The sequence below is a fragment of the Olea europaea genome, chromosome 10 (assembly GCF_002742605.1).
Source record: "Olea europaea var. sylvestris chromosome 10, O_europaea_v1, whole genome shotgun sequence".
NCBI lineage: Eukaryota > Viridiplantae > Streptophyta > Magnoliopsida > Lamiales > Oleaceae > Olea > Olea europaea.
In genome coordinates this window covers 3801917-3874005 of record NC_036246.1, presented here as the reverse complement: position 1 = coordinate 3874005, position 72089 = coordinate 3801917, and the positions used below count along the sequence as shown (strand labels likewise).

Sequence of the window (72089 nt, the reverse complement as noted above, 5' to 3'; positions counted from 1 at the left end):
AATGAAATGCAAAGAATTCACATTGCATATGATGAGACACAAGAGCGAGCGATTGATAAATACTAGTATGACATGTTAAAAGCTCCCACCGTCAAAATTTCTATAAAAAGTTAAATATAAGCTGTAACTCCATTATCTCATAGCTGACAATCTTCTCCCTTTGATTGCAGATGATCTTCCACATTTTTTTCACTCTGGACCTATCGTTCATATCTCACTTTTGACTGCACCAGAAATAATACATTTTCATCTTTTATTTTGTTACCTTTTAGTCCTGTCTTGCTATGTAAGGACTACAAAGAAAGAAATTACACCAGCTGCAAGTAGCAATTGATTGTGTATAAATAATTGTGAATCTTATTGAATGGTCAATCACCTGATAATCTATTATACTGGCACTCTCCAATTCCAAATACATGGAGTGCCTTGCACAAATTCAACATAACGAAGAGGACAAAATATATTCCAGCCCATTGTGATTAAATAAAACTACAATCTACTTCTCATTATCTACACTTCAACGAGCTCTGCATATCTTATTGATCAAACCCCGAAAAAATTAAAAACCAATCAGATTCTTACTTGTGCTTGAGCTGTTTCGATTCGACGCCTGGCAAGTGGAAGGAAACGCTGCAACAGCGCATCGACAATAAGCTTGGCCGCACTCCCAGCCTTCATTTCTCCTGAAGTTGAATTAAATTAAAAACAGAATTCCAACTCCAATTTTCAAAATTGTCTCAACCCCATCTTGTTTTCGCCTTGGGAATCCGAGGCGCGATCCCAATTTAATAGACTGTGTAATACCAACAAAAACCATAAAATTAAAATTACTCGTAAAAACGAGTGCACGAAAATAGATATTTTCGACAGTGCCTCGAGGTTCTGTTGGATCCCAATGAGTCAGCGAATATATTACACACGAATACGTGGTAATTAAATTATTGCAGATTTACATAATTTGAGGTCCGAGGGTTCAAGAATGTGCCCTGTGTAGCTGATCGAATGCTTTATTCTTCATTTACAGCCTGTTTCCCCCGTTTGGGAATTGAAGAAGGGGAGAATTTTCAATAGGAAAATGCCAAATGCCCGAATTTTGGTGAGGGTGACGGGTGACTGACCGTCGACGTGAATAAAATAATTATCGACTCTCGTAAGTGTAAGTGTCCAATCATCCCATGTAAAAAGGATTATGTTTCTATAACATAATCCTTTTTACAATGCCCTTTAGTTACTATTTTTTAGCCTAGTGACCTTCCGATTGGAAAAGATAAAAATATCCGAATAGTTAAACTACGAAAATATGACTATTGCCCCCCGCCCCTTTTGTTTTGGATCACGTTATTCTATCGCATTATTTTTTTTACGATACTTATTTTCAACCATACATTCCTTATTAAAATAATATTATACGTAAATTAAAAACTTTTTCTTTTTTTTAATCACACATTTTAACATCAATTACTATTTCACATAGGGTGTTTGATATCCATTTTCATCTAAAAATGTATTTTATAATAGTAAATTGATGAAAAATGTGTGGTTGAAAAATAAAGAAAAGTTTTTGATTTACATGTAATATTATTTTAATAAAAAATGTGTGATTGAAAAGAAAAGAGAGAAAAATATATTTTTAAAAAAAAAGGTACCAAACGGGGTCATAATATGATTTTTGAAATTAAAGAGGCACAAAAAGGCCATAAAATTCAATTAAAATATTAATTTAAAGTCAACGTTAAATTTGAATCACATATTTTATGGGATCCATCACTTTTCAACCACACAATTTAAAAACTTCTATAAAAAATTCAATTTTAATCCTCCTCAAATGCTCTCGTATTAAAAATACGAGAATAACATTTTAGTTACAAAACAGATAAAAATACTTTTCCCTTAAAATTTCAAAATCAAAGTTACTTTTTTTATCTATTTTCTCCGACACAGATAACGGCTCTTTCATTTTTCATCTACTTCAAGAATTTATGAAACACTCAACGAAAAAATTTCGTTTATATCCAGCACTTCGAATTGGTAAGTATATTCATCTATATTTAATTTTGTTTTTCATTAAATTAAAATATTTTTTAATCGTTAAATTTTATTTCGATATTTGCTAATACAAAGATAATTTTTACATTTCATATAACAAATTTATAATTTTTTTAAACAAGAAAATGGGGAAATTTTTATCTTTATAATCAAATTTGGTATTTTAAGAATTTAGACTACTGGACCGTCCATTAACTGACTGCCCTTTTTTTTTTTAAAAGATATCATTTTTTATTAATTCCTTATGATTAATCTTATTTTTTAAAATTTTGATTGGTAATGCAGATATACGATCTGTATGTCTCTCATTTGTTACTTTGATGAATGAAAATGCTCGATGAAAATGGATAATTGAAGGAGATGAGGTTACTGAAATTGTGATAACATCAAGTGCACTGCATGTGAAAAATGTACCATAATATATTAAACTTACTCAATATGATATGAAAATGGAATTTCTATTTCAAGATCATTCAACCATTCGGATTCTACGGGTAAAAATTACTTTACAAAGTGCAAAATGAAGTTGCTAATTGAACCAATATTGCGAGTCGACTCTTATTTGTGTAACTTTATTGAGGAAAAATGTCCTCTAGAACGAACACAAAGATTTCGGTGGAGAAGATCGTAATGATAATGATTTTGGAATAAAATGAAGATAGAGCTTGTGAAGATGATGTTGCTATTCTCAAGACAGTTTTTATTTATCATGATCTCATTGTTACGCACAGAATTCACGAGATAGTTCGAGACAACAAGGATGAAAGGCCATTTACAAATCAGGATTTGATTGCTTTAACCAATTAGAGACATGAGTGGGGTGAAAATTCATAGGTTGGGCCGAGTACACGGTCTTCGAGTATTCTCATGTGGTTCCCGATGAAGAAGATCGACTGTTTGACACAAAAATAGATTTGCAGAAAGCTATGTATCGAATTGCAATGAAACATAACTTTGAGTTTAAAGTGAAAAAAGGAAACAAGCCTACAGACACAATTATTTGCATTGATGACAGTTGCAGTTGGCATTTGCGTGTGACCAAGATGGACCCGAATAAGTTTTTTGTAATTCGCAAATATGTATAAAAACATGCTTGTGAAATGGGTATTCGTCGAAACGATCATAAACAAGCCTGATCGTGATTTATTGGTCAATAAATAATACACAGATTTCTGAATCTACGGACGATTTACAAACAACAACGTTCGTTGAGAGTATAAGGTGGCCGTGATCTACCAAAATGCCTGGAAGGCTAAAAAATGTACATTAGAGAATTTAATGGGTTCAACTGAAGAGAATTATACTAAATTGGCCAAGTATTTCCATAATATAGGGAGAATTAATCTTGACTCGACATTTTTTATTGAGATCGATGAACGAAAATCGCTTTAAGAATTTCTTTATAGCTCTTGGATAATGCGTTCGAGGATTTCGAAACGCAATGCAATCCCTAATTTTAGTTGATGGTACAACCTTGCAAGCTAGATGCGAAGGGAAGTGATTATTGATATATGTTAAGATTTCAACTTCCAAATTTACCCTATTGCATTCAGTATAGTCGATGGCGAGAATGATCAAACGATGAATTGTTTCTTTACAAAGTTGAAGGAAACAATTGATGATGTTGAGAATCTTGTCTTAATAACTAATCGGGGCAGCCTATAATAAATGGCATCACTGAAAATTTTCTCAAGGTAGATCACAGTTATTGCATGTACTATATACAAAGAAATCTGAAAACTAAGTATCAGGGAAGCGACGTTGTTGCATTGTTTAGGAGGGTTGTAGACGTCTATAGTTTCGAAGAGTCAATAAGTTCATGTTCGAAATAAAAAAATAAATTACATGATGCATATGAGTATCTAATTACATGATGCATATGAGTATCTAACAGTGAAGATTGGGATTGAACACTGAGCACGGTCATATTTTTAGGACATCGATACAACATGATGACGTCAAACAATGAAAAGCCGATCAGTGCATTATCGAAGAAAGATCAAGAATTATCAATTCTCGTAATCACTAAGCACACTTGTAACAAACTGTATCGATGGTTTTACAATCGACATGCGGAACGTATTACGTGCACAAGTGTGCTAACCTCAATATGGGAAGATAAACTCTTCAAAACTGTAGATGTGACAAGAAAAATAAGTGTAGAACCACTAGATAAATTACGCTTTTCTAAAGATGTGTACGTAATATTGGATACATCGTAGACTTGAATGATAATACATAACCTGTAGACGTTTTTAGTTGAAGAGTTTTCTATGTGAACATGCATTCACCGTGTCTATGCATGGAGGATTTCCACCACACAACTTATGCACTCGTTATTTCATGGTTGATTATTAGAGAGTAGTGTATGCCGAAATTATATTTCCTCTACCAAATGAAGCCAAATGGGAAGCTTCCGAGCACATTCTCCCACTTAATAATTTGTTGGCACCCGAAGTTGGACTACGTACTTTGGATGTGTCTATACGTCTAGAATACCATCTATTGAAAAAAAAAATCCGACTACGTAGGTAAGAATGGTGCGATGCAACAAAGCGTACTCGTCAATTTTGTACAAATCAAATCCTACTACATAATATTTTATAGATGTATAATTTCAATTTAAATCACGTGTAATCTCTATTTATAATATTTTATTGTTCGTAAATTTTAAAAATTATAGTACCTTACTTATTTCATTAATGTTCTTGCCATTACATGTGCAATTAAATATATTATAATTACCTATACAATAAATTAAAAAAAATTAAAGAAGTTAAATGAATTCAATTGTATGCAATTGAAACTTGAAAGATCCAAGAAGATAGTGTCAAAAATGGCGAAAATCAAAGTATGAGGACCTATTTGTAACTTTCTAATAGTTGATAAAAATTAAAAATAAAAACAATGATCAAATATTAAATACACTTAATTGTAAGCAATCGAAACGTAAATGATCCACCTAGAAAATATTGTGTAGAAAATTTAGAATTTTTAGATAATTTATCTTTAGAAACTTTAAAAACAGATTTTATACCAAAAAATAAAGAATTAATAATTTTTAACAAGACATCTTCTAAGATAGATAGTATAGAGAAAATTTTAGAATTAGCTAAAAAGATTAAACCTTATAAAACATTGGGATAAAAATAAAATAGAAGCTAAATTAGAAATAATAAATGAAAACATAAAAATTAGAATAGTAGAAATAAAGCATACGAATCAAGACATGGAAGATTTTAACATACAGATTAAAGAATTATTAGATTTAAAAGTAATAATACCATCTAGCAGTCTTTATGGTTAGAAAGCAAGAATGGTTATAAACTATAAAAGATTAAACGATAATACTGTAGAAGATGGATATAAGATACCAGATAAGGATATGCTAATAAATAAAATACAAAACAGCAAGATACTTTCTAAATTTGATTGTAAATCTGGATTTTGGCAAATAAAAATGGCAAAAAAATATATTCCTTGGACAGTTTTTACTACTCCATTAGAACACTTTGAATGGATAATCATGTATTTTGGATTAAAAAATGCACCTTCTATTTTTCAAAGAAAGATGGATGGTATATTTAATTCTCTTCCATATGTTTGTGTATATATAGGTGATATTCTAATACATAGTAAAAACTATAAAGAACATATGAAACATCTAGAGATAACCTTGAATAAATTTATAGAAAATAGTTTAATTATAAGTAAAAAGAAGATGGAAATAAATAAACAAAAAATTGAATTTTTAGGAATAATTTTAGGAGAGGGAAAGATTCAGTTACAACCACATATAGTATAAACAATTTTACAATTTTCAGACAAAATTGAAGAAATCAAGAAGTTACAAACCTTTTTAGGAATATTAAATTATGCTAGACATTTTATTAAAGATTTAGGGAGGAAAGTAGGACCACTGTATAGTAAAATATTTAGTAAAGGACAAAAATATTTTAATCAATCAGATATAGAATTAGTTAAAAAGATAAAAGCAAAAGTTAAAAATTTAGCACCATTAGAATTACCATTAGATAGTGAATATAAAACCATAGAAACAGATGGATGTGAATTAAGACGGGGAGGAATTTTATATTCCAAACCAAATAAATATAGTGATAAAAAAGAAGAAGAAATTTGTAGATATGCTAGCGAAAAATACAAGATAAAAGGAAAATATTTAACTAGTTTAGATTATGAAATAATGGTCATCATACATAGTATAGAAAATTTTAAATTATTTTTAAACATTGAATTTACAATTAGGACAGACTGTGAAGCTATAGTAAAATTTATTAAAAAGACAAATTTTGATAAAATAAAAAATAAAATATGGTTAAAATTATATGAAATATTAAGCATCTATAAAATTAATATAGAACATATTAACTGAAAAAACAATATTTTATCAGATAATTTAAGTAGGTAAGTTATTAATTTTCTAACTCGTTATCTTCATGGTGCAGATAGATCAAAGGATGATGAACTTTGGGAATGTTACTCTGAGAGTGGTCTCTCAAAGATCTAATCTTCGATTCAGAGGAAATAATTTAGAAAGACTACCGAAAAGGGAGCGTTGTCTATTGGATAATCTCTGGATGGCACGTGACTCTAAACAAAATTAGACAGCATTAATGCCCTAGCTAGCCATTTTAGATAGAAACCAAAAATTTTAGTTTATTTGCAGTAATTAAAGGTAGAAACTGAAATATATAATTATTGGCCAGAAGTATTACAACAAGTGAAAAGATTTCTCGACCCCCTTTTCAAAGGATTTTATACGTTTGAAGAAGCTTTAAATTTTTGTCGAGAAATAATAGGATTTAATTTCATATCTCCGAAAGAATTAGACAGACCATGCAAACCCCTTCTCAAGCTTCATTATCATCTTCATCAATACAACTTTGTGATAGTTGTGAAACTATGATCAAAGTTGTTAGAAATTTAAAAATTAGAAAGCATTCTTTAAAAGAAAGATTACAACTCTTCGAAGATCAAATTTCATCATCCCAACAAACTATTAGTAAATATTAAAATGAGATTCTTAAATTACATAATAGTTTAGACAGACTTAGTTCTTCTAAAAATACACTTGAAAAATTCATTTCTAAAGACATCGCCTCTACAAATAGAAATTATTCTGATAAAATTGAAAGACTTATTGAACTAACAGATTCTACAACTGCAGGACAGGAAAAGACTTTATACGAATTAGAACAGAAAATTGGTGATTGCACCAGTATTGTTCGAAGTTCTATAAAGAATTTCGTTGTACAAGAAATTATAGATTTTGTTCAAATTTTAAGATACTATCATGATGAAAATAGACACTTCCTTAGACATGGTCCCAAATAGGATGCAGCCCAAAATTCAGCATTCCTTAAACACAATTATCCAACAATTTCCTTTAATTATACAATCTTTGAAGAATACCTCTTTTACCCAATTTTACAGTTTGGTATGATAAATACTATATACATATTAAACAGGTCTTTCCTATTTTTTCCACTAAAACTTAAACTGATTCTTGATTAGTTAAAAGATCATCCCTTAATGGTTCAATTTATTTCCATACCCCCTCGTATAAATAAGGCATTGTAATTCCAGTTTATCATCGTATTTTAATTTATGAAGGAGCCAAAAGATTTAGACCCTCTTCAAGGACGAATATTAAAATAAAAATTAGACAAATTGATTATGAAAGAAGAATAACAGAAATCGCAACCATAATGGAAGTTCAAAATAATGATTTCAGATTAGTAGCACAATGGAGTAATGAAATTATTTTCTTCCAAGAGCACCTTATCATGAGAACTAAAGCAGAAAAAATTCTAGTTCCAAATATTGAACAAAAGAATTTATATCTGATGACGTTTCAATAGACTAATGGAGAATTTACAGAAACCCTATCAGAAATAGAAGAGGAAGCCTATATATCTGATGGCAACGATAATGAGATGAATCCAGAACTAGAAGAACCCATAGCAGAAATGATGGACAGATAAAGACGAAATAGAAAGATGGATAAATAATTAGCAAAACAAGGAAGTTAAAAAGAAGAGGCGTAAAGATAAAGCTTTGAACATATTTCAAAATTCTCTGCAAAGTTGATTCTCATATTTCAAGAAGAATCAGGCGTGACGACATAAGTTATCAGAAGCATCTTTTCAAATAATTCATTCTTTAATTACTCACATGGAGAATTTCACATTATTTATTTTTCTTTAATTTTTGATCGCACACCTGTAAAATTTGCACAGTATTCTTCAATTATTAATAGCACACTTACAGTACCAATAGAATAAACGTGATATACCAGTGTCTATAAATACATACACTTCTCATGAAAGAAAACACACCGAAAAAAAATACTATCACACTTGTACTCAAAAATCTCTCCACCATCTTTGTAAATTCAAAGACATCCTTATAAATTCAAAGACTTCATAAAAAGTAAGTTCTTTTCATATCTTCTCTTGTTTCTAATTTTTGTTTCCTTTAGTTAATTTTCGGGCAAGGCCTAAAAGGGGAAACACCAAGTAAGCAATTAATTTATTCACAAATAATATTTTATTTCTGTTTCAAGAATATAATTTTAACGCTCTTAGCCTCTTTATTCTGGATTTCATGGTCAAAAGATAAAATAATACTCTGAGTTAAATTGGCTAATTTGTGTTCCAATAGTGTGAGTTTGTTTAAACCTTTTTAAACATGATGAAAATCTTTTTGGCTACAGTCTTAAGCATTCTTTAAAATGTCAAGAAAAAAGCTAAGAGAGGGTTAAAAAAAGTATAAAGAAATTAAGTTGCTGAATGGTAAAGTACTCGAAGGCCATTACAAACATATCGTTTTAAAGTTTTAATATTTTATGTCTTTAAATTACACTGTCTTGCTTACTTGTTCATTGGAAAGTTTTAACGAATATATTAATACTTGTTTAGAAAATAGAGAGATATGAAGATTAGTCGTTGTAGGAAGCCATATTTTATTCACTCTATATAGAAATAGAGGTGACCCCTCTTTACATATCAAGAAACAAATCACCGAACTCTCTATCTCTCAGTGTCAGAGTTTTTTGATAGAAGATCCTAAAGATTGTAAAGAAAGACAACAACAAGCGAAGATTATAAGAGAAAATAATAAAAGAAATTCCAATAGAACTATTTAGACATTTTTTTAGCAATAGACCTTTAGTAGAAAGACAATAGAAATATACTTACATACTCTTGGTCATAGTAAATTAAAGTGCAGACTTTTTAAAACGAATTAATTAAGTGTAGAAAATCTTACCAAATTAGTAGACTTTCTCGAGGAAATATTTATTGGTAGGAATAAATTTGTATTTCAAAACGTGAAATTTTTTTTAGAGAAAGACCTTATTAACAAGTCCTCTTCATATTTATTAGAAAGAGAAAATTTTGACAAACAAGTCATTTTCATATTAATTAAAGAAATTTTTTCAAACTTTTGGTAGGAAGGTATGAAGATTTACGTAGAATTGGTATCCCATAATTAGTGCAGAATTTTTACATAGAATTGGTATCCCAGAATTTTTACGTAGAATTGGTATCCCAAAATTAATTGGTATCCCAGAATTAGTGCATAATTGGTGAGAATTAATTAGTATCCCAGAATTGGTATCAGAGCCTATAATAGTCAGAAATTATATAGTTTATGAAAAGAATTGAGTATTTAAATTTAGAAATTTTAGGAAACTATAAAAGAAAAGATAACTTAGAATCAGCTTCTCTAATTTGTAATTTTGATAATAAATTTAGACATACTTTACATAGTGAAGATAAATAGTTAAATAGTATTGTAGACTTATTTGTAAATTTAGGAGAAAATGTAGAAAGAAATCATTCAAATAAAAGAATAGAAATTTTATTAGAGAATATAAATAAAAATATAAAGATTTTAGAAACTCATCTAGAATATATTAAAAATTAAAATACCGAAATATTAAAAAGAAAATCTAATAATACAGGAAAAACAGAATCTAGTCCTAACCTAGAAAAATTGGAAACCATGGTTAAAGCATTAGAAAAAGAAAAGCCGACAGATAATAGACAAGATTTAGATAATAGAATAAATAAACTCGAAAAACTAGATTTAGGTAAAAGTAAAGAACCTAGTAGATTTAAGAAAACTAAGTGGATTTATACATAATAGATAAAGGAAAACAAATCGTGGTCAGTAGTAGTAAATTAGTAGGTAATCTTTTATTAAGAACATTAAGTAGAAAAATAGAATCCGAAACAAGACTAGAATTTTTGATAAATATAAAAGAACAAATAGAAATGTTTAGACAGAATAAACTGAAATTAGTAAAAGTTTTAGATATATATAAAAAAAGAAATTTATTTAGCAAATCTTTAATATATCAGCATTATGGAGAAAGCTATGTTTCCTGTACACATGAAGATCAATTTGTATCTCTAAATTTAATAGAAAAAGAATCTTATAAAGAAATCGTTAATAAAAATCTTCAACATACTTATTTAGGATTAATAATAATAGGAGTAAAAGGACTTCATAGAGAAAATTTAGGAGCTAAAGTATTAGTATATTTATATGATAGCAGATTCACTGATATAGAACAAGGATTATTAGGAAGCATAGAATTAGATATGAATAATAAAGGTGGAATAGTATATTTTATACCGGACTATTTAGTTAGAACAAAGAATTTCTACAAAAATATTAAAATAGGAATAAAAAGCAAAGGATATCAAATGAAAAGAGATGAGAATAATTTATTAATTTGCACAGGATTCATAGGAAGACTTAGTGAAAATAGTACTACTAATTATAAATTAGAAAATAATCAAATAATTACACTATTAAAACAAAAAAAGTATAAAGGATATCCCAGTAAAGAAATTCTCTTCAGAAACATATCCAGGATTAGATTGGAACTTAGGAAATTTTCTACAAAAACCAATATAAGTACCAGAAAATAATATTATGTACAAAAATAGTAATGGAACTTTGAGTATTAGATTTGAAAATTATAATTATCAAGCAGAACAAACACAGCATAATGAAGAAGAAAATGAAGGAGAATGTTGATATTTTGAAATAGAAGACTACGAAAGTGAAGACGAAATTAATGCTTTAGATGAAGAAAGTGAAGAAGATGAAAGTGAGGACAACGAAAAATAACTTGGATATATAGATATGGAATGTTACAGAAATCTTAGAAAAACTAGAGAAATAGAAACTAGAATGTTAATAGAAAAGATCAAGTAGATATAAAAACCAAGATGGAAGAAAATAGCAAGAGAGCTAAAAGGGAAACAGATAAAAAATTTGGAAACCGAAAAGAACCCATAAATACAGAATACGATATAGGAGGTAAATATCATTTTCCCCTGCAAAAGACTTTGAATAGACTGATAAAGCATATAAAAGTTTAGGAAAAAGGTAGACGGAAGAAGGATATAGTTTACCATTAGCAAGCGATAGATGATTAATCTTAGAGTTAAATAATTATAAACTACAATACAGACCTGGTAATATAACCAAATGGAAAAATTATGTAATTAGAGCATATAACAACGTACATATACAAATGACTGTAGAAGAAATGTGGGCTTATTTAGAAACTTATTTACGAGAGACTGCTTTAGATGTATACGTTACAGCAAAAAGACTAAAATCAGATGAAATTGGATTAAGAATGGTCGGAGGAGATAATCCTAGAAATTTTACAAGCTCTATTAGAGAATTAATTATAGGATTTGAACCCAGTAGAGATAGCACTTATGAACAAAATAAAGCTTTAGAAAACTTAGAAAAATTAAGTATTAGTAATATGAAATACATAAAACCATTTTTGTTAGATTTTGAAAGATTAGCAAGCGCAGCAGGATTAGCATTAGATTACCCTATACTTGAAAGATTATATAAAAAGATACCACCACCGTGTAATGATAAAATTAGAAAAGATGTATAGTCAAACCCAACAAAGTAAATAACTATAAGTGCCACTATAAAATTTATAACTGTTAAATTGAAAGAATATTTTGTAGAAGAAGTAGCTAAAAAGCAAATAAAGAAATTAAATTATTCTTTTTGCTCAAATTTATATACACCACAGACATATGATTATAGAAGAAGAAAGAAAAAAATTGTATAAAAAAGATAAAAATATAAAAAGCAACATCAGTATAAAAAGAAATATAATATTAGACCAAGTAAGACATACTATAAAAATAAAAGACTCAATTATAATAGATACGTTAGAAAACCAAAAACTAAAAAAAACTGTAAATGTTATATTTGTGAAGACCCTAGACATTTTGCTAACAAATATCCAAATAAATATAAAAATAAAGAAAATACAGCTAAATCTATGATAATTAAAGAAATACAATGTAACATAATAGAATTATCTGATAATGAATCTTGCAACTCAGTATATAGTATTTACACAAATGAAGAGTTAGATAATTTAGAAGTAACAAGTAATTCTGAATATATTTATGATAGTTTAGAAGAACTAGATTTTTCAGTTTTAGATATAAAGATGATGAATGTTGAACAAAAATGTATCCATGAATGGATTAGGGGACAATGATCAATGATGGATAAATGTAAAATACGCAGAATATACCCAAGACACAAAAATAGAAATCAGTGTAAGAATTGTCTAGAAATTCAATACAATAATTGTTTAGGTATTAAAGAAAAAATAAAAATAAAGATTATAGTGAAAGTATAGAAAGAATGGAAAATAAGATAATAGATATAAATAATAGAATAGATAAAATACACGAAACATTAGGAGAAATACAATACATGATCAAAAATCTAGAAACAAAAGGAAAACAACCTATAGATAATTACACAGAAAATAATTATTTGGAAACAGAAAATCAAGAAGAAATAATTTGTCAAATATCTAGAGTAAAGACAACAAAAAGTATCAGAATACCTATAGAAGTACATATAAACAAAATAATAAAATAAAATTTGATAACATTAATAGATACATGTTGTACATTTAATATAATCAAAAAAGATTTAGTGCCAGAAGATTGTAGACAAAAATTAGAATATGAAATAAGAGGAAGTGAAATGGACAGTAGTAAAATGAGATTCGAAGAGAGACTTTTGATGATTGTAAGATTAAATTCCAAAAAAGACAGTATAGTTTAATGACTACATTAGTCAGCGCATTGATAAAAGATGAACGTGTTATAAGAATAAAATTATTGCCTAGTAGAAACGGAAGTTTAACAATTACTCCTCATGTTATAATTTTTTGAAAAGACACTTCTATTATTAGTACTGTAGAATCAATATATATATATATATATAGGGAGGGCGGAGCTTTTGGTTTTTTCATGTTGTCAAAGAGTTGAACAATTGTTTTCCCTTCCAATATTTTTCTATTGGAGCTGTCCTCATTCCTTTTATCGAACATAATGATGCGAATAGGGCTTTAATGAGTTCTAATATGCAATGTCAAGCGGTTTCGCTTTCTAGGGACTTCTTATTTTCCAAACAGATCCTCCTACATCTATATATAAACGCTGGTTTATTAAAAATACACAAGAAAAGCACTTTGAATTATTGATTAATCGTCGAAGATAGTTTAGAACCAATAGTTCATTATCTAATACTCCACGATTGCTTGACGTAAAATAGATAGTGGATTTGTTTTTGTCTTTTGTCGAATCTATGCATGCTTCTTAATTAAGTCCATTTAATCTCCGATCATCGTTTTTTGTTTTTCATCAATTATTTAAAGTTGCAATTGGGTACAATACTTTAATTTTTGCCATTTTTAACATATGTCTTCCCAGTGGATCATTCGTGTTCCAATTGCATATAATTGAGTCCATTTTAATATCTAATCATCGTTTTTTTTATCAACATACTTTAATTTTTGCCATTTTTCACATAATGTCTTCTCGGTGGATCATTCATGTTCAGATTCCATACAATTGAGTCATTTTAATATCTAATCATCGTTTTTTTTTTATCAACATACTTTAATTTTTGCCATTTTTGACATATTGTCTTTCCGGTGGATCATTCATGTTCCAATTCAGTCCATTTTAATATCTAGTCATCATTTTTTGTTTTTATCAACTATCAAAAGTTGCAATTAGGTCTCCATACTTTGATTTTCATCATTTTTCACAATGTCTTCTTGGTGGATCCTTCATGTTCTAATGTATATGTTGGAGGAATTTTGTGAATAGTGACGCCAAAATAAGTATAACGATGGTTTGTAAATCCGTGCCGAAAATTGGACAGAGTAACGGCAAAGAAAACACAAACAAGAAGAAGAAGAAAGTAGGGACAAAGTCGAGGCAAAAGTTGGGCTCTTTGTCCTTAAGTCGAATTTGCCCCGCAACGGTGCCTACGGATTTCGGCAATCGACTCCCAAGATACAACGGCTACACTTGTGTTTGTAGCACTCCAAAACACAAGTACAACGAACCAAATTTAGGCTTATGTACTCCAAGGATGAAATGAAGGAAAATCAAAATAAATGAAATGATTTTGATTTTGGATAGAAGAGAGGATGAGAGACGTTTTTGCATATCAAAATTGTGAGGAATAGGACACCCAAAGGGTCCTATTTATAGACCATGAAAGGGTGCGGACGAAATGGTTGAGGCCCAAACCATGCACCCTTTCCAAACAATGCACCTTTATGAAAAGGTGTCTATTCACTGATTTTCGTCATTTTTCGTAATTTCTCATTCATCCGATATTGGTTTTCGAAATGTCAAATATACCCTTCAATACATGCAAGTCGATCCCCGTTTGTGCGCCCCGAAGCGGCGAAGTGGCAAACAATTTTGCCTAAACGGATTGAGTCGAACTTTTGAGTATTTGGCCGAAGTCGATACGAAGTCACTTTAATCGATTTTCAATTCTCGATTTATTTAACCAATATCCAACAGTATATAATTGAGTGTATTTAATCTTCGATCATCGTTTTTTGAACCATGTCAATCGGTTAAAAATATTTACAATTAAATATATAATTACATAAAAAGTCAAAATTAATTTTTTAAGTCATTTTTCAATCAAACGTAACAATTAAATAAACAATACTTATATTTAAAAAAAATTAATACAATATACTACGGATTATAATTATATGTATACAAATCAGATGCTAGGTTTCTCATCCAGTTATTAATGTGTTTGGTTTATCAGCTCTACACCATGTTTAATGTTCAAAAATTTAATGCACTTTGATTGTTGAAAACCCACAATCACCCCTTCATGTAAATAATAATATATTAGACCAATAATATATAACTATAAAATAATTCAACAAATAAAAAACTTCTATTATGTTTGTCTTGTAGTCGTCGTCTTTCTCATGACCGATAATCTATCATGTACCGCAATGTCTGCTGCTCTAGTTATTATGGAGCGATGGTCACCATCGGCTCTAGTATACACTCAAGTTGGCCCTGTGTGGTATAACTATGATCAAAGTCGTGCACGTACATCATCAACTCAACGAAAATGATCTTAATTACAAAGCAGTACGAGTTCGCAATCACTAAAACGTATATATGTGTACAACCCTTCTAGAACTTTTTCCGTCTCAACTTGAGGCCTCTCGCGTACTCTCTTGTGTAAGCTGGCAATGTGCACCAATTCGAGCTAACAAAGATCATGTCATGCTCAATATGGAGAGCACTAAAAAATTCGTACCTCGTGATAACTTGGTCAAGAACATCAAATAATTTATAAGTCTCCTGGCCCAATCGTGCAATAGTTCCATAACCATATTGACATGCTATAACAGGAAAAAAAAATAAAGATATAAATAAAAATTATGTGAACAATATAAATAACAACAGATATGCACTTACATCATCGACGAGCTACGCTCCACTCTTCTGTACATCGTCGAACCATTTGTTTGCATATGATATTAGAGTCTCCCCTATTGTGTAGGTCACTCTAAAATAATAAAAAGAAAAATATTAGAAAATGCATAGATGAATTAGTTTACATTGCAAAATTTAATAAAATATTTATTTGGGTCTAATCTTAGTGAATCAGCCATCAAACACTTTCTTATTTGTTAAGTCGATGTCATGAAACTGGGCAACATACCATCTACGGACATTCTTCTCTTTGCCTCAGCCATAAAGGGAGAAACAATGTATTGTAATGATAATTTCATCATTTTCCTGACCATTAGCTTTGGCACGTCAACAACATGTTTGTTATCCTTCGTCACCTCTATTATCCCATCCGACATAATTTTCACATCATCATCATCTGTAACATCATTCGTCAAGTTGGGAGTCATATCCATTACCCCCTCTGCCACCCACCACCACTTCCATCATGCCACCATTTTTGTCACTTGGACTTTCCCGCCTTTGTCACCATCGAGGACATTCCTTCCGTCTAGCCACCCTCTGTCACTGGAACCTCCCCCTCCTTTGTCACTAATGGGGACACCATGGATTACCATCCCCTCTGTCATTGGGACATCCATTTCATCTATCTCGAATGGCACATATCTAAAAAATGCATTGACGGCATGTCATGTCCTTGAGAGCCTGCTACATCGCATTGTAGCTCTACAACCTCATTATGAAGGTCCCCTAAATCGCCTCACAGTGTTCTTACATCATGTCATATGTTAGCTATTTTTGGCTTTCATCTTTCGTCATAGCTCTCTTATCTTCTCTCGTAGCACTTTTAACTTCACTGCGAAATCACATACTAACTCCTGTTGCATCACTCATATCTCCTCTTTGACAAAGCCAATCAAATGTGTAAGGAAATCATCAGAATAATAGATCTAATGGGGTGCAGGAGATCTACGGGAGAGGTAGTTGGATGTAGGAGAATGAGATCTTCTTTGGAAAGGTGATCTCATCGGTAGAGGAGATCGTCGATGGGGTTCCTATACAAATAAGAAAATTAATAATTAATAATTTAATGAGATAATTGCAATAGAAGCCCAAAATCTTTTAAAAACTAGCAGACTTTTTCATAACCTTTCATTTATTACCGGCGTTATCCCAAACATTTTAAAACGTTGCATTTGGAGTCCTTTTGGATAGAATCTGTCCAATTTACATTTAATTGACCTATGACCACAGTTTACTCATTTTTAAAAGGGCAAAATAGTAATTTAATATTTTTTATAAAATAAAAAATTAAATAAAAAACAAACAAAAAAAAGGAAAAACTATCTTTTTCTTCCTCATCCCCACCCTCATTCTCTCAACCCAAAAAGGAAGGAGATTAGGTTAAAATGGCGAATATAGAGTTTCACACATTTTAATCGTAGAACTACCACTCATAAGGACAGTGAGGTTTTGATCTCAGAGCTCGAGATCTACTTTAGCTTGCTCTCCCTTGGCTTCGTTATCAGTCCGATTATAATAAAGAGATAATGCGCACTGAACAAAAACACATGTCATATCGGATTTGACTAAAATAACACTCCCACTCCTGAACTCTTGAACTAAATGAATGGAATAGGCCACTTCTTGGAAAGTTCGGAAGCTTTGGTGAGAGGGAAACTAATGCTAATGGTCTCGGATATGGCTCAGAGTACTGCCTGGCTTAGTCCAGATGAGCTCTACTATTAACTAATGAGACTTACATAGAGCACAAGTACCAAATACAGATAAAAAGATTGTATGTGAGTAAGTGCGAAAGCTTTTGCATCTTCTTTTTCGTCTACTAGTTTGAGCTCTTTTGAATCCCAAACAATTCGATTAGGGGTCAGTACACAAAGGTATAAAGTCATTTCTTCAAATTACTCTCCATTTTTGAGTTCATAGCCTGAGCCTTCAAATGGAATAGATCCATGGTGAAATTCATGATACTATGTGTGTCCTTGAGTAATTTTTGCTTTGGATTTCATTACTAGGGATAGTACAAAGAAAAGACTAGCATAGATAGTTATAGCGGTAACTGACTGCTCTTCATTGTTTTTGTAGTCGGGGTAAATGGCAGAGATTGTAAAGTCTGTCTTTAGGTTCTTCGTTGATTACATGTTTCCGCCGTCAAGAATCTTATGTTGGAAAATAAGACTTTTGAAAGGTATTGGTGGTGTGAAGTGCAAAAACCTTCACACCAACAATGAGAGACTGGGTTGATGGTGATGCAAATTTTGGGTTGAGGCCACTGTAGTGGGTGCGTAGGTTGTCGACAAGGTAGAGCTATCTGCAATTGGGCTGGATTAGGGTTTCGGCGGTAGAACTTGTACGGGTAGGGGTGGGATAAGGAAGGAGAATATAGTTTTTTTCCTTTTTTTGTTTCTTTTTTATTTAAGTTTTGTATTATTTTATAGAAAAATATTAAATTACCATTTTACCCTTTTAAAATTGAGTTAATTGTGGTCAAGTTTAATTTTTTTTTTGGTCAAATCACTATTTTAGGTCAATTAACGATAAATTGGTCAGATTCCATTCAAAAAGGCTTCAGACGCAACGTTTTAAAAGGTTTAGGGTGATGGCTGCAACAAATGTAAAATTAGAGAAAAGTCTGCCGGTGTTTAAAAGGTTCGGAGCTCTGCTGCAATTATCCCTAATTTAATTAATATATTACAAGTCAGATCAACTAATCATATTAAATAAACATATCTTATCTCCATCCACAATGAAATTAGATAATGGATCATTTTAGTAGGTGGAATAGATAATCCACGCATGTGCATTTGATACTCCTTTTCCATCAAGACTGCCAACTAAATGTGGACTCCGAACTAATATATTGATATTTTCAATGAGTTAATAGTCACGTCTTAAGCCGATAAATATATATACAATATAAATCACAAATGTATGATATTCACCTGAAGATCGTCGATGATAGTTATCAAATCCCTGGCCAATGGCTTGTCATGTGCTAGCCAGTGAAGTATCTGAAGATAGCTCGTCTCTTTTTTGATCATCAACTTGCTACCTAAAGACAGATATCGCATCTGTATAACATCTCCGACTCCCTGGATAATTGTTGAAGGAAGCAATATCATCAATAACATCCAACGAAAGAAGGTTAGTCGACTCCTCATAGTGTCTACTCCTCAGTATACTCTTTAGGGTAAACACCAATCTCAACTTCAATTTATCCAACATGTGATCGCATTTCCTAAAAGCGTCCTCTAACGGTGGGAATGTAACAAGCCTTTACTTCCAAAATATTCATTCAGCAACATTTTATTTGTCGCAATACGAGTCCTCACTATTTCTTTACCATTACACTTCAAAACCAGTAATGAGGGCAAACTTAAGGATCGAGAATCTTGACACCTTCCCATTCCCAAGGAAAAATGTGGCTCATCACCATCGACTGAATAAGAAGCCGAAGTAATAGCAAATCGATAATTTGACCTTAAAATTGCATATCTTTCAATGAATAGAAGGACCATAGAAATTATCGGGGTAATATGCCTACGTGCCCCTCATTGAGCTCATCTAAACTGTCGCATAGCTTGAAAAGATACAATACGATATAACTTTCTCAGATGATCTCTTATACTAGTATCGAGACAATACTCCATCTTGCGAAAATTTGAAATGTTAAAATCATATATAAGAGATTATAGAATAAAGCATAATATTTTGAAATTCGATCGACTAAATTATATGCTACTGTACACAATAAATAAATTCATTTCATCACACATTGAAAAGAAAAACAACAATAAAATCAAAGTAAAAACTAAATAGAAATAGAAAAAATAATTTAAAGTAAGTAAAATAGCAAAAATAAGTTAAAGAGAAATAAAAATTAAAGAATTAAAATGAATGAGAAATAAAAATTAAAGCAAAAAAATATTTATATAAAAAGGAAAAACATTAAAATAAAATTAAAAGAATTAACAAATAAAATTAAAATTAAACAAAAAAATGAAATTATAAAAACTGAACAGAAACTAAAATGAAAGAAAATTTAATGAATAATTCATAAAAAAGAAAATTAAGGAAAAATAGAATAATTTGCCAAAAAATTGATAGAAAATAAATTGAATTAAGGAAAAAATTAAAAAGAAATGAAAAAATATAAAATTGGAAATTGGAAAAAAAAAGACATAAAAATTTAAAAATAAAAAGGAAAAACTGAAATTGAAGAAAAAGGGAAAAAGTGAAAATGAAAATGAAAATGAAAATGAAAAATAATTAATGGAAAAGAAATTAAATGAAGGTAAAAAAAATTTGAAAAAAATATGAGATTTAAAATTAAAAACAATGAGGAAAAAAAGAAAAAAAATAAATTAGGGGAAAAATAAAAAGAAAATGAAAGAAAACATAAGATTTAAATTTAAAAAAATGGAAATCAAAAGTAAAAAAAAAAAAAGTGAAAAAAGGAAATTGAAAAAAAGGAAAAAAATGTGCAATCCGGAATCCAGACGGTCAATCCATTTAGGCTATTCGCAATGGACAACACAGATCCAAACCTGGACACCTATTCAAGTTCTACCCAGATATTCGAGTTTGTTAAATTTTGAAAAACTAATGTAGCTATTAGAAATATACATTTTTGATGAGCTTCATAAAAAAACCTCATTTAATCCCAGTAATCAACCTCTAAGTTGATTTTTCTTCCATTTTAACTGTAAATGAACCTTGTTACTTGTATTAAACTCATAAACTGTAAGATTTATTAATATTTCATGTAAAAATAAAATTTCTACGTTCACATTTTATAACACAATAAAATACTAAAAATTCAAATAAAAACTAACCTTGTGTAAGGGTAAAACATGAAGAAGATGAAAAATAAGCCATCTGTTTCGTATGTAAGCGGGCAGTCTAGATCTGAACAGCCCATTTTTTCTTTATTTCCTCTCTTCTCTTCAAAAGTTATTTTGGGCTTTTTAATGTTTTGGTATTTTTAAATTTTTTACATTTCTTCCTTCTCACTTAAAATTGGTCAAAGGCCATTTTGAAAATTGGCTCAATCAATTGACCGTTGACCACCATTTCTCTCTTGAAGAAGCAGGTAAAACTAGGGGTGTATCCTGGGTCGGATATGGGTCAGCGTTCAAGTGTTGAATTGGTTTGAGCCATAAATCGGATCTTTTTCTAATTTTTTTCAAACTCGCATTTCCTTTTGTTGGTATTGTAGTTTATTTAGGGAATGTTTAGATAAAGCTCTTAATGTTTAGATAAAGCTCTTTGTTTGATAGGTTTTAATTTTAGTCAAAATCAACAATTAATTTTAATCATATATTTTATAAAATTCATAACTTTTTAATTACACATTTCATCATTTTATCAAAATTTACTAGAAATATGATTTAATTCTCCATTAAACAGGGGCAAAGCAATAAACTTGAAATTTAACCCATCTTTGAGTCCCAATTTTTGTAAAAAAATAGTTTTATAATAATAATTTTTTGGAGAATGTATGATTAGAAATGAGTTTTGTAATAATATTTTTTTATGAATATGTAGTTAAAAAGTATGAAAATTTTTGAGGTTACGTATAAAATTATTTTATTGAAACAATATATGATTGAAAATATGTTTTAAAAAAAATTGGGTTCACATAGGGGCTTAAACTCTTGACATCTTCAATGATGACTAGTTAACCAGCGTGTGTATACAATAGATATACTTTAGGCTGCAACCCTCACAACATGTGTTACAATATTATATTCAAACCTTCAATTCATCAAAACTATCTATGAAAATAATTAGATAGAGTAACTTTGACCTGTCAACTATCATAAAAAACCAAAATTGGGATAGTTAATGCATTCATCATAGTCAACAATTCTAGTTCTATATCAAGGGCGTGATCTATATCATCACTCGGTAAAAATTTAAAGAGCTCATATTCCAAATATTATCACCACAATGGCTAATTTGTATTACACATAATAAAAAAATAGGCACCTTCAATACATGACACTTTGAAAGTACTCATTTACTTCTTGATCGAGGTAACATGAAAAAATTATGATCGCGGGTAGACCGTAGTTTGCAAATAGCTATCACCCATATAATTATCAACTTTTTATGCATTAATCCGTGCTTCAATTTTTTCATATGATTTTGGTCATTTTATCCAAATCTTCAATAATGATCTCACAACTTTCAAAAGCGTCTGGATAGTCCATGGACCTCCATAATCATCAAAATTGTACCTTCTCAATTTCTATAAGTGCACAATTCAGTCTACAAACTTTTTATGAGTTGAATTTCACTTTTGAAATTTGTGATTTTCTTTTAATTGCTCTCTTCATACTTCTTGTCAATCCCGTACAATTCTAACAGCCTTCGATTGCCATAAACCAACTTCAATTAAGCTTATAAATTTCTTTTTTGCTTCAATTACCTCCAAGTGGGGTTACCTAAAATGATAACGTTTAGGAATAATTGCAGTTTTGGTCCCCAAATATTTCATTTTTCTTGTTTGCGCACTTTACTAAAACATTTTCATTTGTATAATTCACCTCTCGAACTTTTTATTTCATTGTAGTGGAAGGAGAGATGGATGAGTTTTTATCCATTTGACCATTAGCTGATTAGAAAAATTGACTTTGGTCGAATATAAAAAATGTTAAACTGGTAATTTTACAATTCTAATATAAAATAATTTAAAAAATTAAATAACAAAAAATGAAATATAAGGATCCGTTCATCTCACCTCAACCTCACCTGCTAAACCAAATCAAATCAGCCCACCATTACAACCCCCCATCGTCATTTGCCACAACCACGTCTATCACAACTTAGGCGTTGTAAAAGGAGCCCCAACCTACCACCATACAGACAAGATTTATGGATGGCGCTACAAATTGGCACCTAAACCCTTCACTTACACATCATTCAATTTCATCTCCTCATCTCTTTCTTTTCTTTTCTTTATCTCTCTCAGATCGATAACCTAATCCAGATCAGAATTCGATAATTCGTTAACTAAATTGAGTAAATATAAATATAGTTTAATTAATCCAATCGGATTGTTATAAATGGTTGAGTCAGTTAATTATTTTTATAGCATATTATTTGTCACTAAAATAAAATAAATGAGAAGATAAACAAATTTAGAATAAAACGGTCATCAAATTAAAAATAAAATAAAATAACAAGTCCATCCACATGTACCCTATCAATATCCTGTGGGGGTTATCTTTTGCTTTTCAAAAAATAAGCCATCCTACATCGGTTTCCTTAAAAAAGGAAGCTAAAGGAATCAGTTATAAATAAGGTAGAGGCCAATGTTTGGATTTTTCACTATTTGGGCTTATTAGTTTAAACGTAGGTCTAAATAATAAATTAATTTCAATACTGATTTTATTTTCCTAATTTCTTTAATTTCAAATTGGATTAGATATTTGATAGTAAAGGAAATTGGATATGAATTTAACAATCAAATATTTATTGGATTATCGAATTAGAGCCATGAATTATTTCTGTCGAATCAGATATGGGCAAATTCAGTCCATATCCGATCCATTTAAGCACTAGTTAGAAACTTAAAACATGTTTCGAGCAATCTTAACACACAAAGACAACAGGTCTAAAGCTTAAAGTGGTGGCTCTACCATCAACGACCGTGGAATTCAACATGTTAGGTAGTGATCAAAACCTAGAAGGAAAATAAAATCTTGGTTGGAGTTGTCATCAAAATCTCTCTTCCATGGGTCCAAAATCAACAAAAGAAAATGATACCCCATATGTTTATCCCTTCGGAAAAAAAATCATTAAGTGAAAAAATAAGCTTTGGAACTATGTACTGAAAATCTAGGAAGCGAAACAAGCACTGATATTTCTAATTGCAACATTTTCTCAAATAGTTACAGCTCACACCAAAATGCACCAAAAAACTAAAGCAGGAATCAATAAATTTCAGTAAAGTAGCAAATTCTTGTTGTAAATTTTCCCCGCTATTGACAACGAAAAGCAGTGGCTCAAGCTCCCTTTAAATCCGATGCCATTGTGAAGGCATAAAGCTTATAATCTAAACAGTGAAGACCCATTTAACCCCATGGGTGAAGGATGTGGCAGGTGACGACAAATGATGGTGGCTATAGTAGGTGACGTCAACAGTAACGGGGGCGTGGTGGTGGGTTGATTTGATTTGGTTTGGTTTAGTTGGAAGGTGGGAGGGGAAGGATGGACAACTTCTGTTATTTCTTTTATTTTTATTTATTTTCTAAAATTATGTTTATACTAAAATTGTAAAGTTACAATTTTGCTCTTTTTATATTTGGTCAAAATTAATTTTTCTTGTCAACTAACAATCATCCATCCATTTGTACTTTGCTGTAACGAAATGTTGAGACCGTGAATGATACAAATGAAATGTTTGGTTATACAGAAAAGTAAAAATTTCCGTGTTTCGAGCTTTTACTAGGCAAATCAATCACATTAGGTGTCTAAATCTCGAAATTAAGTGTCTAACTCTTAGCCATTGAGTGCAATGTAATTTTTTATTTTCTTTTCACATGTAGGGAACTATTTTTGCTCATAGGTTTGAAAGCATCAATGCAAGGCCGATTCTTCATATTATTTATTTTTTCTACATTGTAAGGTATGTAGTATCGCTCAAATACTTGTGCTTTACTTTTACCAATGTAGGTCATTTATTTTTGAGTAATGCTCTTCGTAGTCGCTCATTATGGTAGTCGCCATACGTGGCATACACATAGCTTGTGATTATTTGATACATTAATGTGATAATTTTTTATTCATTAATGCATCAAATAACCACCTGTCATGTGTATGCCATATAGGGCGACTGTCGCAGTGAGCGGCTACAAATATTATTATTCTTTATTTTTACACATTTACCAACTTCTCTAACTGGTAAAATGCATTACATGATGATCAACATTTGTGATTGGACTCCTAGCGTTTGGTTAATACATACATTTCACATTTTAATAACTATTATTTCATTAATTTTCATATGTCTATGTGATAGAATAAGATGAAATTACTTCATTGAAATCTTAGAGGGTATTTGACATCCATTTCTATGGAAAAATGAATTTTATAATAGTAAATTGATGGAGAATGTGTGGATGAAAAATAAGGAATTTTTTTGATTTACGTGTAATATTATTTTAATGAAAATATTTAGTTAAAAAGAAAAGAGAGAAAAATGCATTTTGATAAAAATAAGAATCAAATGGGGCCTTAAAGTATAATTGTTTAATGAACAAAATTCAAGTATAATTATACCGACTTACGTACATCTCATTGACTAATCCATCAAACTTACTCAAATAGAGAGACATTATGATGTATTTGATTGCAAGTATGAAATTGATATTGAAATAAAATAAATTGCCTAGAATTTATTTTCATGGAAATTTGTTAATTAAATGTATTTGATTGATTTTATTTTTGATTTAGAAAATGTTATACTTGCCTATTTTTCATTGGTAGGTAGATAGAAGAGAGAGAGGGAGTGAATTACTTGAAAAATAAAAATTTATTCTTCTTATATAAAATATTTTATTTGTTGTAAAGTGCATTTGATTGTCAATATATATATATATATTTTTTTATAGAAAATGTGTTTTTTCACCTAATTTTCCACTTTTATATTGTTTGATTGACAATCTCTTTTACGGAAACATTTTTTCTCTTTTGATCACGTAATCATATTTTCTTTGAAAACAAAAAAAAGTATTTTTCATTTTCAGGGAGAGATGGTTTTTGTTTTTCAGGTAATTTAATTGCTCTTTCTTTTCTCTCGTATATTCTTTTTCTCTTATCCATCCACTAATAAAAGTAAATAAATATAATATTTTTTAAGTTGAAAACTAAATCTATCAAATAAATTTACACCATGTTTGAACTACATTCTTTAAAAAAAATATATATTCATAAATAATGATTTGATATCATTTCAACTATACATTTTTCAATAAAATAATATTACATATAAATCTAAAAGTTTTTCTTATTTTTTAATAACACATTTTTGATCAATACATTATTCAAAAAATGCATTCTTATAAAAACAATGTGGCTCAAATAAGGGTTTAATTAACAATTTCCATACAGATGCAAATAAGTTATAAACAATTGTCTATAATTTATTTTCTTTTCATGCAAATTTTATGCTCGTAAGCAAACTTATCCTTAAAGAAAAATACGTTTAGGTAGGGGTGGGCGCGGGTCGGTTCGGTTCGGTTCTCTTTAGAACCGAACCGAACCAAACTTTTCGGATCTCTAGTAAATGGAACCGTCGGGTCCAAATATAATTATGGAACCGTTCGGGTTCGGTTCCATTCGGTTCGGTTCGGATCGGTTCGGTTCCGTTCGGTTCTGTACTATAATTAAATTTTTTAACATTTATAACAACGTTATATAAATACGACTAATGATACATTCAATAGTTTTGGAATGTCAGAGATTAGTAAACTATTTTGTTCAAATAATCGCTACGATCAAAGTTTCAGTCGGGGAAAGTCACGGCTTCGATCGGAGGTCAGAGTGTCGGCCGACAATTGTATAGGTTTTGGAATATTAGATAGGCTGCGAGAGTCGAGACAACGTTATGCACTTTATTGTAGGTGTTTAGGATTATTTAGTATATTTGATCTTGTTTGGCTAAGAAATGAAATAATAAAATGAGTAATTGGGCCAAAAATTAAAAAATTAGAAATGAAACAAATTATTTGGACAAAAATTTGGATTTAGAAATCATTAATTTGTTAATTTGTTTAGAAAAAATTAAAATTAAAATAATTTGATTTAATCAATATAAAAAAAAAGAAAGATTCGGTTCTTATTCGGTTCTTCGGTTCTTGGTCTAGAACCGAGAACCGAACCGTACCCGTCGGTTCTCAATTCAGATACCCGTTCGGGTATTTAATTTGACAAGAACCGTCGGGTTCGGATCGGTTCGGTTCGGGTTCGGTTCGGTTCGGGAGATTTGCCCAGCCCTACGTTTAGGTGACTAAAAGTAGGAAAATAAATTTTTTTTAAATCAACCAAAAAGTACAAAAGTAAAAATTTGAGTAAAAAAATATTTTTATAAAAAATATTGACAATTAAACACAATATGATAGTTATTGCAAATGGAATTTCATGCGACAATGTAAAATAATTAAGAATTCACAAAAAAATAAAAATAAAAAAAATAAATCAAGTGTTTCAAGATGCCTCCACGTAGTCTCAAAATGCCTCTCTTCAAGTTTGAAGACGGTTCACAGCCAGAATTAAAGGCTTGAATTCGGCTGATGGATCATTCGATCTCGAAGCCACGCCCGATAGCTCGCGCCCGCTCGACTTCGTAAGGCCGGAATTGTCATCTGCCTTTTCAACACCGCCACTTCCACCGAACTCCGCGGCACCCTCACGCACACAACAATATGAACACTGCCATGGGTCCTCCATCCAGAAACCCCACCGCCGGACCCTCGCCCTCAGCATCTGAAATGTCAACGAAAGTTACTGGAATGGGCCCCCCACCTCCAAGAAGTCCTATCCATGCCAAGCCCGAAACGGAAACGGAAACGGAAACGGAAACGGAAACCCAACCAGAACCCGATTCATTACCATCCCAGCAAGAATCTCAACCAATTTCGACTCAAACCGATTCTGTACAGTCTGCTGAAGATTCTGATTCCTCTTGCAATTCCAAAAATGGCACCGTTATAGGTGTTGAGGAAAAACAAGAACAGCGCAATAATAATACAGCTGTGCCGTACACTATTCCAGAGTGGAGCGGTGCTCCTTGTCATAACTTCTTCATTGAAGTCTTGAAAGATGGCTCCATCATCGATCAATTAGACATGTTAGTCTTTTCTTCATATCCACTTGTACTATTCCTTATTTCCTTGCTTATTTTGGACTTTGTTGATGTCTCCTTATACTCTTTGGAAAGTAGAATTTAAGTTTTTAATAAATTTATTACTTTGCCATCGAAGTTTACCAAGATTTAATTGTCACGCTCTACTCACCTGGGTGTCTGCGTTTGGGTGCTCTATCTTGGTTTGTCAATTTTCCAGTAACAAGAAAGGAGCCTATATGTTCGGCCGGGTGGACCTCTGCGACTTTATGCTCGAGCATCCCACCATTTCTCGGTTTCATGCAGGTAAAAATTTCTGACCTGTGCTTTGGAACTCTTTGCTTCTATTTACTGTTTTTTATGTTCTTTTTATTTTTTTATTTTTTAATTTTTATCATGCTAGCTATATGAGCAACAATATCAGAAAGCTGTTTAAATTGCTTGTTTTTTGGGATCAAAGAAGGGACTTCATATCAACATCATCTTTTATGGCATTCTTGGTTGCTAATCACCTATCTATAAAAATGAGTTATTATTACTATTATTTCATCTTTTATGGCATTCTTGGTTGCTAATCACCTATGTTTTTTATTACTACTTACCTATCATATTATACTTTTAGCAACTTATAATGCAACCCGAAGAAGAAACCTCTTATAAAAGGGTGTGTATTCTTTAACAGGCTAACTCATTCAAATTTTTGTGTTTCATTCTAGGATAAATATTGATGATTGTGTTTCCATTGGTTTATATTTTCCATTTCTTCATATTGTATTGATATATAGTAATAGACTTACGGGCACAAGTATCCAGTGGTAAGACAATTGCCAGTATTTCTTTGCCTTGCATATATCCGAGTTCTTTGTGTAGCTCGATGTGGATATTAGCTATATTTTACCCTTAAATGTCTTACATTTTCTTTTGGATTCTGCTGCACTTTACCAGTTGTTCAGTTCAAGAGCAATGGAGCTGCATACCTCTATGATCTTGGTAGTACACATGGGACGTTTATAAACAAGAATCAGGTATTCTTTTTAAATTGCCATAAGTGCCATCTCCATTAGCCAAAAGATTTTTTCTCCATTCAAACATGTGGTATGATGATGTTGGTGAATCTTCGGTTCTAGATTAGTTTACTCTGTCTGTCCTATGGATACTCTCATCTGTAAAGTATTTGACACGACCTGTTCATGATGATATTGAAGACATTTGAATAGATGAATTCAAAGCTGAGAGGAACTACATTCTTATCTGAGGGGATTTGACTAAGTGTCTTATGGTGTATACCTCTCTGTTTGTTGGCCATTTTATTTTTCTATTATGAATATTTACTCTCTTGAACAGAGGAAACCTATAGGCCATCGTTTCTTATAATACTCATGCTTTACTATCATTCAAACATTCACCAGACGGTTACAGAATTTAATCTATTTCATTGGTTCCAAATTCTCAGGTGAAGAAGACGGTTTATGTGGATTTGCATGTTGGAGATGTGATCCGGTTTGGCCAGTGAGTTACCACATTAATTTTTAAATACATTGTGTTGGTTTTTATTGTACTTTACTTAAAGAATTTGTTTATGCACGAGTTGCTTAGTATTAATAACTTAGTCCACTTTTTCTGAGGTGAGATCAAATTGAATAAAATAAAAAGGGATTATCATATCATCAAAAGTTAGGGGGGTAAACTTGGGAATTATACTTCAGATAAAATAATTTTGCTATTATTATTATTATCAAAAGTTAGCGGAGTTGTGATGGTGTCGAAAGTTGCGAATAGAGAGAGATGGGCATCGGTTTCACGTGTTTCAGGCAGTTGTCGATTCCTTTGTTGTCGGAGACAAGGTTAAGTGTCGAACAGCTGAAGAAGGGAGCTGACTAGGGACGATTTATGTCAGAGTACGAAAAACCTATGGGCATCACAAAATGAGGATCAGTGGGTGCTGTTGCATAGGGAAAGGACTGTAAATGAGAGGAGTGATTCTAGTGCTAAAATAAGGGCCCGCATCCAAGCGTTGAAAGGGATGAATCAATCAATGTAGTGGAAAGTGGTTTGTAGTGGGTTCCAGAAACACTTATTGCCATAAGGTGTGAGGTGGGATTGGATGAGTCTCTAGCCAATGGAAAACATGTAATGAACTTGGATTTGAAGGAGCTATTATTGACATGGGCCCAAATTAAAGAGAAGCAGGTGGTGGATAAGCCCAGTGGTGAGTCTCATGTGCGAACTGAAGTGATGATTTTGTTTGGCGATGGATATAGGGTCGAGATGGAGGGACAAATAGGGATGAAATAGATTTAATGATCAAGGGATATCGAGAGACAGAACCTTGGGCTAAAGTAGGGAAGTCGGGTATAACGAATCTGGATTCGGTGATATTGGAAGTGAACAAATTCAATTGTTCTATGACTGTGGGTGCGCTAGACACGATTCCACCTGTAAAGGGATCAGTGTCAGCTAGTGAGCAAGAAAACGGAATTGTTTTGCTAGAAAATTTAGTTTTGGCAATTGAGGAACCGCAATGGGTGACAGGCTCTGCAACTATGGTAGTGAACACCTGCTGTAGGAGATATTCCAAGTCTCTGAAAGAGGGGGATATGGGGAATGATAAAGCTTTGGTGGTTTAAGTTGATGGCGCTGAGAAGGGGGATACAGACAGTGATGTACAGGTGGAGGAAGAGGAGGGACACTACTATGATTCTATTTATGTTGAGGAGATGGCGAAACTTAGTGCACTCGACGTTAGATCTTCATCGTAAAATTGGATTCTTAAAAAAATTATGGACTTCAGCAAGATGGTATGTATGTCCTGCGATGGGTATGAAAATAGGCTCTAGTATTTATTTGAGAAACTGGAGGTTAGTAGGAGATGGGTACACCAAGAGCTAAGACAAGAAGTAAAGGTGTTTGTGAGCCTAATCGGATCGAATATTTGGTTAATTATGATGTCAAGTGTGGCAAGTCAAGGAGAGGGCCGATGGGGAGGGATGATGGAGCGTTAAGATAACTTCAAAAATAATTAGTTGGAACGTGAGGGGGCTTAATGAAGCTGAGAAAAGTTAGTTGTTTGGAATCTATCAAGGGGATGAAGAGCTGACCTTGTATGTTAACAATAAACAAAGTTGGAGGTCGTTTTGCGGACTATTATGAGTAACCTATAGGGGGACAACACGTTGGGTATCAATTTGTAGGGTCATCGAGGAGCTTCAGGAGGTGAGCTAGTCATGTGAGATACTAGAGTTTTTGATAGGGAGGAGGCGGTGAGAGATGTTAACTATCGCAAAAATCAATACCTTTAAGATATAAAAGAGTTGGATAGGAGGGAGGAAAGTCGAGGACTGATAGGGGATGAGAGGGTGAGACGTGGAGAATTAAGGGGAGTTGGAGAGGATGGTGGAGATGGAGGAGGATGCTTAGCATCAGAAATCTAGGGTCAAGTGGTTGAAAGAGGAGGACAAATGTACCCAATTTTTCCCAAGGTCACTAATTCCAACAGGCGCAACAATTTTATCACTATGTTAAAGGTAGATGGAGTTACTTATGGGAATCTACAGGATATTGGGATCCAAATGGTTAGTTTCTACTCTTTTTTGGGAGCAGTTTGACTGGGGGCCAGAGTTGAAGGAGCTAGATTTTTCTACTATTAATGAGGAGGATGCCTGTTGGTTAGAGAGACCATTTTGGAAGGATGAAATTAGGGAGGTGGTGTTTAGCATGAATGACGATATAGCCCCAGGATCGGATGGATCTCTCTCATTCTACAAGGCTTGTTGGAAAGTGGTGCGATCGGGCATTGTGATGTCCTTGCTTATTTCTTCCAATGTGGAAAGTTCTTGAGAAGCGTCAGTAATACGTTTATTGTGCTGATTCCTAAAAAATGGGAGCAGTGGATATTAAGGACTTTTATCCTATTAGTTTAGTGAGTGGGTTGTACAAGATTATTGCGATTGAAGGTGTCGGGGAAAGTGACATCTAAGTTTTAGAATGCTTTCATCAAAGGGTGGCAGATTTTGGATTCTATATTTATAGCAAATGAATGCATTGATTCAAAACTGCGCCTAGGGGTTCTAGAAATGTTATGTAAACTTGATATTCAGAAGGCTTATGATCATGTAAATTGGGGATTTCTTTTGCATATACTCAGGCGATTGAGGTTAAGTTGTGCCAGTGGATTCAGTTTTGTATCTCTCCAGTTTCTTTCTTAGTTATGGTGAACTGCACTCACGAGGGTTATTTTCGTAGTAGCAGAGGATTAAGGCAAGGGGATCTTTTGTTTCCATTGCTGTTTGTTATTGCAATGAAAGCTTTCAGTAGGATGTTTGAGAAGGCTGTGGGGGAGAATTTGTTAAGGGGCTTTATGATTGAGTAGTTGCATCTCATTTGTTATTTGCAGATGATACACTGATCTTCTATGATGCAGATGTTGAGCAATTTAGGAATTTTGTGCTTTGAAGTTGTATTTGGATTTAAGAAAAATTTGGGGAAATCTGAGGCTATCCTAGTGGGAGAGGTAGATAACACGAAGTTGGCTACTACATTGAGCTGCAGAGTTGCGCAACTGCCTATGACATATCTTGAGCTTCCTTTAGGAGCACGGTTTAAAAGTATACATATTTGGAATGGTATTGTGGAAAGGGTGGAGAGAAGGCTAGCAGGTTGGAAGCGTATGTACCTTTCAAATAGAGGTTGTCCTATGCTCATAAAATTGCCTATTTGAAATCTCCCTACTTATTTCTTGTCATTGTTTCCTATTCCTGCTGTAGTGACAAAAATATTAGAGAGGATTCAAAGGGAGTTTCTTTGGGGGAGGATTCGGAGGGAAGAGGAAATTACATTTGGTTGACTGGGGTACAGTTTGTTTTTCGTTGAGGTTGGGTGATCTCGGATTGAGGAGCCGGCTTTGCTAGGTAAGTGGCTGTGGCAATTCGGAGTGTAGAGGGAGAGTTTTTAGAGAACTTATATATGGTGTTATGGAGGGGGATGGTGCTCAATCGAGAGTCGTGGTTCTTATGGGGTGAGTTTGTGGCGTATATCTGGGGAAAGGAGCGACTTTTAGGATAGATTGATTCTTGTAGCGAGGAATGGTAATACTATCAATTTTTGGGATGTGGGTGGTGTGGAGATCTATCACTAAGGGAGGGATTTTCTTCTTTGTATCATATTGTGTTGGTGTCATCTGCTATGGTGAATGATGTCTTAGATATACGTAATGAGTGACTCAGTTGGAATATTGTTTTTGAGCGAGTTTTGATGGATTGAGAATTGGATGATTATGCGCTGCTTTTGACATTGTTGTACGAGGTATACATCAAGACCGGAGAGGGTGGTGTTAGTAGGTAGAGGTTGACACAGGATGGTAGTTTTTCGGTTGGCACTTATTTTAGATTCTTATTGGGACCTATGGAAAGTTCATTTCCCTGGAAGATGGTATGGAAATGTAATCCGCCTCCATGAGTGACAAATGGATGGTGGTCACGAGATGTGTTAACGGTGAATAATATTCGAATAAGGGAATTTTATGTTACAGAGTGGTGCCATATGTATAGGAGGGATGGGAGACGATTAACTACTTGTTCCTTTGTTATGACGCTGCTCGTTTGCTATGAAATGATATTCTGGCTTCTCAATACATGAATTGGGTGTTGTTGAAGCGTATGGAAAACATGTTAAAAGGCATGGAAGAGAAAGTTTCGCGATAAGGGTAGCAAGCTTGTATGGAACCTTATTCGTCATATGCTATGTGTGGAAAGAAAGAAATGGTCTATGTTTTGATGATGAAACACGGATAACAGAGTAGATTTGTGAATTTTTTATTTGACATTGGATATTTGGTTTAATGTTGCGACTACTAGGCATATAGACGGACTGCTCAATTTTATGTTGTTCATTTCTGGTTTAAATTGGTAATATACTTCCTGTGTATTATCCTGTAATTAATAAAATATTTGATTATCTTTCAAAAAAAAAAAATTATTATTATTATTATTATTATATACTCCTTTTTAATTGCTTTTGGTCTGTATTGATGCAGATCATCTCGGTTATACATATTTCAAGGACCTGATGACTTGATGCCACCGGTTAGATTCTTTTGTCATTATGTCTCCCATCTCAGATTTCTTTTCCATCTCTCTCTCGAGTTTTTACTGAATGATAAACTATTGCTGCCTCTGCTTTTCTAAGGTTCAATTGACAATTTAATATTCCCGGATCAGCCAATACTAAGCTAATTCAGGGATCCATTTCGAATTGATGATTTGTAATAACCTATTTATTGTTTTTACACGTGCAAGTAGATAAGAACACCAGCACTATGGTGCTCTTAATGCATTATTGATCCCTCTGCATTCTGAGAATTATTCTTGTGGCTTTGAAGGAAGCTGACTTGAAGAGGGTAAGAAATGCTAAGATCCAACAAGACATGAAAGATATGGAGGCATCACTTCTTCGAGCAAAAGTGGAGGCTTCTCTTGCTGATGGGGTTTCATGGGGAATGCGAGAGGACGCTATTGAGGAAAATGAGGTTTGTGTTATTTCCTTGCCCCTCTGAAGCAGCTTTGTTGCTTTTCTGTTCTGGACTCGTAACGTTTCAGATACGTGGTTTTTAGTTCTATTCTGTTAGCAGTCTTGCTTTTAGATTCAACTCCATGGTAGGTTGAGGAATCAGAAGATCCAGGGAACAATTCTAAAAAAACTTTCTCAGTAAGATTTGCTGCTGAATGCTGAGATGAGATATAGGATCTAATCCTCGTCCTTGTTATATATTCGTGGAGATATATTATGGGGTAGCTTTCCAATGCGGTAAAAATAATATTGCTTCATTTTGAGCATATCATCATTTAGATTGAGACAAGCTCGTATACATGCTTGCATATCTTGTGCTTTATTATTCGAAGACATCTCTACACTATCACTTCAAACGAACCTATTCAGTCATCAGGGAAGGGTTTTTTCTCAATGTTACACTACCTTATTTTCACTTTCCAAATAATTATATATATGGAGCTATAGATATTGGGGGTTTCTCCTTTTCTGGTGTACAAAATGTAGGTTTTCTTGTTTTGCAATAACTTTTGTGATTACCTTTCGTATTCCATGGTTAGTGAACTAACTGAACTGGCTCAACCTCTTGGTTTATCTGGTTGGTTTTTGTTGCATTTCTACTTAGGATGAAGTTGATGAAATAACTTGGCAAACTTACAAGGGACAACTTACAGAGAAGCAGGAGAAAACACGAGAAAAAGTTATAAAAAGACTTGAGAAGGTTAGTGAAAGTTTGTTCTTGGAATACATTTCTATGAATGCAACGTCTTCCATGTTGTTTTATCTTATTCTGTTACATATATCTCAGACATATACTTCCATCTAATTCTGTTCATTACCTTCTCTCTCTTTTTTGATGCATAAATTGAATGTTCGCGCATTTTCATGGAGGTAGTTTGGGATCCTCTCTCTTGAACTCTTGCTAGCAAATGAAAATCCTTGCCGTCTGATGATTCTTATCAGCTTATACCTTAAAGGGAGATTGTCCTTTGATCTCTATTCAGTGATATACTCATTCAGCACGTCCACAGATGGTTTTAAGAGGCTCGTGTGATTGAAAAATTAAAGACAAATAATTTTGTCCAGAAGCTGATGCCACTTTGTTTAACTTGCACTGAAGTTGGGACGCAGTAAATATTGTTATGGACATCTGAATTTTGTGTTAAGCAATGGACATTTGTCATTATCATAGATGACTGAACAGTTGTGCAACTGACATAGGATGCAATAGAACAATTGTAGGAGAAGGGGAAAGGGGATAGAAGAGGAGAAAGGAGAGAGAAAAAAGAGAAGAAGAGGGAGAGGGGAAGATAGAAATTGGGGGAGAAATCAATATTTCATTAAATCAAGCTTGTTCCAATTACATTGCATAAGACTTCTTTATATAGGGTTTTATATATTCTATTCTAAGAAAGAAATATCTAATAAAAGCTATTAAATCAAACATAATTAAGTTTACTAAAATATGTATCAAAATTGGAAAGTACATATAATAATGTCTATTATAATATTGCATCAGCAACATTACAGGATAAGATTCCCTTACGGATTTTTCTAAATGTACAGCCCTTAGCGTGGGGGCCCCTCGTGTGAGGGGGCTATCATGCATGTTGTACACTTTGGGGGCTATCATGCATGCTGTACACAAAAATGCACAGCAAGCATGGTTCTTCCCTTGCATGTACTCCATGCATTGTAAAATGAATTGTATGAATTGACACATCATCTTAGTAAGGCTTCACTTGTTAATTATCTTCTTTTGCAGTATCCTCCTTACTCATTGTGGTTGATTGTGTTACTCTGTCCTTGTCACCAATACTTATCACTCAACCACCATACCTCCACCATTGCCAACAAATCAGAATCCCCAATTCACATCTGCATTTTTATCGCAGCAAATTCCTAAAGCAAGGATGCTCAAATACTTCAAGTAGCTTCCAGCCCATGAACTGCCATCACGCAGACAGTACCTTCCTAAACATATCCGCCATAACAAATTACCATTCTATATTCATACAAAAATTACGATTCCATGTATTAATGGTCGATATGTTGTAAACATGCAGGGTGAAAAGTTTTCAGTTTTTGGTGTCTCGACATTGTTTTGAAACGTCCCAAACAATGGAAGCCATTCATTTCAAACTGGATTGAGTACCAATTGATGCGTCATTAGACCCTTTCAACTGAAAAATCTGAAGTTTCTTGAGATTTATCACTTATAAATCCATGATTTATGCGGATTGGAGATCATATATGTACTCAAAATGAACTAATGGCATCTGGATGACCCTGATCTCTTTTCTGCTTTTTATTTGTGTTGTATAATCTTGCTTTAAAAAGTATTTGAGCATGTCGTGTAATTAATCTGATTGCTTAGTATTCTGCTATATACGACCATGTTCGGATTTGATTTGGCTAAAGAAAAATACAATAAATGATGAACTTCAGAAATTTCTAGTATATCATCTGTGTTCTTTCTACGACCTCGTTCGTGGGTGTTTCCATACTTAACCCTATGAACAGTAAGTCCCACCTATTCCTTTAACATTGGAAGTGTGCATCTGAAGCTCTTGAGGGGCTAGAAATTTCTTTTATTGGTTTAAAATGCTTCAATGCTTTTGCAGCTCTACAGTGTGGAACTTATTTTAGCGAAGGAATTGTATACAAAATGTATTTTTCTGCTTGCTACTAATGGTTGTACTCTTCTGTTTGTAGATTGCTCATATGAAGAAAGAGATTGATGCTATTCGGGCCAAGGATATTGCTCAAGGTGGGTTGACACAGGGACAACAAACTCAGATTGCTCGAAATGAACAGAGGATATCACAGGTATCAATAAAAAAGGCAGACCCCTTTCATCTTCTTTACCTCTTTCAGCTCTATATGCCGTGTTGAAGCATAAGTTGCTCATTCTCTACTCATTTCAGAAAAATAGTTTTTTTTTTCTTAGCAAGTGAATAAAACATGTTTTGCAGGCCTTGCTGCTTATAATTTCATGCAAATTTGGCTTAATGAAGGATTTAAATTACGTTTTTTAAGTGAGTCTTCTTGGTAATTCAAGTGCTCATTTTTTTTTTTTTAGATTGTGGAAGAACTTGAAAATTTGGAAGAGACTTTAAATGAAAGTATCCGGGAAAGTATAGGTGCAAGAGCAGGAAGGACGTTCCATGGTAAGAAAAAGGGAGCAGTGGAAGATGATGACGAAGAATATATGAGGTACTGCCAAAGAGAGATACTGTTTGAGTTAAGTTGGTCATAAAGAAAATTATTGTTCTAGTAGAGAAATCTGGGTATCATTAAGCATCACCCTCTTATTACGGTTGATGCGAAGTGCACAAATTGCATAAAAGCAGTGGTTTGTCTGTTCAATTACTCTTCTACAAGGTTTATGATTCACTTAAAGCTGGTATCTGAACCTTATTATCTGTGGAATTTGATGCATTGCTTCCTACTTGTTTTCTATTGAACAGTGATGATGATGAGTTCTATGATCGAACACAGAAACCCTCCAAATGTAGAAGTGGTGAAAACCAATCACTAGAAACTGCCAATTCTCTTCTTGATAAGAAGGATGCGATTGTTAAGAAAATGGAAGAAAAGGAAAAAATGCTTTTGGATGAGGACAAAATGGCACAGACAAATGAGGTTGCTGAAGCTGGAGATGCACTTGATGCATACATGACTGCAGTTTCATCTCAGCTAGGTATGAATCTTTGTAGGGTGAATCTTTTATTTTTTTGTCCTTGTCTCCTGACTTCCAAATATGTCATTCAGGAAAAGTGATCTATTTTTCTAATTTAGGTTGTATTTTTTAAAAATTGAACTAGTTAATTCGGTGCACTTATGCATGCTGAAACATCCTAGGAAAATTGGCACCTGTTTAACACTCTCGACAAGCATTCCGTATTCCTCATCTGTATTGAATGGCTAGGCTCCATTATTTTGTAGGTAAATAGAGGGAAAATGTTCACATGAAATATATTTTTAATAGCTTAAAAAAAAGATTTTATCATCCTTATCTGGAATTTGAACTGGCCCAGATAATCGAAAATTTTGATCGTCAGAGGGAGCCTCTGTGGTGGTTTGATCTATCTATCTATCTTCTGCGTTTACAATTTTATGTGGTAACTAACATGCCATCATGCATTTTCTTGAGAAGTTTGTTTTCTCTTTGATTTCAGTTCTTGATAATAAAGAGAAGATTAGAAAGGAGTTGTCAGTTCTCCAATCAGAGATGGATAGGATTCTCTACTTGCTGAAGATTGCTGATCCTACAGGAGAAGCCGCTGGGAAAAGGGTATCCGAAGCAAAGGAGCTAAAACCTATTGTGAGCAAAAGTCCCGCTTCAGTTGCTTCAGATTCACGCAAACCTCCCTCATTCGAAAAGAATCAAAGATCGGGAGCAGAAGGTTCATCGGATAGATCCAGTCCGGAAATGGGTATTAGAGATGAAGCATCAGAATCTTGCAAGAAGTCTGAAGAATCAGAGGTAGTTACTAATGAAGCAAAAAGTGAAACTACTGTTAATATGGATCCAACTGACAATGGTTCTGCTAAATATAGTGTTGCTAAGCCCCAATGGCTTGGTGCCGTAGATGACAGAAAAAAGCAAGAAATCGCACAGGAAGTAACAGTAGACACACAGGAGAATTTTCAGTTTGTTGACTACAAAGATAGAAAGACTATTCTGGAAAATCCAGATTCAGCTCAGTTTAACTCGGGAATTGAAGATGCGGCCCCTGGTCTAATAATAAGGAAGAGAAAGCCAAATGAGAAATCCAAGGTTAGTGAAGTTGAAGATTCTGAACAGCCAATTAGGGCTGAGATTATAGCAGAAGAAGCTGTAGCTTTATTATTGAAACATTCAAGACCCAACAATGAAGATGTGTCACTTGAGAGTCAAGTCGGAAAGGATCATAAGAAGCCTAAAAGAATGGTGGGTCCCGAGAGACCATCATTTCTCAATGATGAACCTGATTACGATTCTTGGATGCCACCTGAAGGTAAATGACCTTTCACTTCACTGATTAGGTGCTTAATTTGTGGAAGGACGTGTTTGGACCATGTATTCTAAGCTTTCTACCACTTGCTTTTCCAGGTCAATCAGGTGATGGGCGTACCTCTTTGAACGATCGGTTTGGTTACTAATATTACAGGTGCTTTCTTGATCACACACATCTTCTCAGGCAAAAAGTGAAAATGAAAAATGCTATGCAGACAAAGAGTTGTGCATTTTATTGCGTGTAAAAGGAATTGCTCTCAATGTGCTGTTCCATTTGTTTTTCACTCGTTGAAATGACTGGTTGTTAGTTGATAGATAAAGAGATATACTGGACTCTGTATCTATTTCTCCCTTCGACCTTTCTTTACAGCCTTGTGTTTGCAACTGAGTTGTACATTGTATCGTCGACTTGAAATTTACCCTATTACTCGACATGAAAGCCATGTTTTTTAACCTGTATTTAAAGGAAACTCTATGGTCCCTTTGCCGTTCGACCCCTCCTGGATTGTTTATCTTCGGGTCTACGTTCTTGTCTAGTCTACTTTGTGTTTTGAACACGTTTTCAAGAACTAGGTTTGCTCTATAAACAGCGTTCCACGTTTCACGCAAGATAAGTGGCCCCTATCATGCTATGTCAATCCAAGTCCTGTTAAATGGCGCAAATACAAATTTGAGCCTTGACCGATGGATTATTTGAAAACAGGTTACATTTCAAATCAAGCTATAAATAATATATTTCAAACTTCTTTTTTTTTGGTGATATTCTAATCCAACTTTAAATTTGTCAGTACAAGTAAAAGAATATACAAATGTTGATCCCCTGAACAAGAAGATTATGGCAAATATTGCACCTCGTTCAGCTAAATAATATCACATAAATATCCATACGCTTAATGGCAAAGCTCGAAATGTTGTGTATCCTCAAACTTCCCCCAAACAAAATAGATCTCGTATTTTCTACCTCATGCTACAAGGTATGAGAAGATTCTGCAGTACCTTTGACGTAGAATCCCTTTGACGACTGTACAGAAACTCCAAGGTTTAAAGATGATGAATGATCAGAAAGATTGGTTAGCATTATGTACATACAACCTTGATCACCGAGGATGAAGTCAATTTGTTGCCATTTTCATTCACTTGAGGCTAATTGAAGCGTGTTAGCATATATCATCTAGGCCAACAAACACCTCGAGTTCATTTAGTTGAAGAAATAGGGAGAATCCAAAACATCTCTCAGATCGAAGTCCCCCCGTTCTGGCAAGGGAGGGAAAGACAATGAAGGGAATGACTCTTCAAAACTCTTCAACAACTGTTCAAATGAAACACAGTGCAGTTAGATGTCAAATAATTTTTCTACATCATGGATGGTAGAATTTCACTTCTTGCTTCTGCACTGGAAATAAAGTAGGAACTAGTAAATGCATTTAATCATTATCTTGTTTGCTTGGAACATTTGCCATGCAAATAATGATGGGTACAAGCTTTTGGTCACAAAGGTTATATATAAATTTCACCATCTTATTTGCAAGAATTTCACAAGGTTTCAACTTTAGGCTTATTTTGATATGAATTAAGTTCTATGTTCGGATGGTAATTTGCAGAGTAGATACTTGTTTTACTCCCAGAACCAATACGTATTTGTTTGAACATTTTCTTTCTCCCAGCACCAAGTGCGCTCATGAGGAGCATTTTTGGCTTTGCTGTTGTTGCAACAAAAGAATCCAATAGTTGGCTTTTCTGTTGTTTTATTAAGCAAAGCCAAACATGCTCAAACAGACCCGATTCAAGGTTTCACTCCTATGGCTTCTTTTACCATTTAGAGTTTGATTTGATTCGAAATGCTTTCCCATATTGACTATTGAAAGTTCTTTTCCAGTAAAATAAGGCCAATTCAAAAGTGGAGGATGTCCAGATACTTTACATTTTCTAGGATGGGCGCATCGTATAGTTCAACGAACTTCTCTCTCAATATCCTGTTCATTTTATCCACATCACATGCATGTGTCCAGTATGAATCATGAACTCCTGTAATCAAATGTAGAACATAAGGTAATTTGCAGGTCAAAGATTGGACATGGAGGATATCAACATAAAGAATGTGAGACAAACCTGCAAAATTCAAGCCTGCTTTTTTGCATGCAACTGCAGTCATCATCATATGTGAACCATCCAGGGAATGAACAAAATTTGGTGGAAAAGCTGTCCTCTGCCTCTTGACCATTATCTGAAATAAATAAACAACAGTAAATTTTCGTAATATGGGTTCAGAAAATTGCAGAGAAGTGGCATAACAATCAAGAGAGAAAATCAGCCTACAATCATCAGATGCACGACAGTTTTGTGCTCAGTGAATAATACAATATTATAATAGATCATGTATGACTAAGCTTAAAAGTTACTTTTACAATTGCCAAACATTTTTAGGCTTTTAAGAAGTTAATTAGGTCAAACATTTCTGAGGTTAATTTTTAGCTGAAGTTGGATGGTTAAAGTGCCCTAAAATGTAAAGCAAAGTTGCAATCTCATTTTCGATTGATTTTCTGAACATGTAAAAGCCAATGTATTGTACTCGTGCAAGACAGAATTTCCTTCGAGGCATTACTTAAATATATGATCTTGATAAACAACATAGTAGCTATATTCACAGGTTCATAGATGATAAAAACCAAAAATAATGAGAGGTTATCAAGCTACCTTTTCTGTTTCACGCTGCAGTGTCAAAATCTGAAGTGAAGTCTTAACCTGCACATCATAAGACCACCACAAAGATCAATGACACGAAAATTATGGTTCTGACTCCATAATAAATGTTAAAAAGAGTAAATGACATTTTCCTAATTTCAGTAACACTTACCAGATGCCTTCCTACTTTTCGGTAAGGTTGGACAACAGGGAGTCCAAGTGGAGTTGTCCACTGAACTGGCTGATTTTCAGATGCAATTATCTGTCCAAGGTATGTAGTCACTATTCAATGAGTACATAATATCCAACTAATTGCAAGGCCATTGAATTGCAATTTGTAACACAGAAAGATTCAAACACATCCTATTTGGTCTCATTTGAGGAAAATCTCCAAACCAACTTACAACTTCAATTATCTAGTAAATCTGTCAAGCAGTTCCACCGTAATTTTTAACATTAACCCCCCCCCCCCCAACACCCAAATAGTCCAATAGGGCCATGAGGTATAAGCCCGCCACAATACGACAATTCATCAGATTTACAAATAATTTTGCCAAAATACCATCTCGAGTTAAAGCATATTACATAATCATGAACCTACAGTACACACCTTAGCACAGTCTCCAAGCCAGCTCATGATGCTACGTGCAGCTTCAAACATCTGCCCTAGTGCAGTTAAGGTAGTCTATCAATGAAAACAAATCAGACGTCATCAAGAGGTATAATTTCCAAACTAATTAATGCAGGAGAAGATATGAGTATTGAACAATCAGGCCCAAGAAAACGACCCCGAATGTTCACATTATTTCATCGAGTCGAGTATGTAATATTCACCATAGTAATCATATTAACCGCATTAAATTGATCTAGTAACATGAGAACCAGGTTACCAGCCCATACACATACAAATGTGTGCATGAGAAGTGTTTTGCAGGACAAGATGGATTTAGGGGAAAGCATTCTAAGCTAAATCCGGTAAATATTAGCGCAAATTAATTTATAATAATTCTGGCATTTGGTAAGGCTGTACTAGAAATTCGCAACTATTTCAATCACTAAGAATTGGCCAAGCAAGAAGTTACATGGGGGCTCCGTGAATAACTTCAACACTGAGTAGTCCATAATGATTTTATTTTCAAAGGTGTGCATATCAATAACATTCATTGACTGAAGATGTAATTGGGCTAAAGCTGAGTCTTACTTTTGCTGCATAACAAGCTGCACTAAAGAGCTCTGCATCATCTGCAATGGCATCACGTTCCTTTAATCTTCTCTTTATCTGATCTCGAGCCCCGACATAAGTGACACCATACACAGATGTCATCACTGTCTGTTTCACCAACTTCCTGTCTACCTAAACATTGTTGGCATATAGAGCCAATTGTATCAGTAAATAACTAGAAGGTACCTAGGGATAAAAACAACGTAGAATGTACAATATCAAATGAGTCATAGAATCTTGTGAAAATACAGTCCTCAACATTGTTGGATGAGATATATTCGAGTACATAATGGATCAATTTGTGGATCGAACTCCATGATATGACGGTAAACGATTGCCAAGACATTAATATGATATAACTTTTTATGCAAGCATAACTATAAATTCAAGCAGTGACATCAAACCTGACTGATTAAAGCTCTTGCATGCAAAGCATCAGGAAATACTGCAGGATCCTTCAGTGCATCGCTCTTCATTATTTCAAGAACTCTGCATGGAAGTATCAAGTTTAAAGAATAGTTCAATAAGAATATTTCTTTTGCAAAGATGAGAAAATATTGTGATGAAGGAGTTCTAGTTAACATTGTATAGATTTCAGTAATCAGGCTAGATTTGTTTTCAACATAATTATATCTCAAACATGTCATTCAAGCTTCCGCCGAAAGCAAGCATTCCATGTAGGAATTTGAAAGTTAAGACCTAGCCACAATTATCCAATGACCGACAAACATGGTGAGTTCATTTGAAGAGGGGAGGATTAAAAAGGTCATTCGTGCCCCGTACTTTTTGTATTATACAGTTATTCTGCTCCATGAACCATATCTCCTTAACCAAAGTGAAAAATTATCAGAGGTACCGCCCAACTTCACTGCTATCAGCTACTTATGCTTGGTCAAGGTCAAATGAGTATCTGTTCCATTTTTTAAAAGAGGACTTCCCATGTCGACAAAACAAAAATTCAGCAGCAACAAGATTGATTTTTTTTCCCCCAAACTGATTGGATTTCAAAAATGCATTTGAATATAAAAATGCTGCCTGCCAGAATCAATGCAACTTTCTCTTCTTACTGCCCTGGCTTCATGATTTTGATTGGAAATTTATGCAAACAATGTAAACTAAAACAATCCATAATCTCCACTTTTTCTTCACAGTTTAGTCCCTGTACCAACTTGCCTGATGACATATTTCCCACCTGCTACACCTCATTCAAAAAACTAGATATGAATTATAATAAAAAAGCTACTGGTACTGAGCGAAAAAGCAGATTACCTGGCGGCTATTCCTGAGTAAACATCACCAGGTTTTTCTCCAGCAACCAAATTAACAGTCGTTGCTCCCAACTGATTGAAGAATTTAGATATTAGTGAGTCAGTTTCATTGAAAAAGTGGGGTGGGGACTGATGAGGTCTAAAAAGAAAATAAGAACTTCCACCTATCTAAGAACATAGAAACCACTCCAGTAATATCTCTCATAAGGATATCTCATGTGATGTTAATTTAGGTGATTGATTCCCAATGTAGTTTTTGATTACCAATGTAGTTCAGAAGTTTAAGCAGAACGTAATCAAGCAAGAAAAATAGATACCTAATATTTTATTGGTTTTCTTTATATCTAAGACCGGTAATTCTCTGTATGTTGCGATGATCAAGATTTTTTAAACCATAAAGAGTCAGTTTTCGTACTAATTACACACCTAATATTCAGGTTGCTGATCGTCCAAAAAATGTTTTTGAACCATAATATATTTCATGAGAAGAGCATGATGAGATGGTCACTGACAAAACAGATAAATGAACATCACCTTATCTCTCCCAAGGGCAGCATAGTGCTGTAAACCATTGCAGGAACCATCCTAGAAAATCACAATGCATTAGATTAAATTTAGAACACCAAGAAACAAGGGGAAGAACTTGTGTAGTTGTGTTTGTTAACTCCAATAACAAAATAATTTTGTGGACTACCAATTAAAAATATCCAAACGAGAAAAAAAACTATAAAACTTTAAGTCTTTCAAATTATTGCGTCAACTGTATTAAGAACCACCAGACATTAAAATAAAAGACCACTACAAAGTAAAGATATTCAACATTATGAGTATGAAGTCAATTTACAAGGCAACACATAAAACACCACCTGGATATAGAATACTGACCAAGTCAACATAATAAAACACCTAGTCTGCCAGTATGTCAGGCTCAATACTCCAAGGACCAACTTTGACACTAATACAATTAGCATTCTAAACTAAAAAATTTCTACAGGAAAGTTTGCATGTTCCCCAATTTTCTCTCTAACATACTTTAGCACCCTTGCTACTACTACTAAAGACAATTTGTTTATTCTACCAGGCAATGTGATGTAGTGAAGGTTTCAGGAAAAAAACACCCTGCTACATGAAAACATTACCTGATGCACAGGGATATGTGAAATTGTTGTTTCTGGAGATGGACTTCTCAGCGCTTCAGAAAGATTAATGCATGCGGCCAAACACTGAAAAGGATCTTCTGCTTTCAACCACCAGCACTTCCCTTCAAGTGGTCTGTCTGCTGAATCAAATATATCATCCAAGTGATTCTCAACAAAAGATATTCGACCCTCGTGAGATAATTTATCCACACCATTGGCAAATAGATTTGCCAGGTGTATCTTAAGCCAGTGCAAGCCTAATTTCCCAAGCGGTCGTCCCTCCGCAAACTCCAGGATTCCCCTACAGATATCGGATCCCAGATGGTTTAAATGTGGATGCATGGGGTATGCCCGGCCACGGAAATCAAGGTTGTGTGGGTAAAAGAAACCTTCTTCCTCCTTCATTCTCCGTGCAACCTGTTCACAATTGAGAAGACGTCATTTAAATCTATCGTCAATATAAGGCACTAACAAAATTTCAAGAAGGACAATGTATCTAACAGCAAGTTTGAGCTCTATATCACATCGTTGTGAATGCCTCTCTCTGTTCTCTTTCTTGATAGATTGAACTTTCCACTTCCATTTCTTGAGTAATGCTTCATCTTCTGTATCTGGCTGCTCTGGCAGATGGATCTGCATGAAACAAGAGGTATGCAATACTTATTTTGCATCCATGAACCAGATGAACTCCTCCTAACCTATATCAACAAAATGAAAACAATAATATTTTCTGAATGGAAAAAATGAAGATGCAGAGTAACATACATCATTCCGGTCAACCAAGTCCCCAAGACAACCTCCACTAGCCCATATTCTGTCAATGATCCCGAGGACTCTCTTATTCACTCTCCATTTGGTGCTTCCAAGTGTATCCAAAGCCTGAACAATCAAAGAGAGATAAATTTCACATATCACAGTCACCACACAACCAATTGTAAACTAAAACCAAAAATTACAAAATGAGTCCCAAACCTCAAAGACTGGTTCTAACTGTTTCCTAGGGGCCCTCTTAACTGCTTCACTTTGTTGTCTTGCTCCGTGTGTGCGCATGACATATGAAGGCAAATATAAGTGTGCACCCCTGTCATAACTGCAGAAGAAAAGAATATACTAATCAGAGCTACACACCAGAAGTAGCATTCACCTATAGACTTAAAAACAGTCAATCAGCTGTCTGAACCCTTCAAAGGAGTTTAAATTGGACAACAATTCTTCTTTCTTAGGAACCAATAAGCTAATAGAACTTCCTGCATTAAAAGCATGAAAATTTCTCAAAATCTACAATTGTGGTCGTGCTGGATGTTCTATAAGTAAGACAAAATTCTTCATGTTTAGAACATAATTTTTTCTCCATAATGCCCTTTACCGTTCGAATTGTGGATCTCACAACATGGAGTGTTTGAAAAGGCCCCCACTAGTAAAACAATAAAATAAGAGATGTAAAAAAAAATAAAAAAAATCCCACATATTATTTGAAGTCAACAAAAATTTTAACACTAAAAGTTGCATTTCAATACAACCCCCATGAAATAAACAGGACAAAGTGATTGTCTGGTAGAAATTATAATTGGATTATAATGAAGAAGAGTAATGGATTCCACGAAATGTATGGATTCTAAGTAAATAGTAGTTGTGAATGTGTAATTAAAATTTATGTTTGACTTCAACTTCAAACTATAAGGAATTTATAATTTTTCCCAAACATACGCAAAGTTTCAAAATCCAGGGACACCAACAGAGACAAGTCATCACAAAGTTAACATATTGCAATTGAAAAAAGTTCTCTACACAGACCCATTTGCACAGGCCTGTACAGGGGCACACACATGGGGTGGACCCATGTGAGTGTGGGGTCCACCCTCATGTGTGTGCCCCTGTATAGGCCTGTGCAGGTAGTACAGCTGATTGCAATTAATATCTATTCTAGTAAACATATGTATATATCTCAAGAAATACAGGAATATCTACATTACTTTGTATTGGGATATGAAAGTTGGAGCAGATGGTGTACAGCGTCAGATTCAATCTCTAATTTTGAAATATATATCTACAGAAAAATGTAAGGTATATACTTATTTGACTTAGTTCTACTTTTCTTTAGCAAAATTGATGCTCAATTCAATACAAACTGTCAAAATTGGTAGTCCCATTTATTTGAAATAGTTATAGAACTACTTAAACATAATTTGACATGCTCCTAAACTTACAACTAATGCAGCATACCAGATAGGTGCCAATACACATCAAATATCAAGTATTTGGTACAGATCATGTATATAAAACCAACGTACGAAAAGTTGGAAGACAATGAAGAATCCAATAACTACCCACACTAGAAATAAATGTGCAGAAAAATGCGTTCTTTTCATATGAAACTGCACTCATGCTTTTGTTCGAAAATGTCATTTTAGAATTTTAAGAGGTAAAATTAGCTAGGGGAAACAATAACATTTTTATTGTTGAAGTGGTAACCTAATCTAATCTAGGCGAAACAGACAACACTCCTACAGGACAGCGGACTATAGTCCTAATTTCAAGTCCATCCATTAGAAGTACGTGTCATGTAAACATTTCTTGAGTATTTCAGTATTAATGAAAGTCGCACAATATACCAATTAAAGATGATTGATCAAAATTCATACTTTAAAATGACATTTCAAATTAGTAACATCAGATAACATACCCGGTCCACTTGACTGGAGGCACTAACATTGGCATATAAGGGATGACCATGTGCCTGGCCTGTAAACAAAATATTAACTTGTAGAGATCAATTTACACACGGGACGATAAAAAATTAACATGAAAATGCAAAAAAGATTTTATTGACTTCAAGATATACATTGGAGTTCATCAAAAGATTCCATAGTTATAAATTCTCTCAGAAACACACTAACTTAACTAAAAAATAAATTTCCATGTAATGCATTAATAATCGTGCTATTTCAAAATGATGATATCTGATTATTCCAAGGAAAAACATACAGTTCTTTCAAGGCCTTTAATAATAAGTGGGTCACATTGGATAACACCATATCTTCTGCTAAAGTTCCTGTACAAAGAGAAGCCATTAAGCACCGTTGAAGACTGAAGCATCAGAAAGAAAGCTAGACAGAAGAATTAAAAAAAAACTTACTTTGTTTCTTTCCGTACAGTTATACAAGTGTGTATAAATGCAGGTCTAATATCAGGTGGACTGTCTGCTAACTGATCGACTGGAGGCTGTATATAGGCTGTTTGAAGCAGCAATTCGATGAGTCGGCTGCCAACCTGAGAGTCAAAATAACTGCACATTTAGTTTGACAGAAAACATTAAACTTAGCGCCTGTTTGACAACCATTATTTCGAAACTCTTTAATTCTCATACTCATTTTCAACCGCACATTTACACAATAAAATATTTTGCACATAAACCCAAAACTTTTCCCTACTTTTTACATTATCCAAAATCACCATTAAAAACTCCATTTTCTCAAAATAATGGCCATCAAATAGGAGCATAATGCATTCATTACAAGAGTCAGGTCAGACCTTTGCTTTAGCATCAGTCCCCCATGGTTTTGAGTCATCCTGTCCTTTAACTAGTTGCCTCACTGCTTGCAGCTTTTGTTTTTTCATCAAGTTATTAACTGTCTTTCGTAATTTTTCTTGTTTTTGGGTATTGCCATCAGATCCACTATCTTCCTGTTTTGTCTTTTTAACTTTTTGCCTCTGTGTTTTCATCAAGAATTTATGAATTCTAACCTGACCAATGACAGAAATTGTTAAGAAAATAATACAAAGAGCCATCATCATTACAGTCAACCAACCATAAGTTTCTGAAATGGGTAAAAGCATATTACCCCCATATCCACAAAAAAAGGCACTACACCCTTTCTAATTTTGAAAATAGGCAAATCTCAACACTGTTCCTTAAATCAAGCTTGTTGCATCCATTTACTGACACTTGGCAATGTTCCAAACCCCAACACACTCCATGCAAGCGGCACATAATTTTAATCGATATCACGATCTCCCAACTTACAAGCTAATTCTTCTCTGGTTTAACACTACTAATTTCCTACCTACCACTTTAATTTAATCCTTTAATGAATCCAAAATGTCCAGAAAGTCAGAAATCAAATTCAAGTCTTTATGATTCAAGAATTATTGGAAACCATATAAAATATTCCCAGACTCATCTAATCTACTTCAAGTGCTAAGAATTATTAGATCCCATATAACATGCTCCCTTCATATCGACAGTCCACATATTCGGAGCCCAATCTAGATTGTCGACTCTAAGGAAATCACTGAAAATGCAATCACTCACCAATAATAATTTGATGTCCTTATTTTATTAAGTATTAAATAGTGAGTTCAAGCAAGTTAGCAACAAAAATTAATGAAGAATGATTTTCCAAAAACATGAACCTTGGAGTCTAAACCTGTGGTCTTTGCCATTGGCAATTATAACTAAGTCATAAAACTTTCCAACCATATTGCCTTTGAAATAAAGCTCACAAACCTCTTGCTCAATTGCATCGCCTATCATGCAAGCAGCCTGTACTACCCTTGCACACCCATGCTCACCTCCAGTCATCAACAATCCCATTAGCTTATGCATGGTGATAATAGACATCATGTCAGCTGGCAAGTGATCAAAGTACTTGGCATAGCCCGCCTTACTCTTCCCTTTCCGAATCAACTCCTGCTCTGCAGCAATCTTATCACGCAATGGTCCAAACCATCCCAAAAATAAAGATTTCACATAAGGCAAATTGGGAGCCAATTTCTGCTCACACATATCCATTAAAAGCTCCTTATACTCTTTAGCCGCTTGCTCCCATGCTTCAGTCTCGATCCTAGCTTGCCTCCTCCTAAGCGCCTGGTACTTCTGTTTCCCCATTCCATGAGCGCTCTGCTGCCTCCAGCGCTGACAATACTGTTTCCTGTCCTCTTTTTTCACCTCAGATAACAATTCTTGAACCTCGTCAGCCAAAGAAACATTAACATTATTATAATCCTCCCCCACATCTGTGGGTGATACTGCTACAGCCTCGGCTACAGAGGCATAACTTTTTGGGCACAATCCATAAGCATTGACTTGGCTTCTCACACCGCTCAAAATGGGTCTGCCCACAACTTCGTCCCGTGTAAAAACTTCGCCAAATTTTCGAAGACCCAGTTCAGAGAAACAAAAATTGGAGCTAGAATTAAGCTCAAAGAGGGGTCTACATTTGAATTTCTCAGGAAAAGTTGAATCTTGGGAGAATCCAAGAAAGCTGCAGGTGCGAGAAAATGATTGGGGATTGAGAGAAAGCTTTGTTGGGGATTTTGAAGTAGCTTGTTTAACAATTTCTCTCAACATAACTGGGGAATTCTTGGGTAGGTTTACAACAAAAGCTGCAGAATTACCCAGCGGAATTTTCGGCTGCTCGATTTTGATGCTCAAAGAAAGCGGGGTTTTGCAGCTGGACATCAAGTTGTATACAGAAAATCTTGAAATAGGGAACAATGATAGTGATAATATTGGAATAATCAGAAATAAATTGAATGACGTTCGATAATTGGTTAGCAAATGATTGATTCAAGGAGTTGTAATAATTCATGAAATCGATCTTAGCAAATGGGAGAGTTTGATTTACACTGAAAAGGGCATTCTTGAAATACCGACGTTAAACCCTTCTAAAACCTTCCGTCCCAGTTCTGTTGCAGGATTTTTCGAACCGAAAATAGTGGAACAAAAAACTAATGAAAATATGCATGTTTAGTTCCAAACTATGACCTATATAACACGATGATCTCAAACTTTTGCATTAGAACAATTTAATTACAATTTTCATTGTTATTACATGCTCCACAATTTGTGCTTTTTTTTTTTTTTTTTTGAATAAAATTATGATCTAATCATAATTTCAAGTCAATTTTAAATATTAATTTAATTATACTTCCACAATTATTACACACTTATCATGCACACATTTCAGATTATTTCTTTCATTATAATTCCATACAAACAAGCACAAATTATTCATATCTTTATTAAAATGTTACCTACAAGACACTTAGAACACAAATAATTCAAATAAAATTATAAAAATGTAAAAAGAAAAGAAAGGAAAAAAAAATTGCCATATGCTTTGCAACTTACAATATTTCGTCACTCTTTGAGCCCTATTTTATTGAATATATTCTGTAAAAAATGAATTTTTAAAGAATGTGTAAGGAAAAAATTAAAGTTTAAATACAAAATTATTTACTGAAAGAACATTTGTTTAAAAATAAATTTTAAAGAATGAGCTCTTTTGAGACTTCATCTTTATTGGTAAACGTTAGTTTACATATCTTTTTGGTATATTTTCTTGTTCGTTTTTTTTGTTTATTTACTTATTAATTACGCTAAAAAAAATGTCTTCGTTTATTGTCGCGTTTATGTTTCTCATTTGAGTAATGATGAATATCATTACTGGTGTTAAGTATCAACCTAGGTAACAATTATATGACATTAAGTCCCTGTTTATCATCATTTTTCACCATCCATTCACACAATAAAATATTTTACACATAAACAAATAAAATTTATTTAAATTTTAACTACATATTCTTCAAAAAATACTATTCAAAACTCTAAAATTTCCCACACAATAGAAGACAAATAGATTCTAAATAATATATTCACTTAAATGTAACGTCATACAATTCATTTAATTGAACATATCAAGAACGATCATTTAGAGTGGTGTTTTAACACCACTAATGCTATATAGCATTATTCAATTAGAAGGAATAATTCATCCCAATTGATGTGGCATATCATGTATGACCAAATGAATTGACCAATTAAATATTTGAATTTATTCTTTCTAATGAGAATCGTACTTTTACATTTTTTTTTTTTTTTTACTTATTTAGAAATACAAAGGACATATAAATCATTTTAGATCTTCTCAACGAACTTTTTGAACATGATGTACTAGTTAATAAAAAGGTGAACGAACGAAAAATAAAAATTTCATCACTACGAGCAAAAAGTTAAAGACCTTCAATGCATCTCAATTTTCCTCCCCAAAATGATTTTTCCAAAAACATTTTCTAGTGATCTAATGTAATCGTTAAACATCTAATACATAAATACATACATGCGTGTGTGTGTGTATATAATTTTTTATTTTTTTACTATTTCCTTAGTATTTTTGTACGCCATCAGTACTTTTTTAAAAGCGTGCAAAGCAAGAAACAATGTTGAAAGATACTACTTCATGGACGAGTATACTTTCTGCCAACATAATGACTATTAGGACATCAACCGTCAGGACACAAATCAAAATACACCCTAAATGATACCACAAATGGTCATGCCAGACGGAAAATCAAAAATATCATAAGCAATAATTATCTTTCATACATGAACCAAACCTCTCTGGGGAGATGGGGGTAGAAATTCGTCGCAATAATCAAATTAGAAACCCAAATCTGTATGCCGAAGTGGTTCCTTCACAAATTTGAGAAACTCGAAAGAACGTACGATGATTCAGAGATTTGTCTAAGGTTTGGAATAACGTGTTTCTGCTCCTGTTGTGCAAAGAGAGCAGTCTGGCAAGCTGAGCTATGGATGACGCCATGGACGCATGAACCAAATCAAAATTCAAAATTACATTTTTGACCCTTCTTGAAAAGATGATTATTTCAGCAGATGTAGCTTGGATAACGAACTTAGCAACCACGAATTGGGGATACAAGAATGCCTTCAACATAACTGTAAACAACAAACCATTATTGACCAATACGAGTTTTGCATTAACATGAAGTTAAGCGTGCAGGCAAAAAAGAGGAAGTCTAGAGTAAGATCATAAGCAAAAGCACATGCAGTATTAAATTATATGTTAAGTGAAATGCGGCAACAAATGACCGAAAATAAAAAATTTAGCCATTAGGACTACCTTTGATCCATCCTCAGACCTTTGCCCCCACAGGCTTGAAACAGTCGATATTGCACAAAACTGCTGATCTCATAATAACTCCAAAGCTGCCATCACCCAATTTCAACGGTCAATAAAAAGGTTTTTGCATATAACTAATTGCGTGATAAAATTCCGATATAGTAGAAAGCATGTATGCACAAGTGAAAAAAACTCTTAAATATTTAAGTTGTGCCCAACCGATCTATGCTGTTCCTTGCTTTCTCTGGCTGTTCAGCATTGTTATTTGCTTTCTCAGCATAATCCATACTCTTTCTCGATTTTTCTCTCCTATCAATGCTGGTTACGGATTTCTCTCTTTGATCTATGCTTGCTCTAGGTTTTTCTCTTTGATCAGTGCTCGATCTAGACTTTTCTCTCTGATATGTGCTTTCTCTAGGTTGGCAATCTACGCTGTTTCGCGTATTTTCTGTCTGATTTGTAGATGGCATTGATTCATTTATCAAATGTGCTGATTTTTCAATTGCTATTATAAACTTCTTTAAATGCTTAATATATTCTGGGTAAAGTTCCAGGTCACAATGATTGCCACCTTGAACCCACAAGGGCTCGTACTTCTCTTTGCACAGCTCCCAGAGCTGCTTCCCGTGGGAGCAATCTACAACGTCATCTGCAGTACCCTGTAAATAAACAAAGAAGAAAAGAAGTGTGTAAAAGGAAGAAGGGAAGAATTTCTACCTGCGAATTATGCAAGAACACATTCAAACTACGGATAGATTGAGTTTCTATCCAGAGGTATTTGCATTCCAGGATTTTGACATTTTAGCATTATCACTTCATCTCATTACTGAATTTTTTTAATACAAATTGATTTAGCCAGTGTAAAAGGGTCCCTTAGGATGTTGTACTGCAAATAAATAATAGCAAAGATTTATCACAGTGCCATCATCTGCTCTCCAGGTGCTTGTGTAGTACTCCCTATATTAAAATAACATGTTTATGATGACAAGAATGATAATCAATCTTGATGAGGTGCGATTAGATATGCATTAAACTGGGGCTTAAATATACTTTTATATTCAGGTTCAAGGAAATTATTGTGGCACTATCTAAGTGACTTTGTCACAAAAATACACCAACTTGGGCAGTGGGAACAAATAAATACACAACGGAAAGTTTATTACAATGATAATGAACTATTATATTTTAGCTTCTGACATCTCCACTGTATTCAAAAATGATGAGGCAAAATTTTCTGATATTATATGCAGAAATATCAAATTAATTGCTAAAAAAAGTTGAAGTTGAAGTTGAAGTTGTAGATATTTTAAAGATATGGGAGAGGATTTTTAGCACTCCCTGGACAGCCTCCCACTTTCTCCCACTTCACTGGTTCTCCATGTAATAAAAAGGGAAAGACATGATACTTTCGATATTTTTACATGACCAATGCATCAAAGATGTTACCCCCAATAAGCATCCCAATGTATAGCAACGTAATTTTGTGGTGTAAGGATAAAGGGGATTGAAACAACAGTTGAAAATTTTTCCAACCAATGCAGTAAGAGAATATAAACTATAGGTTCTCGTCAAACTGAATATATCATAGTAGCTAGGATACCAAAAAGCAGTAAGAAATATAATTGATTAAAAACTAGAGCAAGATGGAGGAATGGGTGAAATGAAAAATCTTTTTGGTACTACAAGAAGAATAGGGAACTAATGCTCCTACATTCCCCGTGATTTTTACTAAGATGTTGTCTCTGTAATAATAGTGACACTAGAAGATGAACAGATGAATCATCCTGTTATCAAACATTCATAGACCCCTCAAAAAACAATCTTCATATCATAAGACCTCTTATGAGAAAATAACTGCTAAAGAGAAAAATGGGCAAGGAAGGGGCTATTACGTAGGGAGTTACATTCTTTCGTAGGAGGCCTATCTAGAAGGCAGTTTTCGCAACTGAATGTCTTTTTTACGTTAAAACATTCTCTTAATGGCAGTGCTCATCCACCCCAACAAGGGCTTTGCCCGTCACCTCCAAAGTGTTCTTCAAACAGAAAAAAGATCTCAAATAAATTAGATTCAGCATCTTCAGTTGAACATGAGTAGCCTCAGAATTGATAGCACTTATACTGATGAGAATGCATACTGAAAATCGTATTTGAGCAATTACAATCAAGCAAAAATCTACATAACTGTAATTTATTCCAGAAAGTATGAGATAAAACTCACATGAATAACTAAGACAGGACATTGAACCAATGGGATTTTGTCAATATTCTGCATCTCAAGGGAAAGTAATAAGTGGTTACATGAACATTTAGCCCAAAAAATATTATAAGATAGTTAAAAATCAATTTTGTGCTAATTCCATCAAAATTATTTTACCTTATAAATGTCAAACCAGTATGTCCGTTTAACTGGATACATTACTCGAAGACCAGACATGATTGGACTGTGAAGGACCGCAGCCCTTAATCTAGACAAACGGGATGCCAAATCCAAAGTGGGCCCACTCCCAACAGATTGCCCATATAAAATTATATCTTCTTCTTTCAGTCCATAACTCTCTTGAAGACAGTTATATACAGCTTCTATATCCGCATATGTGTTCTGTTCACTTGGCTATCAAAACAATGATAAATGCAAAATTTAGCATGTTCATCGTAAAATTCCTTCAAACAAATCCACCAAATCCATCTCTCATACCTTTCCGGTCGACTGTCCATAGCCTGAGTAATCATACCTGCCAAAAATGACAGCTAATTAGGAAATCAGCAACGAGTATGCAGATTTCAATTGCCTCTCTTTTCCCCTATTCTGTGATTGGTTTGGTGTCAAAACGACAATTTCCTATAGGCAAAGGACAATAATCAAAAACTGAGCAAAAATAGCATGTTGTGAAATTAAGTTTCCAAAACCAAATTATCTACAAAGATTCAATAACAGGTGGGATAGATAATTGATCAGTTAATTTCATCAATTAAATAACTCTAGATACTCTTTCCACTTCAAGAAACAGATTCTTAACTCTCAATCAACAGCTATATTTATCACAAGATTCGTCAATATAAAGATGAATAATCTAAATACCTTTATTAGCACAGTCATTATACTAACAACTTTCCGATAAAAAAAAAAAAAAAATTGAACCTTTGTCGAATCTAATACACTGAACAAATACAACTAAACAAACAAACAAATTATTGATCCAAAATTTTCAAAAATGTGTAGGAATTTCAGTACCCCATCATGTTGACTCGAAGGTGAATGCTGAGCTCGCTGAAAAGATCATACATCTGACCCAGATCGGCGGCGTTGCCGTGGGAGTATAGCATCGTCAGCTTCGCCACTGGATTCTTCACGTACATAGCAACGATCTCGTTCCCCCTCTTCGTCTTCACTTTTAATACATCAACGTTATCCTTCTTCGCCACCCCAGTCATCCTCAGTTTGCCCGTCCCCTCTTCCGCCACTACCCCGTACGACGGCGGATTCGGCGGAAAGAACGCAAACTTCGCCGCCATAGACGACGTCACCGCCCCCATCTATATACAAATATAGAACCACTCTTATATATTACCTATATGCTATATAGCTATATAAATATGTGGGATTTAGACGGGTTGCGAAGAATTTCCCTTTTCTATATCAGGGATTTTCCATAGATTAGGTGGAATTTGCTCAACCGTATAGTTTGGATCCAATTATAATATGTGTGAATTCTTTACAGTACCGTATAGATACAGGGATCTATATGTGTATCTATATGTCTGGGCTTGTGTTTGAAAATCAAAGTATATACCGATAGATGCAGATTTGTACGTATTTATCTACGTTGAAAGGGCAAAAGAAAGGAGGGGGGAAATGGCACGTGGGGTGTAATAAAGTAGAATGACCGTATGGGGTACGAAAATCCCATGCATCTTTACTAAAGTCGTTGTGTTTTTAAACGCGACTTTTATTATAAACTTGCGTTTTGGTGTTACTTGGGTGAGAAATGAAGTGGACTTTTCCGAGGCCAACATGGGACATGAGATTTGGATAGTTCCAAGAATATTGTTGTGGGACATGGACCCACAATGTTCCAAGAATAATGTTGTGGGGCATCGATAAACAATGTTTGTATTAGACTGACTAACGGCTGGAATGAATTGTTTGGTTCAATTGTTTTTCCCCTTTTTTTTCTCTGTCACTCTCTTTTATTAAGGCTCATTTGAGCTCATTAATTTGAAGTAATATATTATGTAATAGTGATTGATGGAGAATGTGTGATTAAAAAAAAAGAAAATCTTTTTGATCTGTGTATAATATTATTTTAATGAAAAATATGTGATTAAAATGAGTACCATAGAACAAAATAATGGAAAAGAATGTAAAAAAGTGGGGCTCAAACAGAGACTAAATGTGTTGAATACCGATTTTCGATCTCACGCAAAAGAAAGAAAAACAATAGTATTACGAGCACGCTGCTCTTATAAAAATCAGATCAAATTTGAAAGGACAGTTCGGATTCAAGACTGCCGTAATTTTTGGAGACATGATGATTACATATTCCTTACACCTTGTTAATCAGTCAAACTTGTCGAAAATGAGGTCAACACCGCCAACATCCACCAATTAATTACAACCATTGCTTATCCTAAAGTCATGATTTCCTGATGAAAGGGGGCGTTATTATGACGCGATGGGAACTGGCCTCATTATCCAATCACAAACAGATTAATGGCACACTACCCGAGCTCAGCATTGTAGCTGATTAGATTGACAAGACATAATTTTAAAAGAACAAATGTATTCAACGATTTTTGACGTCAACAAAATGCATTCAAAATTTTTGAATTTTCAATGCTAGTTAAAATAAAAGATAGATAAAAATAATAAATATTTTTTGGGAGTAATAAAATTAAATGTTAAATATAAAGAATCTGTTGGAGTGCTTCAAAATTTTTATTTGTTAAATTTATAGATACTCTCTAAATGATAGAATATGTTCTTTTAAAAATAAAGAGTCTCTTGTAGATGTTCTCAAACATGAGATGTTTTCTATTTTAAAAGGTTAACCCTTAAAATCATATTCCAAGAGACTTCATAAATTAACATTTTAATTTACGAAGTAAGTTTGGCTCTCCAACTTACTCTCTATAATTAAATGCATTCAAAATATTTCAAATTTTAATATATGAAAATAATAAAATAACTTAAAGTTAATTAAAATAAAAGATAGAGAAAAATAATAAATATTTTTTGATAGTAGAAAAATGAAGTGTTAAATATAAAGGACTTGCTAGAGTACTTCAAAATTTTAATCTCTAAATTTGTAGATGCTCTCCAAATTATAGAATATGTTCTTTAAGAATGGAGTCTCTTGAAAATGCTCTTATACTTATAGTTCAATAATCTTGTATTTTTTTCTCTCCCATGGCCCGTTAGATTTGATTTAATATATGATCAGATCAATGGGTAATCATTATTGACTTTTTTAGTGGTATTGTTGATTTTTTTGAAGTTAATTTTTAAGTAGATGGTAGACCTCATCTTTTTAAGTTGCTTCCAATTTACACTACAGTAGAGGAAGTGTCATAAAGATCTAGGAGCATGAGCAGTACAAGTTGAAACTTGAAAGGCTTCCATACTGTTTGGAGGGTGAGGTCAATAGATGCCAAATAAATTTGACCCTAATTTATTGTTGTATAAACTTCCTAGAAAATATTATAGTTATTAAATATCTGATCAATTAAGTTCTCAAATTGGGGAATGAGAAACTTTAATTGGCCGCTTTATCATGCCTTGCATAATTTTGGAGATAATTGTTTCAAAGCTCACTGAACTTTGGGTAACGTCACGTTTTACTCACTGAACTTTGACTTACACTCGATCACTCACCAAACTTTACAACGTTGTACTCCATTCCTGACCCCGTTAATTTCCTCACTAACTGCTGCATAGGTGGACGACAGAACTGACATGTGGCCATTAAATGCCACCATGGATTTAAAAAAAAAAAACCTGGAATTAAAACACGATTTCACCCTATTACCATGGCCAATATCAAAGTCTCCCCTTTTTGAAGAACCCTAACCCGACAACATCTTCCATTTGACCCAGTCACATACCCCACCGATGCTAGAATCTAGGATGCACAAAGTTTGATTATCAAAGATTCGCAAATGATGGGACCACGTGACGGTAAATGCGAAAATTCTCCTGTCTGTGTTTCAATTTATGTTTTTTTTTTCTTTTTGTGGACGATCGCTTGACTGGTAGATCTATATCAGCCACATATGCTACATGTTTACCATCAGATCCCGCATTCATAGGGATGTGCAGAAACACCTCCTTATCTCTAGGAAAATAGAGCTATTATATTATTTCCGAAAATCACTAATTTCCTTGGAAATTAGCTCATGTTTTCCACATTCCCCCTCAAGGAATAGAGTTTGATGTATGTTATAGTGGTTTATTGTCAATGGCATAATTGGGTGGTCATTGTTTCTGAACAATGTTGTGATGTCTCTTTACATTTTCTTGATTTTTTCAAGGCATTGTTATATTATGTTGTGGCTTGCAAAGTTGGTTGGTTGAAATAGATGTCACCTTCTTGTGCTGAAATAGATGCATTCTTTTATAATGATACCCATAGTTATTAATTGAAAGCTTTTTTAACAGATGCGAAGGATGACTCCGATTTCAATTATTCTGATAATGCTATATCATCTGGGGAAGACAATCTAGAATTCGACAAAAATGTAATAGAAGGAATTGAGTTGGGATGTGATGGGGGTGCAACTGAACAAGATGAAGATGATTATGCAGGAACAGAACACAATAAAGATCAGGAGGCTGATGATTTGGAATATCCATCATCTGAAGAACAGTTGTCGGCTATCTCATCTGATGATGAGGTTGGGTATTGATTTCAGGAGTTCAGTTCAGAAATGTATATGCGAGATCCACACTTTCAGATTGGGCAGTTGTTTAGTTCTGTTAAAGAATTTAGGAAGGCCATTCGGACGTACGGTGCAGTAAATGGATACAATGTGAAATGTAAGACAAATGACGAAAGAAGAGTTTATGTCATATGTAAAGCAGAGTGCAAATAGAGAATATGGGCTTCGAAGATAAATAATTTAGATACGGTGCAAGTGAAGTCCTATCCGCCTGAACACACATGCAGTCGGGACCAATAAAATCGTTACTGCACCTACATGTTCATAGTCCATCGGTATTTCGAGCAATTTAAGGCAGATCAGGAGTGGAAAATGAAAAGTATGCAAGTGACCGTGAAGGAGGACTTGAAGATAAATATTACTAGAAATGTCGCTTGGAAAGCAATAAGGAATGCAAAACAGATGATAAATGGGACTATTGAAGAACAATTTATCGGAATGAGGTCCTACGCAGCGGAGGTGTTGAGATCCAACCCAGATTCAACGGTGATGATAGCACTTAACGGTCAAGTGTTTCAAGGTGTCTATATTTGTTTTAGTGCTTGCAAGAAGGGGTTCCAACTGGGGTGTAGAAAGATAATTGGAGTAGACAGGTGTCACCTTCGTGGTGTTTGGGGAGGAATATATTGCTCACTATAGTCGGCATAGATGCGAACGACTGCATCTTCCTGATTGTTTATGCTGTTGCCTAGAAAGAGAACACGATTGCATGGAGATGGTTTATGAGATATCTGGCTAAGGATATCCATATGGGAAATGGTACTGATTGGACTGTGATGACGGATAGACAGAAGGGCTTAAGTAATGTCATTGACGAGTTGTCTTCGACCATTGAGCATAGGTTTTGTGTGAGGCATATGTATAACAACTTTTTCAGTCTGGAATCAAGGGAAAAAGCCTGAAGGATTTTCTTTGGCAAGATGGTGTTTTTTGTTTTGTTTAATGCCAGGATGTTGTTTTTTGTTTTGTTTTTACGCTAATATCATAGCCCTTTTTCTATCTTGCTATTTTACCTAATTTATCCTGTCAAATGAGAAGGAAAATGCAAGTGCACACCTGGGTTCTGGAAAATAGTTAAACAATATTATCTCCAAATGAGATGTTCCAAGTGTGTTAATCTAGTTTCCAGAACCATCGAAAGATGTTGTATCATCCATGCATGCATCTCTCTACTGTGTTTTTAAGGTTCATGGACAAGAATCAAGAAAAGGATCACTTCTGTTATCAAAATTGTAATATTTAGTATCTGATCATCAATTTATTTATTTATTTTTATTTTACACCTAATAATGCAACTTATATAATGTGAAATCTAAAATCCAGTAAAACAGGCTACAGAAAAATAGTTAGTATCCTACATTTGATAGCAAACACCACACCACCAGTCTTTCTTCTTGTCCTCTATTTGGTTCTACAAAATATTCATATATCAGCAACTTTAATTTTTAAGGTATGATTTTCAATATTATGGAGACTTTCACCATTACTGTCAAGTAGAAATGCTGAGATGTCTAGACAGACTTCCCAATTTCCTGTCATCATTTCAAACTTTTCTGTAGTATTCGTATTGTGGCCTTAGTTGTAGCTTACGTTCTGTTTAATGGACCTTTGCTTTTTATCTCAAAATGTGCAGTAGCATAATTACTTGCCCCAAAATGCATAAAAAGGACGCAGAAGCTCATAAAGACTTAGTATGTAATATATCACCTTACTTACCAAATTTGCTCAATATTAAACTAAAAACATTTAGCACAGACATCCAACAACTACAATCATTACTGGGACATTCAACTAGAAGTGGCAATAACATAACAACCAACTTGAATTGAAGTCTACTAAATGTTATATCACTACAACATTATAAACTAGTAATTCTCGTCAAGCATGTGAGTACAATAGATGGATGATTCACTTTACTTTTGTTCCCCACTCTCTTTGGCCTCTCTTTTCCTCTTGTGTATGGTTATGTTGAGGCTTATCTCGATGTCTTTTTGTTCGGTGATTCCAATGCAATGTTTCAACATACTCGACAACTCATTCACTGGAGGTGTTGAATTACATTTCCCCATGTAAATGCATCTTGATCTAAGATCGTCTTTCGCACCACTGGACTGTCCTTCGTCTTGTAATAATATCCATATGTCGGGGGAAACCTTACTCCATGTGAAAAACCCACAATCTCGACTGCAACATATGAATAATTTTGCTATGTTTTCGTTCTTTTTTTCAACTTCCAACAACCTTAGAAAGCCTAAGCAACAATTTCAGCATCGTTGCTTTTTTAGACAATCCCATAATTGGTGGCCCGGATGTCTACAACTGTGGCGAATTCCCTTGTTCTTTCCTACACAAGAAATGATGTGGTAAATGATATACATAATAACATGTAAAACTACAATTGTTATGGAAAAAAATTCCAACCACCTCAAAAAAGTCCCACTATAGCTTCGACGGTATCGGACACTTCTTATGGAAACTAAATGCAAAACTACACTTCTTATGGAAATTAAAACCTCACAATGTGTCTGCACAAACCAACTACAACAAATTCTGTTTCCAAAATACACCGCATTTTTTTAAGCCATGTGTATAAATGTGTAGTGAATATACTTCTGAAAGCTGGTGATAAGTGATGTGAGGAAAGATATATTATGTTCCTAGAAGTTTCCCCATGCATATGCTCTTAGAATTCCCTCAATAATTAAGAATACTCTTAGTGAACGCCCAACAATTTTTCGATTCTCGTTTTGGGAAATTATATGTACACAAATTGCATCTCAAATTTAGCTATATACATATTTTTTTCATAACACTATACAGATCCATAAGCAACAATTTTTACTCCAAAACATTCAGTGCAGCTTTACCCTCCCAGTAGATTTGGAGATTAGATCCCCAGCATCTGGGAACTTAGCTAATATATGTAAAGAGTCTCTTTTTTACCATAAAATACACAATGAGCAACTGAATATGCTATTGGGTTCAAACAAATTTCGAATTACCTCGATTCCTTGTATCCATGCTATTGATTTCAACACCCGTTCTTCACAAATCCAAGCTTAATTAGGACGGTTTGGTCATCGAGAAGTGCTGGATTATTAATTTACGGGTCGCGATTGTTCACAACTTTGGATTTGGGGTTTGATTTGAATTGCTGGATTTGGGGTTTAGGGTTAAAATTTGGGGAGAAGAATGAATGAATGAATGAATGGAACGGCAAAATAAATGGGGAGATTTCAAATTTTTTTTTTAAATCCATGGTGGCATTTAACGGCCACACGTCAGTTCTGTTGTCCACCTGTGCAGCAGTTAGTGAGGAAATTAACGGGGTGAGGAATGGAGTGCAACGTTGTAAAGCGAAGTGAGTGATTGAGTGCAAGTCAAAATTCAGTGAGGGAAACATGACGAGCGTTGAAACAATTAACTCCATAACTGTGGCCCTTTGTGAGCCAAGAGGCATAGTTGTAGTAGAGATACCAACTCACCAATGTTTCGGACATTTGGCACAGTGTGTTATATGAGCATTTGACATTTGCTGTGTTGTGCTTGGTATGTTTGGCACAATTTGTTATGTGTGCATTTGATGTCTGAGGTGTTGTGTTTCATTATGTTTATAAATTTTTTGCGCTTTCTCACTATTATTTCTTGTTTGTTATGAGCCCATTAGAACTTTCCTTACTGGCATTGTGTTTATACTTAATCATCACATTTTTGGATATCCATGTCAATGTCAATTGAGCTTTAAGCAAATACTTTTTGGGGATTTCAATTGTTGATAATTTGTTCGTCATCCAATTATTTTCAAATTGGTCCATAATTCAATTTGGTTTCCTTATTGTTTTGGACTAGGAATTTGCTACCTCAACAGCGGACTTCCATTTGTGAATATGAACCAAATGCTTTGTTTTTGGGCTTTTGACTCTCTTTTCTTTCGATGTCTTTAAAAAGATAGACAATACTTGTATCAAAGACCCGACCCCTAATATATTTTAAGGCCAATTTACACAAACAAGAAAGAAATAGTGTGCCGAATTGAAAATTGTTGATTTTGTTAATTATTTTAAAATTACAACATAAATCATCGTTTGTAGAAAAATACGAAACTATATTTTATGCAACTTTTTTGACAAATTACAATATATAAATTTCTTTACAATGATGTAACTTACACTCTATTAATCATTTTACATAGTTTGTAATTTTTTTAAATTTTAACTAAAAACTTGTGTAATAATCATATTATATCCTTATTGTTCGGGTGTAATTCATATTAAAAAAAATGTGTAATAGTAAGTCCTCGTGATGCAGTGCGAAACAAGAAATTCAAGCGAAAATTTTAAAAACACGAATTTTATTGATTGACAGCTGATTAAAAATGACGAATTAACCCTTTATTTATAAAACATGAAAACCTAGTTTAAAAAACTAAAATAAAAAAGTAGTAAAAATAAACTAAATGACAGAAATAACACTAAACCTTTAAAGGTAGTTTTTGAGTCCGAAACGAAGTCGGATGGCCAAATCCATCGTATGTCATGGCAAAGTGGTAAGTTCTACTCGTCTCATCGTTCTATTTTCGGAATGATATTATGGACCCAAATTGGAGTTCGACTGTAATATTATCTTTTTCCCTTTTCAATCGAATTCTTCTTCAATCCATTCTGTCACCTATTCTACGTCACCTTATAAGTAGCATACTCAACAAAAATTCCTTTCTTTATATCAAATTGATATAAAAAAGAACACAGTTCAAAGAATTCGAAGATTTGGTTGATTAAGTAGAACAAACATAATGGTTCAATACATTGAAGAAAATCAAACCAAAAATGCTTTCAAATTCATGCAAGATCAACTAATATACTTCTAAGTAAACTTTTAAACTTAGCCAAACATGCACTAAATACTATAGGAAACAGGAAAGGTACCTCCCTCCTCATGCTTCAACCCAATTGAGGTGGAATAGATCGAAAAACCTCCCAATTGTTCAATTTGGAATTTGTTAACATGTAATTATCATGCAGAGGGGCCCATGGAGGTCCTTCACCATTCACTAAGCTACTACATACATCTACATGCATGTCACAAACATTAAAATTTGACAGTGAAAATCGACTCCTAGAACAGTACTAAAGGAATTGGTACTGAACATTCCCATGTAATTGTACGGGCTCCCATAGCAATGATATATTTTAGTTCGGGCATTTGTTGATATCATCTCACTAAAGAGGATGCCATTTTCATTGTTATTGTTCTAGCTGTTCAACTAGATTTGCCTATCTAAGACTCAATCTTGGTACTAGTTCGTAATGTAAGTGTTATGCCTTAAATCCAATCGAATTTAGGTTGTAAATACTTCTAATATGTTTAATGCATTTATTTTTGGTAAGATCATTATTTATTTAAATTAATATTCTGATGAATAATATTAAATAATAGAGTCTGAAGATTCAAGTTTCAGTAATTTGTTAATCACAATGAGTTGTGATTGTGAGATACAAATTACATATGATTGGATCTTGAATAATTCATGGTCGTAAGTAATAACGAGATACGGATATCGTTATTATGGATAGACCATCACGTATGACTTTTTTTACTTGTGAAGTAAGTAGCTGATCTCACAAACTAAAGTGTAGTGACACTGAAATGAACGTGTGGATGTTTTGTTCTATAACAAAACATTGGAGACCCACTGGGAGATTTTACATGGATAACTATCCGAGTGCCAGTGGTTAATCTCTAACGTTCGGTAATGAAATTGGTCATTTGACTTGAGGTCATCTAATGCCTTATATAAAGACAGTCATACTTTGGCGGTGTTTGATGTTGCTCTGCCAAATGCCGCTACTATAGCATCGCTCGGGTATACCAAGAATCATATGAAGGTTGTGAATGATCAATAGATGATTCGTCACTCTTAGATGGTAAGGGATTATGATCCACAATTCATTCAATTAAGTCGATAACGAAATCCTTGGCCAATGTGTACTCAAAAGTCGAAAAAGAGTTTTCAACTTACATTGACTTAATAGTTGAATGAAAGATATAATCGATAATTGGAATTGACATACTTTCATATCTCGTAATTGATCGGATCATATTGACGAAAGGATTATAGTTTCATGGTAAACGAACAAATTTGGTTTTGTCATACCTCGTGACATTTTTCATCACATGTATTGTCCTGACACATTGCTAGATGTCAATCTGGGACGGTGAGTGTGAATTAGTGATAAATTAAAATGATGGATTGCCCACAAAAAGAGAATTGAAGATCGTAATTTGTCAATTAATTAATTTAACAAGTATTGAATAAAATAATTGGGTTGCTTACTTATATACTCGAATTAATTAACTGAATTAATTAATTTACAGATCGAATTTAATAAAATGGGTTAATTAAATATTTGATCGGATCAACATAAACCCGTTTGGGCTTATATAAATACGTGACTATGGTTTCCGATTTGTAGAGATTCTCATTATTCTTGGTAGAATAAAAGGAGAAAACTCTGGTGATTACAATCTGTTCTCTGTGTGGAATTTATTTGAGGTTAGATAATTGGACAATTGTGAGTAACAGATCAAGATTGTTGGAACAAAGATAAAGTAAAGGAATTTGTAGATCTAGAAAATGCATAACTTTTATCACAATTCTTATCTAAACACAAAGATGATTCTGGTGCGAATTGAAATTTGCTTTTATTTCCATTGTGCATAATAAGTAAATTCCCAACACATTATTATTGAAGTTGCGTCGTGATCCTACCAGTGAAAAAAATTCAATTTCAAAAGTTCCATGTTCTACCCTGAAGAATGGTTCAATTAGGGGGGAGGGAGGTTGAGAAGATGCCTTGACCAACAATGAAAGAAGGCTTTTTTCCTTATAACTGGAATTAGATAAAAGACATTGACAAGGATCTAATTGTGCAACTAGACAGGATCATAATCATAAATCAGTAAGAAACGACATGACAGTATATATGAGTTCTTGTAAATATGTAATTCATACAGAAACATAGAGGTAACTCGATTCCCGAGAACGCGAGGAGTTTGAAGGTTTTCTTGACCATGAAAATCATTCAGTTTTTTTTTTCATCCAAAAGATAGAAACTATTTCAGAAGAAATGAACTATTTGTACAGAGAGAGACCTTGAAAAATTCACCTTATGAAAGCTGTTTCACCTTTTGTATGGAATTTTTGGGAACCATGTCTCAGATTGTTAATGCTTTTGTAATCATAATAATGTTGATATAAGGTTTGTACTTTTATTCAACGTACATGAAGACACATCTCCAAAGATCCAATCAATACCGTGCAGCATGGATTCACTGATATGATTGCATCCAATGGGAGTGCCATCAACACATAGTACACCACTACGACAAGGACATAAACAAGACGATTGGAACTAATGAACTATGCAATCAAGAGTAAGTTTGACAAAGGAATTCAACCAAATATTCTCGAGGCAGTTGATTTGCGCCGCTCTGTAACTATCCCAAAGAGTGGCAAGAGATCCCTTTCGGATCAAGCTACTTTTGAAATTATAGAGTGTCTGGGAAGTGTTTATAAACATATAGAGTTATTAACATTTTTTGTCAAACCACTTTTTATCAATACGTTTTATGTGATCCACAAGTACTATTCACTTTTGACTACTTATTTATATTCTTTATAACAAGGCCATTTTCTAAGCACTTCCAACATACTTAGAATTGTCCCCATAGAGGCCATGTCCAATAAATATGTCTAGCGGCCTTCACCACATATCAACATACATGTTCCTATTGCTTCCCAATACTCGAAAATTTAACGGGCAGGAACTTGGAAAAATCTGAAATAGTTGGCAGGCTTCACATGACCCTTCTCTCACATCAGAATGAACAACATAATTTAAAAAATTTAACAGGAAAACAATAACACCACAGAACATGACAAGTCAGAAGGCAATACCAAGTGTTTCTGCTTCTTCGCTGCTCCCCCTTCACATTCTGCTCTGCTTCTTCTTCGACAAGCTTCTCTGCTAGAAGCTTCTTATGGGTAGATAATACAGGGCCCAGCAAACATATCAAGTTTTCCGTGAATTTTTTTATATACAAACTTTTGCAGATATAGCACAAGTTATATGAGCTCTTGCATTTAAGGACAATAATAAGCTTACAAAAGTCCTGCATATATTCTTACCAATACATCACTGGATTCCTTATGATTTTCTTGAATGCAACACTAAATGCATTGATAGCCTCAGTAAACTTCATGATTCCCGGCTAAATTTTCCAGTCTTTGTCTTCGTCTTCTGAAACTTCATTTTCTTCTTCCCCATTATGCTCCCTTCCGTTGTCATCATCATAAAATTCCTTTTCAAACTTATCTTTCTTAAACTTATCTCTAGTCAAAGGTTCAGATTGCTCAAGCTTCTCCTCCTCCTCATCATGGTCTGAATTGAACTCCTACGCTCTTTTCTGAAACATTTTTTTCATTCTTTTGTCAATATCTGCCTTCTTTTGAACACCTTGAGGCATAATTTTTTGTCTTTTCTTTGCCTTTCTAGCATTCTTGTTCCCTAATTTCCTTTTCCTAGACTCTTTAACTTCCATCCATGCATTACCTCTTACATGACCTCGCCTTTCATTGCGTTTTCAAAAAATAGCAGTATCACTATCACCCTCCAATAAGAAAAAGGACATAAATATTACTCCACCCCCACTGGACTTTGGTCCTGCATATTTCACCTATTACACTTGAGGGGAGGCCATTTTTAATGCAAGAAGAAAACCATAAACAAATGCATCAAAAGTTCAAGAGAAATGTTGTCAAAAAATCACTGTTGCTGGAGGAAGAATACGATAAAGAAACAACAATTTTGGAAAAATAAATAAATTATAAGGAATTGAGTAGAAATTAAACCATCCACAACAATCAGATCGAGTGCGATTTCACATATAAAGCCCATTTTTACACTAATAAAATCCGATACTATCTTTCAAGAAGAAGCTAATTTCAAATCTCTGCAACACAAGATAAATTGGTGCCCATTTTCCTTTCCCCCAATTATTAGCGTAACATCGAGGAAGAAAACCTCAACCGCTTGCCTGCGTTAGCTCTATGAATAAGACTTAGCCCTTGATCAGTGTTATTTCAAATCTCTCTGTTTTAAATGCTTAAAAATCACACATTGGCACGTAAAATTTTTTCTCTAAAATATTCTGTAACTAATCTCAAAATTTTTCTCTAAAATATTCCGTAACCTTAAAATTTTTCTCCAGTTTCAGCTCTTAATTCTCCAAAAGTTCGTTATTCAGAACTTTGTTTTTGCCTGATGATACCATCAAATAAGGGTTTAAACATGCATGGGTTATAGTTGAAGACCCATGCTCTTTACAAGACTTTTTCCCTTTTTAATTCATTTTTTCAGGTGGGCCTCAAATAACTAATAAAAAATAAATAAATAAAAGACCAAATGAAAATTTAACATTTACTTTTCACAAATTATGTGTTTAGTAAAAAATTCTTAAAATGGATGTTTAGGAATTTAATTAATTCAAAAATTTCTGTGTTATAATTTTTTTTTTGTTCCCAAATTAAACTAATTTAATCAATTTGTTCATTTTCTTCTCTCTCTTTTTTTTTAATCGAGATATAGAGGAAGAGCAAATTATTAACTTGATTATTGTGAATTTTAAAATGAATCCACTTGATTCGAGAGCCGAGTCGACTTCACTCCCAGTGACCTGCCGTCGTAACGACACCATGGGCAGAAGTTGCTATGTAATCACGTGAAACTATGCTTTCTGTAGTCCCTGCTTTGCCATCAATAAGGAATCCTTCCTTTAGCCTAACCATTTGATAAACATTCAAACTGACACGGCTATCTCAAACTTAGAATCCAAATGAACAAATTCAAGCTTGAAAATGATTTTTCTGATCCTCGAAGAATGAGGGGTAAAGAGATTAATTGAGAAAGATCCTTGTTCTTATTATAGGATCGTGATTAGATCCGCATATTCCGTCCCGAAAATGACTACTTACTGTCCATCCGGGGAATTTCACTTAACTTCTTGGTTTAAGTACCATTTAAATTGAATAAAATATTCTTAAAAATAATCTAAATTATTGTCTCATATATTAAACGTCTTTTTTGACCATTGTATTTTCAAATACAATTGACACTGTAATATTATATTATATTAATATTTCTCATAATATATTTAAATTTCAATATAAGAATTAGAGATGTTTAAGAATTTTTATACTAAATATGATAGAAGTTACGGTTGTGACATAACCAAAAACTTGTAATGGTCGATTATGAATCTTATACTTTGTGGTAATGGGTTGTAAGCACTCTGTGGCGAATAATAAATTAAATTCAAAATTTGAGATTCTCACAAATTTATTTATCAATATTGAATTTAAGTATGTGATGTCAACTGTGTTTAGCATAAGATAATCGTGTGTTCATTAGATCGTTTCTTTATTATAATATGATGTCGTAGCATTCTTTTATAGACATTATTATACCTAAATGACAAAAATTAAAATTTAGCTCCCACTGGTTTAGTTGAAAAAGTTTATTAAAATTTAATTTAAAGTCAATAATTAATTTTAATCAAATATTTCATTAGATTCACAATTCTTCAACTATACATTGGTCTACTACGAAAATGACTTTTATCTAAACCAAACATGGGTTTAGTAACTTCATTAAGATTTTGTTGAAATTACAAGGAGAACATACGACATCTACCCAATTTTAGCACTAACTTTTGTTAGTCCTTCCAGTGCTTTTTTCTACTGGCCATGATGATTCTTTAAGCTATGACATACTCGACGGTGAAATTGGGTGATCAGTCCACCAATGCAAAAGGCAGAATCCCAAAGGTCCAACAGTTCAACCCTCACCTTTTCTCTAAGGGCCCGTTTGATTGTAAATGTGAAATTTTGGTGGGAAGAAAATGAACTCCAAGGAATTGAATTGTCTAGAAATTATTTTTCTGGGAATTGTAAATTATTGTGTTTGATTGGTATAATTTTCCACGTGAAAAATGTTGAAATAAAAGTGTTTTTTTTGTATTCGTTTGACTTTGTTTTACATAAAAATTGTCAGTTAAACGGCTAGAATTTACTGGTATTGGGAATGAAATTTGTGTCCATTGCCCAAAAAAAATAATAATCAAGACAATCATCTATCTTTTGATATTCGTTTGATTTTGTTTTATATGAAAATTGTCCACTAAAATGAAAGAATTTGTTACAATTGTTAATAAAATTTGTTTCCATTCCAAACAAAAAAAAAAAAGGAAAAAAAAGTCAACCTGGAAAATGAAAAATCACCTAATACATGAGAAAATGAATTCCTCCATTTCGTGGAAAAGGTGCACGTGTGGCTGAAAGTTGGAATCTCAATCACCTAGAAAATTGATGCCATCAAACATGTAAAAACTTGGAAAAGGGAAAATCTTTTCCATTTTCCATGGAAAAGTTACCATATCAAACATGGCCTAAGTCTCTTGCCTTGACAAAACATAGGAAAACATTTCTTCATCATATCCAATTACATATATATAACAACAATGCTGAAAATGAGAACGTGTTTCATAAAA

At 33.5% G+C, this 72089-nt stretch overlaps 4 protein-coding genes and 1 pseudogene across 8 annotated transcripts in view; 1 reads left to right on the top strand and 4 right to left on the bottom strand.

Moving 5' to 3' along the window:
* LOC111400947 (protein furry homolog-like) overlaps positions 1–1112 on the bottom strand; it is a 31505-nt gene extending 30393 nt beyond the window's left edge. For 2 of the 3 annotated variants that reach the window (XM_023028427.1, XM_023028429.1), the window contains exon 1: positions 583–1112. In XM_023028427.1, the coding sequence (XP_022884195.1) occupies positions 583–678 (96 nt within the window). In that variant the 5' untranslated portion in view covers positions 679–1112. The remainder of the gene's footprint in view (positions 1–582) is intronic. The other variant, XM_023028428.1, reaches the window with a different exon arrangement.
* A 26070-nt stretch (positions 1113–27182) lies between these two features.
* LOC111400946 (kanadaptin) lies at positions 27183–39766 on the top strand. The gene is made up of 12 exons (XM_023028426.1): positions 27183–27774; positions 27989–28074; positions 28714–28793; positions 29222–29277; positions 33800–33848; positions 34145–34291; positions 34937–35032; positions 37027–37140; positions 37394–37527; positions 37782–38014; positions 38493–39314; positions 39410–39766. The coding sequence occupies exons 1-12, from the start codon at positions 27350–27352 to the stop codon at positions 39457–39459; spliced, it is 2292 nt and encodes a 763-aa protein (XP_022884194.1). The 5' UTR covers positions 27183–27349; the 3' UTR covers positions 39460–39766.
* A 269-nt stretch (positions 39767–40035) lies between these two features.
* On the bottom strand, positions 40036–51342 carry LOC111400945 (DNA-directed RNA polymerase 2B, chloroplastic/mitochondrial-like). 2 transcript variants are annotated; one of them, XM_023028424.1, is made up of 19 exons: positions 50132–51342; positions 49156–49368; positions 48761–48894; positions 48610–48676; positions 48308–48366; positions 46597–46714; positions 46390–46503; positions 46126–46257; positions 45625–46041; positions 45020–45070; positions 44487–44557; positions 43622–43706; positions 43197–43349; positions 42606–42680; positions 42168–42257; positions 42008–42055; positions 41423–41537; positions 41235–41338; positions 40036–40622 (listed from the first exon to the last, which is right to left on the bottom strand). In XM_023028424.1, the coding sequence occupies exons 1-19, from the start codon at positions 51083–51085 to the stop codon at positions 40512–40514; spliced, it is 3111 nt and encodes a 1036-aa protein (XP_022884192.1). In that variant the 5' UTR covers positions 51086–51342; the 3' UTR covers positions 40036–40511. The 2 variants fall into 2 exon arrangements, with proteins under 2 accessions (XP_022884192.1, XP_022884193.1); XM_023028425.1 differs by lacking the exon at positions 49156–49368.
* A 1537-nt stretch (positions 51343–52879) lies between these two features.
* LOC111400944 (protein ABHD17C-like) lies at positions 52880–57361 on the bottom strand. Of its 2 annotated transcripts, XM_023028421.1 has the most exons (7): positions 56779–57361; positions 56242–56278; positions 55921–56157; positions 55765–55812; positions 53766–54205; positions 53547–53632; positions 52880–53362 (listed from the first exon to the last, which is right to left on the bottom strand). In XM_023028421.1, the coding sequence occupies exons 1-6, from the start codon at positions 57078–57080 to the stop codon at positions 53560–53562; spliced, it is 1137 nt and encodes a 378-aa protein (XP_022884189.1). In that variant the 5' UTR covers positions 57081–57361; the 3' UTR covers positions 52880–53362; positions 53547–53559. The 2 variants fall into 2 exon arrangements, with proteins under 2 accessions (XP_022884189.1, XP_022884190.1); XM_023028422.1 differs by lacking the exon at positions 55765–55812.
* Positions 57362–63334: 5973 nt separating this feature from the next.
* Positions 63335–69083, bottom strand: LOC111400175 (annotated as a pseudogene).
* Positions 69084–72089: the final 3006 nt, after the last annotated feature.

Bases quoted from the DNA above. Each gene is read 5' to 3' on its own strand.
- LOC111400946 (XM_023028426.1), top strand. From the start codon at position 27,350: ATGAACACTGCCATGGGTCCTCCATCCAGAAACCCCACCGCCGGACCC. The intron at 29,278-33,799 runs GTGAGTTACCAC...GTATTGATGCAG, and splicing joins GATGTGATCCGGTTTGGCCA to ATCATCTCGGTTATACATAT. The intron at 39,315-39,409 runs GTAAATGACCTT...TTGCTTTTCCAG, and splicing joins TTCTTGGATGCCACCTGAAG to GTCAATCAGGTGATGGGCGT.
- LOC111400945 (XM_023028424.1), bottom strand. From the start codon at position 51,085: ATGTCCAGCTGCAAAACCCCGCTTTCTTTGAGCATCAAAATCGAGCAG. The intron at 48,677-48,760 runs GTAAGTTTTTTT...CTCTTTGTACAG, and splicing joins ACTGTACGGAAAGAAACAAA to GAACTTTAGCAGAAGATATG. The intron at 40,623-41,234 runs GTAAAGTATCTG...TCATTTGAACAG, and splicing joins ATGCGCCCATCCTAGAAAAT to TTGTTGAAGAGTTTTGAAGA.
- LOC111400944 (XM_023028421.1), bottom strand. From the start codon at position 57,080: ATGGGGGCGGTGACGTCGTCTATGGCGGCGAAGTTTGCGTTCTTTCCG. The intron at 56,279-56,778 runs GTACTGAAATTC...CATTTTTGGCAG, and splicing joins CTTCGAGTCAACATGATGGG to GTATGATTACTCAGGCTATG. The intron at 56,158-56,241 runs GTATGAGAGATG...TTGTTTTGATAG, and splicing joins ATGGACAGTCGACCGGAAAG to CCAAGTGAACAGAACACATA.